The sequence below is a fragment of the Malania oleifera genome, chromosome 12 (genome assembly GCF_029873635.1).
Source record: "Malania oleifera isolate guangnan ecotype guangnan chromosome 12, ASM2987363v1, whole genome shotgun sequence".
Lineage (NCBI taxonomy): Eukaryota > Viridiplantae > Streptophyta > Magnoliopsida > Santalales > Ximeniaceae > Malania > Malania oleifera.
The window spans coordinates 87,548,844-87,620,932 of record NC_080428.1 but is presented as its reverse complement, the minus strand read 5'-3'; the positions used below and the strand labels follow the sequence as shown (position 1 = coordinate 87,620,932).

The 72,089-nt window shown below is 36.9% G+C and overlaps 3 protein-coding genes across 3 annotated transcripts; 1 reads left to right on the top strand and 2 right to left on the bottom strand.

The window, feature by feature from the left end:
* Positions 1–50,071: 50,071 nt before the first annotated feature.
* LOC131145165 (retinoblastoma-related protein) lies at positions 50,072–60,830 on the top strand. The gene is made up of 19 exons (XM_058094278.1): positions 50,072–50,269; positions 50,540–50,706; positions 50,816–50,920; positions 51,038–51,180; positions 51,254–51,350; positions 51,465–51,511; positions 52,229–52,427; positions 52,766–52,832; positions 52,950–53,129; positions 53,236–53,429; positions 53,529–54,384; positions 54,581–54,737; positions 54,829–54,901; positions 55,862–56,038; positions 56,125–56,244; positions 56,320–56,464; positions 56,583–56,695; positions 60,254–60,369; positions 60,466–60,830. The coding sequence occupies exons 2-19, from the start codon at positions 50,629–50,631 to the stop codon at positions 60,611–60,613; spliced, it is 3,015 nt and encodes a 1,004-aa protein (XP_057950261.1). The 5' UTR covers positions 50,072–50,269; positions 50,540–50,628; the 3' UTR covers positions 60,614–60,830.
* A 2,338-nt stretch (positions 60,831–63,168) lies between these two features.
* Positions 63,169–64,179, bottom strand: LOC131144059 (ethylene-responsive transcription factor LEP-like). Its single transcript, XM_058092406.1, has 4 exons — positions 64,064–64,179; positions 63,767–63,991; positions 63,650–63,707; positions 63,169–63,546 (listed from the first exon to the last, which is right to left on the bottom strand). The coding sequence occupies exons 1-4, from the start codon at positions 64,177–64,179 to the stop codon at positions 63,169–63,171; spliced, it is 777 nt and encodes a 258-aa protein (XP_057948389.1).
* A 6,283-nt stretch (positions 64,180–70,462) lies between these two features.
* On the bottom strand, positions 70,463–70,939 carry LOC131144058 (uncharacterized). Its single transcript, XM_058092404.1, has one exon. It carries the CDS (start codon positions 70,937–70,939, stop codon positions 70,463–70,465), a length of 477 nt encoding a protein of 158 aa, XP_057948387.1.
* Between the last annotated feature and the right edge of the window lie 1,150 nt (positions 70,940–72,089).

The following is a 72,089-nucleotide window of genomic DNA, read 5'->3' as shown; positions in this document are numbered from 1 at the left end:
CTACCCAGACTGGTCTTTACACCCCAGGGGCGATAACAGCACACTTCTTGAAAATAACCACATCGACCATCCAATCTCACACCACTCCGTACAACGGCGTTAACACAGATATCATGATCACGAGGACCATGGACACATAGCAACGGTACCGTGTAAGTGCTAGCCTAGACCAAGCCAACCAGGTTCTGATATCATATACATATACTAAAATCGTGATACATGGATAACTTATATCATTAATTATCAAATCATTCATATCATTTTTCACATATACATATATCATGAAAATCATCGGCCCGTACGCCGATATTTCACATTTTATCATAGCTCGGCCCGTACGTCGGCAAATCACGTAGCACAACCCGTATGCTGGCAAATCTCATCCACATAGCACGGCCTGTACGCCGGCAAATCACACACACACACACACACACACACACACATATATATATATATATATATATCTCAGCCCGTACGCCGGTTTTCCATCATAGAAATCCATATCGTCCCCATTCCCAAAAAACAGTATTTCACAATATTTTTATACTCATGCCACACTAAACAAATTTTCTACGTATTCAACATATCATCATTTAAACAGTATTTTCCAAATATAAATCATATATATAAATATATTTATTTTTTTCCTGAAACCATATGTTACATATATATACATGCATTTTCTCAAAACAAAACTAGTTTAGTTTATCCCCTTACCTGATTCCTGAAAAGCCCCTAAGAAAATCTTCCCCGTACCCACAAGGTTCTCAACTCAATACCTTGAAAATGAAAACTCGCAGAATTAAAATTTAGTATTTTCGTACGTACAACATTTTCTATAACTACCACTAAGTCAAATTCAACTTAAAAAGTCTTACCTCAACTTAGAGATGATTCCCAACGTTCCCAATCAACACTCTAGAACTGAAAATTTTCAATATTAAAGTTCAGCATTTTTACGCGTATATCACTTTCTTCAACCGTCAAAAATCCAAATATTGAATATAAAGTCTTACCTTGGATTTGGGATGAAATCCAACTTCGTTTCCCTAACAATTCGCTCCGGTAGACTTGTAGAGAACTTCGCCAGGAGCGTCGTGGTGGCTTCGGTTTGTCGATCCGGCGTAAAACTAGCCCGGAGTCGAAGAGAGAGAGAGAGTCGTAGGAGAGAGAGAGAGAGAGAGAGAAAGAGAGAGAGTGCACTTGCCGCACACCAAAATGAATCCAATTCAAATTGGATTTTTTTTTTTTTTTGACTTTTCAAAGCTTCTTGAAGAAGCTTGTATTATTATCTATATATAATATCATAGTTACTTATATATATATATATATATATATATATATATATTTTGTCCTTATCATACTATTCATTTTACTTGTTAATTTAATTAATTTATTTTATTTTATTATTTTATTATTATTATTTTTAAAATTTTTATTTTCTCGGTTACTACAGAATCAGTGCAACTCAGAGCCGACATAAAAGTTATGCCGATAATCGCTGCAAGAATTTGGAATTGATGTGGGTAATCATGTGTTTTTGAAGATAACTTCGTTGAAAGGGGTTATGAGGTTCGACAAGAAGGGTAAACTTAGCCCTAGGTTCATCGGTCCGTTTGAGATTTTAGAGAAGGTGGGACCGGTTGCCTACAGGCTAGCTTTGCCATCTACACTATCCAAGATGCACGACGTGTTCCACGTATCTATGTTGAAGAAATACATCCCAGATCATTCTCATATTATCAGCTATGGTGAGTTAGAGCTCAATGATTCACTGGTGTATGAGGAGGTACCAGTATAGATTCTGGATAGAAAAGTACAGGAGTTACATAACAACGAGATTCCTCAAGTAAAAATTTTGTGGAGGAATCATACAGTTGAAGAGGCTTCTTGGGAATCTGAGGATCAGATGAAACAGAAGTATCCGCACTTATTCTAAGAAGTCTAATTAGGTAATATTTCTTTTGTAAGTACATGTAATGGTTTAATTAGTATAGCATTTTAGTTTTGGAAGAATTTTTCTTTTGTATATGTAATCTCCTAGGACTCAGAATGTAACCACGGTATTCCTCCACCATAAGTGAGGGTAAGTAATAAAATAAGTAGACACTTTTCCTGTTAAGAGATGATGAGTTACGTGAACAGTAAATTTTGAGGACGAAATTTTATACGGAGGGGAGAATGTAACGACTTGAAGAATAATGGTATTTAAATAATAAGAAGAAAGGGAAATGAAAATAGGAACAGAAGGAGGCAGTCGATGACGTTGCATTTTGAATGGGATAATCCTAAGAAATTTTCCAGGCCTCGTCGACGAACACAGGGGTTTCGTCCACTAGGGTTCTTCAGGATCTCGTCGACGAAGTTCCATCTCGTCGACGAGAAGATACCGAGAAAGGATTTTTGGAAGTCTGAAATTCGTTGACGAGGGTTGAAGTTCGTCAACGAACTTTCTACAAGACTCGTCGACGAGGTGACGTGGCTCGTCGACGAATCCTGCAGTATAAATGGGGTTAAACGTGATTTTTCAGTTCATTTTCGCGCAAGAACCTCTCTCTCTCTCTCTCTCCTCATACGATTCCCTACCCTTCTCTCTAAGATCTCAGGTGATTTTCTTCCGGTTCGACGATTTGAAGCCACCACAACGCTCCTGAGAAAGTTCTCTATAAGTCTGTCGGAGCGGATCGTCAGTGGAGCTAAGTTGGAAATCATCCCAAATCCAGGATAAGGCTTTCTACTCAGTGTTTGCCTATTTGACAGTTGCAGAAAGCGTAGTACGGATAGAAATACTAAACTTTAGTTTTGAGAAATGTCGTTTTCAGGGTGTTCAGTCGGGAACCCTGCGGGTGCAGGACAGATTTTCTTAGGGGCTTTTCAAGAATCAGGTAAGGGGATAAACTAAGCTAGTTATTTTATGAATATATGTATATTATTACAACATTTGATTTCAGGGGAATAAATATATTTATATATGATTTATATTTGGGAAATACTACTAAAAATGATGGTATGTTAAATATAAGAAAAACCTTTTCGTGTGGCATGAGTAGAAATTATAAAGAAAAACTGTTTTCTAGGAATGTGTTAATGACATGGATATTTATAATAGAAAACCAGCATATGGGCCAAGATTTTGATATATTTTTTGGCGTACGGGCCGAGCTATGTGTATCATTTGCCAGCGTACGGGCTGAGCTATGGATATATTTTGCCGGCATACGGGTCGTGCTATGGATGTGATTTGCCAGCGTACGGGCTGAGTTATGTATATGATTTATCGGCGTATGAGCCGAGCTATGGATGTGATTTGCCAGCGTATGGGCTGAACTATGGATATGATTTGCCGGCGTATGAGCCGAGCTATGGTAAAATATGAAATATCGGTGTACAGGCCGATGATTTTCATGATATACGTATATATGCAAAATGATATGATTGATTTGATAATTAATGGTATGAAATATCCATGTATATTAGTTTCAGTATATGCTATATGATATCAAAATCTGGTTGACTTGGTCTAGGCTAGCACTTGCACAATACTGTTGCTATGTGTCCATGGTCATTATGATCATGATATTTGTGTTAACGCCGATGTACGGAGTGGTGTGAGATTGGATGGTCGATATGGTTTTTAAGAAGTGTGTGAGCGCCCCTGGTGTACGGACTAGGTCTGGCAAATCCAACAGACTTACAGACTGTATTTTTGACTTGGTAGTGGTTGGCCAACCATTGTTATGTCCCGCCTTCGGGCCACACAACCCTGTCATGTGGGGGTAATACATGACAACAGCCAGCTAACCTACTAGAATTGTTTTCGTATTATTATTTATATGAGATGAACTATGTTATGGAAACAATTATGTTCTACCATGTTTGATTATACATGTTTTCCCAGAAATGATGTATATACAATTTTACTGATTATGTTTATGATTATATGTATATCACATAAATGTTCATGTTGTCACACACTAGTGTTAGTTTATTTCCCTTACTGAGAGGTGTCTCACCCAAAAATTTTATAAACATTTCAGGAGCCCCTGATAGGAGAGCAGATAAAGCCCTGCTGATCAAGTACTGTTGATCTGCCTTTCTAGAAGGGTAAGTGTTTTGATAGGGTCGGATGTATTTTGTGGGATGGCCCTAAATATCTTTTGGGTTGTGTACTGTGTGTAAATATATACAGTGGTGGTTGTAACTCTGGTATTGTGATGGATGATTCTGTATCTATGATATTAAGATTACATGTTTCTTGCTACTTAGGCTTCTGTTATGTGTTCTGATATATCCCTGGTACCCATGGATCCAGGTAGACTATGATCTACTAAGTTTTGTGATATTGATTTTATTATATTATGAAAAAAAATAATATATGAAAATTAAGCAGGTCATCACACACAACCTAGGGTCTTTCTAGTCATATACCAAATCAACATATAAACAGTGTAATTAGAGTAATGTAAAATATCATACAAGTGCTAAAAATAAATTGCAGATAAATAAAGTTGACACTAGATATGATATCGGGGTTCGACCATTACTGCCTATGTCCCCGCCTCAAGCTCACAAGTAAAAGGATTTCACTAAGGACTCACTTCAAGGGTAGAGCGGCACCAATTACAACTATGTCAGTTAACAGGGCAGACCTCAACCTACAACTACACCTTACCAGAATGGTGCACCTAACTTTCCTAACCGCGTCTAAGTCAATGCGGGACTTTTACCAAGGCAAGTCTCCTTCATCAGACCCACGTCTAGAATACAATCAATCAGCTCAAATTTGGTGTACAAATAAAATGCTTCTACACAAGCTAATATGTACCAATACGCACAAACAATAACTAATGCACATCAACAATATAAGAACTATAAGCTCTATGCAAATACGTGTGTAATAACACTTAAGTTAATGTCACTAAGCAATCAAGTGTAAGAGTGTATTATCAATCGATCTTTGAAACAATATATATAGATATATCTCAATCACAAATAGGGTTTCAAAGATTTCCAATAGAATGATCAAATATCTCCAAAATTTTTCAAAAATATTGAACATAAGAGATATTTGTAAAAACAAGCTTGTCAAAAATATTTTTCTTCACAACACAAGATAAGCTTTTGAATCTTACAATGAGAGTGCAAAGACTCAAAAGCCCTCAAAATTTTCCCCACAAAAGAATTTATGGAATAAAAACAATGGGAAAATTTATAGCTTACTCTCACTAGAAAATCAACACAAAGATAGTATAGCTTGTGTAAGGAATTGTAGGTACTCTCAAGATAATCTCACTCAACAAGATTTTGCAAAGGAATAAGTAAATGAGGATTATTTTGGCTTGGAGTATGAAGAAGGGTTCTCAAAAATTTAAATAAAATATTTGCTAATTAAATCGCTAATCTTGTCTTAATTTGTGCAAATGAGGACCTGCTTAATTTCCACAAAATTTTTTTTAATATATATATATACATTCAATATCACAAATCCCAGATTAGCAGATCATAATCTACCTGGACCCGTGGGTACCAGGGATACATCAGAACACGTCATGGAAGCCTAAGCAGTAGGAAATATATAATCACAATAATATAAATACAAAAACATCCATCTCATTACTACAAATACCAGAGTCACTATACCACTATATCTCAGTATATACACATCTCAAACAAAATCTAGGGACATTTCCCCCAAAAATTTAACTGTCCCAACCAAAGCTTACCCTTCAAAAAGGGCAGACAACAGCTCTAATTCAGCGGGGCCTTTCCCACTCTCTTATCTAGGGCTTCTGAAAAGTTTATAAAATTTAGGGGTGAGACACCTCTCAGTAAGGAAAATAAACTAATACCAGTGTGTGGCAACATAAGTATAACGTGTTCTACATATACCATACATAACATATGCCGTAACTATTTCATCAAATTTGGGAAAACATATATATATATATATATATATATATCCAATCATGGCAGAACATACTGCATTTTCATAAACATATCTCATCTCATATAATAATAATAACATAAAAACATTCCTGGTAGGTTAGCTGACTGTTGTCATATATTACCCCCACATGATTGGGTTGCGTGGCCCGAAGGCGGGACCTGACAATGGTTGGCCGACCACTGCCAAGTCAAACGTATAGCCTGTAAGTTCGATGGGTCTGCCTGACCTTGTCCGTACACCAGGGGCGATCACACACTTCTTAAAACCACATCGACCATCCAATCTCACACCACTCCGTACAGCGGCATTAACACAAATATCATGATCACGAAGACCATGGACACATAGCAACGGTTCCATGCAAGTGCTAGCCTAGACTAAGTCAACCAGGTTCTGATACCATATAACATATATTGAAACTATGATACATAGATATTTCATATCATTAATTTTCACATCAATCATATCATTTTGCATATATACGTATATCATGAAAATCATCGGCCCGTATGCCGATATTACACATGTTATCACAACTCAGCCCGTACGCCGGCAAATCATAGCACAACCCGTACGCTGGCAAATCACATCATAGCACGGCCCCTACGCCGGCAAACATATCATAGCACAGCCCGTACACCGGCAAACATATCATAGCATAGCCCGTATGCTGGCAAATCACATCATAGCACGGCCCGTACGCGGGCAAACATATCATAGCACAGTCCGTACATCGGCAAACATATATAAAAATCTCGACCCGTACGCCGATTTTTCCCATTATAAAAATCCGTATCATAATCCCATTCCAGAAAACAGTATTTCATAACATTTTATACTCATGCCACACCAACAGATTTTGCATATATTCAACATACCATTATTTTCAATAGTATTTTCTCAAATATAAATCATATATATATATATATATATATATAAACATATTTACTTTCCTGAAATAAAATGCTATATATATATATTCTCAAAAGAACTAGCTTAGTTTATCCCCTTACCTGACTATTGAGAAAGCCTCCAAAATATTCTAGTTTAACACCCGAAGGATTTCCTTACCAATACCCTGAAAATGAAAACTCCCAGTATTAAACTTCAGTATTTTTATGCGTACATCATTTCCTATAACTATCGCAAGACCAAATTTGGCTTAAAAAGCCTTACCACAACTTAGGGATAATTTCCAACTTGCTTTCACCAACGATCCGCTCCAGCAGGTTTGGAGAGAACTTCCCCAAGAGCGCTGTGGTGGCTTCAAACTGTCGATCTGGGGTAAATCTAGCCCGAAATCAAAGAGAGAGAGAGAGAGAGAGAGAGAGAGAGAGAGAGAGAGAACCGAAGGGGAGAGAGAGAGAGGAGAGAGTTAGCTTCTTTAGGAAGTTAAAAATCTGGATTCTGCTATTTATAGAGCAGAGGATTCGTCAATGAGCCATGTCATTCGTTGACGAATCCTTTAATAAATTCATCAACGAAATTTAGTCGGCTCAAACCTCTCTTGGTATTTCTTCGTCGACGAATCCCCTATATTCGTCGATGAATTCTCTTATACCCTCGTCGATGAGTCCCCTGTATTCGTCGATGAATTTTCTTATACCTTCGTCGACGAATTTCCTGTATTCGTCGACGAAGCCTTGATAATTCCCCTTGGTTATTCCTTCCAAAGTGCAATGTCGTCGACGAATTCAACTTGCTCCTTCTGTTACTGCTTTCCATTTCCCTTCCTCTTTATTATTTAAATTCCATTTTATTCGGGTCATTACATTCTCCCCTCCTTATAAAATTTCGTCCTCGAAATTTACTATTCGTATAATTCATCATCCCTTATTAGGCAAAACGGTCTACTTATTTTATTACTTACCCTCACTTCTGGCGGAGGAATACCATGGTTACATTCCAAGTCCCGGGAGATTACATATACAAAAGAAAACTTCTCCGAAAACTAAAATGCTACACTAATTAAACCATTACATGTACCTGCAAAAGAAAATACCACCTAACTAATTACATTTTACCTATTTAGACCCCTTGGAATAGATGCTGTTGGGTAGTTCTTTTCATATTCTTTCAACTGCCTAGACGCATACGCCACTACCCTGCCATGCTACATCAATACACAACCAAGTCCCTTCAAGTACGCATCACTATAAATAACATACCCCTCACCCCCAGACGGGATGATCAATACGGGCGCTGTGACTAACCTCTGCTTCAATTCCTGGAAACTCTGCTCACAGCTGTCGTCCCATTCAAATCTGGCATTCTTCTTCGTCAGTCGTGTCAAAGGTCCTGACAAAACTGAGAACCCCTCGACAAAATAACGATAATAACCGGCTAACCCCAAGAAACTCTTGATCTCCTAGACATTCCTCGGTCTAGCCCAATTCACTACCACCTTAATCTTACTGGGATCTATAGAAATTCCGTCTCCTGAAAAAACATGCCCAAAAAACTCAACTTTCTCGAGCCAAAATTCACATTTACTGAACTTGGCGTACAACTTCTTTTCCCGAAGTATCTGCAAAACCCGCCTCAAGTGCGTCTTATGCTCCTCATAGCTCCTCGAATAGACCAGTACATCATCAATAAACACAACAACCAACTGGTATAGGCATTGGTGAAAGACTCTGTTCATCAAGTCCATAAATACCGCAAGAGCATTTGTCAAACCAAATGGCATAACAAGAAATTCGTAATGCCCGTACCTAGTCTTGAAGGCTGTCTTCGAGACATCTTCTGCTTTCACTTTCACTTGATGATAGCCAGATCTGAGATCAATCTTCGAATACACCCGTGTACCCTGGAGCTGGTCAAACAAATCGTTAATACGGGGTAGAGCATACTTGTTCTTGATTGTCACTTTATTAATCTCCCTATAGTCTATACACATCCTCATAGTCTCGTCTTTCTTCTTCACAAATAAAACTGGAGCTCCCCACAGGGATACACTGGGTCGTATGAAGCTTTTATCAAGAAGATCTTGCAACTGATTCTTCAACTTTGCTAACTCCGCTGGCACCATCCGATACGGTACTTTAGAAATCGACGCTGTACCAGAAGGTAGATCAATGGAGAAATCTACCTCACGATCGGGTGGCAAGCCTAGTAACTCATCTGGGAAACATCTGTAAACTCCTTTACTACAGGCGTGCTAGCAAGTTTCAATTCATTTTCTGACATCTCCTTTACAACAGCCACAAACCCCGAACAACCACTCAGCAGTAATCTTCCGGCCTGAATAGCTAAAACTAGATGAGGCGGGGATTGCACTCCCGACCCTATGAACTTGAATTCTGCTTCCCTCAGAAATCTGAATATCACTTCTCGTGCTCGGTAATCTATGCTGGCAAAATTAGCTACTAGCCAATCCATGCCAAAGATAACATCAAACCCGTGCATGTCCAACACTATCAAATTAGCTGACAAAGTCTTTCCTTGAATATCAACTGGACAACCCCAGAGCACCCTATTACACCTCACTGCTAACCCAGTCAGTGTAGATACCAGCAATTCAACTTCTAATAGTTGTGTTTCAGCCCTAGATAATTTAACACATCCCGAAGACACAAACGAGTGTGCAGCTCCTGAATCAAACAATGCTATAATTTTAAAAAAAAGCATAACAACCATAGCTGTCACCACGTCACCTGCGGTCTCAGCCTCACCCGGCTTTAGAGTAAACACCCTGGCTGGAGCCAAATTCCTCTGCTGGCCCCCACGTGGCGCCTGATAACCTCCCCGGTAGCTAAAACTACATCTGGTGGGGTAGGACAATCTCGCACCATGTGCCTCGATCCACCGCAGCGATAGCACACCACACCACCAGCTCGACACTCTCCCGAGTGCCTCCTACCACAAGTCTGGCAGACTGGAGGACCCTGCCCTGTCTGTGCCTCACGTCCTCCCGTCTCCTACCTCCGTCCTCTACCATGATTTCCTCTCCTCCACTGACCCGGTCTATGACCCTGCTGGTAGCCGGTAGATGCAGATCTCTTCCTCTGTCTCTGCTCCTCTACATCGAGATGCTCACCAATCTCTGCCAAGGCTGCCCTGTCAACTAACTCAGCAAACTCCTGGATCTGCAGCACCACCACCTGCTTGAATATGCTCCGTATCAAGCCTCTCTAAAACTACCTGGCTTTCCTCACTTCATTAGGAACAATGTATGGGGCGAAACGAGAGAACTTGATGAAACTCGCTGCATACTGCGGTACAGATAGTTGTTCCTGCTTCAAACTTGGGAACTCTTCTACCTTAGCCTCCCTGACAGTAGCTGGAAAATACCTATCAAAGAACAATTCTTTAAACTGGTCCCATGTCATGGCTATAGGAGTCGCCCTGTACTGCTCCAACAGTCTCACTGCAGTCCATCACCTCTCAGCCTCTCCTATCAGTTTATTGGTGGCGAAGAGGACCCTCTGTTCCTCAGTACACTGTAACACGGCCAAGACCTTCTCGGTCTCCTGCATCCAGTTCTCGGTGGCTGTAGGATCAACTCCACCCGAGAATGTTGGAGGATTCATCTTCGTAAACTTTTCTATAGTACACCCATGGCCTGTAGATGGACCACTCTGCTCCTTTGAGCTCCTAGCGATCTCAGCCATAACCTGCTGAGTCACACTACGTAATACCGCGTCAGAGTTGATCCCAACTGCACCTGATGGTCCTGCTCCATCACTGCCACTCGCATGGGCACTATTTCCCTCTAGATCCATCCTGAAAATAGCAGTTGCAACTCAGTAATCCTATCCTTATAATTTACCCACCTATCCTCACCACTTATCTTAACAGTTCTAACTCATTTCTAATCCCCAGTCCTACATTTAAGAACACAACCCGACAATAGCTTGCTGTGGTTTTCCTAAAATCGTCACCCTAGGAAAAACACAGAAACTACCACGGAAGTCCTGCCTCTAGACTGTAGAACAACCTTAAATCATTTCCTAGACTCTGTGTTGGCTTAATAAGGCTTACAATTCTTATTTTGATGATAACAAATCAAATGATATGTTTAATATGTTTCAAGCAAAAGTTTTCAGGAAAATAACAAAGCTCAAAGTGCATAAGGAAGTTTATGGATTACAAAAAATTCTTGAAGAACTCAAAGTAAAGCTCATGGATAACAAAGAGCATGAAGAACAAAGTTATATTGTGAAAAGCTCAAAGGAAAGATTGCAACCACAAAGATGATGGAAGAACAAGTTTGAAGACTTAAATAATTATATTTTTTAAGGATATTCTAAATGTAAGTACTTCAAAGTTAATCTCAAATATAAAGTGGTTTGAAGCTCATAAAAATTCAAAAATATGTTTTTACGTTTATACTCTTAAGAATATTTTTTTAATAAATTAAAAGAAAGGGTTTAAGAAAAGAAAACTTTTTGAAATTATAAAGGGCCAGGCGACTGCCACATTAAGAAAATGATTTTTCAAAAAGTCAGTAGCTAGACAGGCAACTGCCTAACTAGCCAGGCGCCTACGTGAACAAGTTAGGCGACTGCCTTGGTTTTGGCAGACGACTGCCAGCATACTGTGTTGAGAGAGTGCTCTGTGACAGGTGACTACCAAGTCGTGGCAGGCGCCTGCCACTCGAACATTGGCATTAATTCTCTCAACGGCAAGATTTTTAAACCACGTTTTTGAACATATTTATTTCAAAATATTTGGAAATGAATTTTAGGAATCTTTGGGAGTAATGGTTGGCTTCAAAAAACATCTATAAATAGTCAAAAACTTCAAAAGTTTGAGACAATGATCATCGAGGCAATATTGAAAGGTTTTTGAAATTAAGCAATTCTCAAAAGTTTTTCAGATCCAACAATCTTCAAAGTTCTCAGATCCAGCAATCTTCAAAGTTTTTAGATCAAGCAACTTTTCAAAGGTTTTTAGATCAAGTGATCTTCAAGTATTCAAATTTCTCAAAGGATCTAAAAATCTCTTGTGCTTAAAAATTCTGATATGATATTGATTTATATTTTGAAGTAAAGCTTTCAAAAATCAGAATCTTTCATCTTTCTTTGAAAAATTTGGTAATTCATACTAAGTTCTGAGCTTCAAATTATTATTTTTTATATTTGAATTACCTTGGAGTATAAGTGAGCTGATCATTGTACTAATTTACTCTATTATGAGAGTTCTCTTTTGTACACAAATTTCTTTATCATCATTCTTAAACGATTCAAAGCTATTGAATTGTTCGACCAAACAAGGGGTTATTGTTTGGAGAAGCGGGCTCTAGCCTAACAGAAGGAGTGTGTTGTAAGTTGGTGTTGTTCCACCAGGTAAAAGAACTGATATAGTGGAATCCTTCGGTGATTTGCCAAAGGCGAGAACATAGGCTGTGTTGAAGCAGAACCTCGTAAAAATTACTGTCTCTTTCTCTCTGCTTTACTTTACGTTCTTTACTTTCTATTGTTATATAATTTATAAGTGCAGGTTGCAGGTTCTAAATTGAGAAAGATATAAAGGTACTTGATATTTAGAAAGTACGTTTTGATTAATCATTTGCGGAAACCCAAAAAGGGAGTATGTTGGTTAATCTGCGGAAATCTTGATCAAGTAAAGTATACACTAAGAATTTACAGGGAAATCAACAAAAGCTTTTATCTTTTGATTAAGTGATTGAACTATCATGAGTTCATTGATTGAATTGTAAATTTAAATTTCAGTATTCTTAAGTGTGGTTATCGTTCATATATATCTTGTTTTCTGGGTTATTAAAAGCAAAAGTCTAAAAATCATTAAAATAGAAAAAGAATCCAATTCACCCCCTCTCTTGGGAAGCTATTCCTCATTTCAATTGGTATCAGAGAAGAAAAGATAAGAAGAAAAGCCAGGGCATATTAAATTGGAGTGTCCATTATTCAAGAAAGATAAGAAGAAAAAGAAGGAAGCAATGAAAGCTACTTGGGACAACTCAAGCTCCAGTGAAACTGAAACCGAATCGAGTGAACAAGAGATGGCAAATATATGCTTCATGGCAAACGATGAAGAGGTAAATTCTTATTACTCTTCAACAGAATCTCAAAATATGTCTTGTGATGAGTCATGTGATAGTTTGCTTTCTTATAAGGAATTATAAACTGAATTATTTTCACTACATAAAAGATTTATAAAAGTGTCTGAAAGAAATATAACTTTGAAATATCAAAATCAAGAACTAGTAAAGCAACTAAAATCATTCAAAGTTATTGAAGAAGAAAGAAATACTTATATTAAGAAGCTAGAAGAAGAAATAAAACAAGAATTAGATAAAACTCATAAAAATGGTTCGAATAAGAAAGATTTAGAAATAAATGAACTCAAAAAGATAGTTGAGGATAAAGAAAAGATTATCTATAACTTTACTAAAGGTAAAGAAAACTTTGAAAAGATGATTGGACAACAAAGGCTTCATGGAAACAAAGAAGGAATAGGCTACAATGATAAAACAAATAAAAAGAATAAAAAACTATACATGAGATATTTTGTTAAGCTAAGTTTTATGCTAGCACTTCATCAAATAACAAACATGAACACACCACTTGCTATATGTGAGAGACTAAAGGTCATATAATGTTCAATTGCCCATTAAAGAAAAAATAAGTTAAAGTTCGAGGAGAATGGAAAACAAATAGTGGAACCAACAATAAAACAATGAGAGTCAAAAGAATTTGGGTTCCAAAAACTAACACATAGTGTCCCTCATTATAGGTTTGCCTTAGGACAACAACGACAACTGAAAAATGGTACTTGGACAGCTGATGCTCAAGACATATGACCGATGACAAGACTAAGTTCACTACCTTAGAACAAAAGAATGCCAAAGGTAAAATTGTTGGTATAGGTAAAATTGGTAAAGAATCTTCACTCACTATAGATAATGTGCTATTAGTGGACTAAAACATAATCTTTTAAGTATTAGTCAATTAAGTGATAAAGGGTTCGAAGTAATGTTCATGAAAGAAAAATGTGTTATCCAAAATTCCAAAAATAAAGAAATCTTGTTTATGGCCCATAGAATAAATAATGTTTATTGTATAAATCTTGAGAAAATAGAAAATCAAAACATAACTTGTTTAACAGCTATGAATGAAGTGAGTTGGTTATGGCATAGGAGATTAGAACATGCTAGCATGGACCTACTATCTAAACTATCGAAGAAAAATCTTGTAAAAGGATTACCAAACGTTAAATATGTAAAAGACAAGATGTGTGATGCTTGTCAAAAGGGAAAACAAGTAAAAACAAGTTTTAAAAAGAAAAAATTCATATCCACCAAGAGACCCCTAGAACTCCTACACTTAGACTTGTTTGGTCTAACAAGAACCTTAAGCTTAGATGGAAAACAATATGCTTTCGTAATAGTAGATGATTTTTCAAGATTTACGTGGGTAATCTTTTTAGCAAACAAAGATGAAGCTTGTAACCAATTAATAACCTTATGCAAGAAACTACAAAATGAGAAAGGCTATAATGCAACAAGCTTTAGAAGTAACCAAGGAAGGGAGTTTAGAAATAAGGAAGTTGATAAGTTTTGTAATGAACATGGAATAACTCACAATTTTTTAGCACCTAGAACTCCACAACAAAATGGAGTTGTTGAAAGGAAAAATAGAACTTTGCAAGAAATGGCAAGAACAATACTAAATGAAAATAGTCTACCTAAATATTTTTGGGCAAAAGCTGTAAATACAGCATGTTATATTGTAAATAGGGTATCAATAAGATCAAAAATAGATAAAACACCATATGAACTTTGGAAAGATAGAAAACCAAACATATCCTACTTTCATGTATTCGGTTGTAAATGCTTTATATTATATACTAAAGATGACCTAGGAAAATTTGATGCAAAGTTGGATGAAGGTGTTTTCTTAGGTTATTCTACAAATAGTAAAACTTATAGAATTTATAATAAAAGAACTTCTACAATTATGGAATCAATTCATATAACTTTTGATGAATCATGTAACATTAAAGATATGAATGATGAAAAAGAAGTCACTTCTCAAAAGAAAGAAATTCTTGAAATAAAAGAAGAAAAGAATAATGATGTATTAAATGAAAACCTTTCAGAGAAACTGAAACTTTCAAAAGAGTAAAAATATGACAAAAATCACCCAAAAGAACAAATTCTTGGTGAAACATCAAAAGGAATAACTACTAGAGTCTCACTAAAAAATATTTGCAATCATTATGCTTTCTTATCCCAACATGAACCAAAAAATATTGAAGATGCCTTAAATGATGATTCTTGGATTATAGCTATGCAAGAGGAATCAAATCAATTCAAAAGAAGTCAAGTATGGGAACTAATACCAAAACCTAAAGATAAATCAATTATAGGAACTGAATGGGTGTTTAGAAATAAGAAGGATGAAAATGGAGTTGTTGTGAGAAATAAAACTAGGTTAGTGGCACAAGGATATAATCAAGAAGAAGGAATTGATTATGATGAAACTTTTGTACCTGTGGCAAGGATGGAAGCCATTCGGATGCTTTTAGCCTATGCAGCCCATAAGGATTTTAAGTTATATCAAATGGATGTGAAGAGTGCATTTTTGAATGGATATATAAATGAAGAAGTATATGTCAAACAACCTCCAGGGTTTGAAAATTCTAAAAATCCAAACCATGTATTCAAATTGAAAAAAGCTTTTTATGGTTTGAAACAAGCTCCAAGAGCTTGATATGAGAGGTTAAGTAAATTCTTACTTAAAAATGAATTTACAAGAGGAAAAGTTGATAGTACCTTATTCATTAAAACTAAAAAACAAAGATATGTTATTAGTTCAAATATATGTGGATGATATTATATTTGCAGCTACAAATAAAGATCTATGTAAAGAATTTGCCACATGTATGCAAAAAGAGTTTGAGATGAGTATGATGGGGGAACTAAATTACTTTCTTAGATTACAAATCAAACAAGCAAAAATGGAATCTTCATAAATCAAACTAAATACATTAAAGACATGTTAAAAAAGTTTGATATGGAAGAAAGTAAACCCATAGGAACTCCTATGAGTACTTCAACTAGTCTTGACAAAGATGAAAAAGGGAAACAAGTTGATACTAAGCACTATCAAGGAATGATAGGAAGCCTACTCTATTTAACAGCAAGTAGGCCAGATATTATGTTTAGTGTATGTATGTGTGCAAGATTTCAGTCAGCTCCAAAGGAATCACACCAAACAGCAGTCAAAAGAATCCTTAGGTATCTCTTAAGTACACTTGAACTAGGATTATGGTATCCAAAAGAATCTGAATTTGAAATGATTAGTTATTTAGATGCAAACTTTGCCGGATGCAAAATAGATAGAAAAAGCATAAGTGGAACGTGTCATTTTATAGGACATTCTTTATTTTCATGGTCTTCAAAGAAACAAAATTCTGTAACATTATCCACAGTAAAAGCAGAATACATTGCTGCAGGAAGTTGTTGTGCTCAAACATTGTATATAAAACAATAGTTAAAAGATTTTCAAATACAATATCAAACTATCCCTATCAAATGTGATAACATAAGTGCTATTAATATTTCAAAAAATCCAGTATCTCACTCAAGAACAAAACATATCGATATAAGACATCATTTCTTGAGAGATCATGTACAAAACGAAGATATAGTACTGGAATTTGTAAATACACATAATCAATTAGCAGATATTTTCACAAAACCTTTGTCGGAAGAAAGATTCATATTTATAAGAAGAGAATTGGGCATGCTTCATAGTCGTGAAGTAACTTAGGAATTGTTTTGGTTGGCAGGTGACTGCCACCAAGGTGCCAGGCGACTGCCTGTCTACTGTCTTTTTGAATTCCACATAGACAGGCGCCTGCCACATTCAAGCAGGCGACTGCCTCGCGACGGGTAGGGTTTAAAACCCTATTTTAAGACATTTTAAAACCCACCAGGCACCTCACCATTCATTTTTCTCTCTAAAACCCTTCGTCTCCACCACTCCCCATACACAAATCCTGCTCAAAGCATCTAGCAACCTGAAATTAGGAATAGCTTCCCAAGAGGGGGGTGAATTGGGTTCTAAAATTTTTTTTTAATTCCTTTTAAGATACCTTAAACTTTCTTTATTTCTTTTAACCAATTCTTGACTTGTTTGTTTAATTCTTTAATCACTCAAGAACTTAGTTCTTTTATCCAATCAATACCACAATTAAACAAACAATCAATTAAACACAATTTTCAAACCAAACAATCAATTTATTTGCCAAGCACAAGTTAAACAACAAACAACCAAACCAAGATATAAAGTATTCAGCAATTTGGTAATATAACAACTGAGGATGGTTGTTTGTTTATATTTTCCAAATTTAAACCAAGTCATGTAGTGAATGAGAATTTATGCTTGCTGATGTAAAGCCCTGTATAGATGAATCAAATCACTCTTTCCAAATATTTAGAACTCAAATAAACTCTTGGTAAATTTATCGTTGGGGTGTTAACCAAGTAACGTACTCCCGTATAGTTTCCACAAGATATGGTGTAACCAACGTACTCCCTTTCAGTTTTCGCAACCCAAATAAAAATTGGACTTTAAGTTTACTTGATTTCCAAATATGCGTAGTATGTATAATTTAGATATTTAAATCATCCACGTAGTTGTATATGAACTGAAAATAAAAAATAGGGAAAAAGAGAGTGAGACAGAGATTTTTATGAGGTTCGGCTTCAACACAGCCTACGTCTTCGCCTTTGGCAAACCACCAAAGGATTCACTAAAACTTGTTTCGTTGACGGATGGAACAAACCTTTACAACACTCCTTTGTTAAGGCTAGAGCCCGCCTTCTCCAAACGATATCCCCTCGTTCGGTCACTCCTTACATAGGCTAGAGCCTGCCTCTCTAAGCAATATTTCCTTGCTTAGCCAACGATCCAAACAACCGTTGGAATCGTCAAAGAACTATAAGAAATAAGGTATAATCCGCGTACAAGTATACTCTCTCAAAGAGCAAGTTAGTACAATTTCAGCACTATATACTTTGAATGTAAAATATCAATATGAAATATAATGAAGCTCAAGTGTAGAATTCACCAATATCCTTCTTAGAAGAGGATTAGCAAGGAATTCAAAGGAGGAAGGATTAGCACTTCATAATATCCCAGAAAAATGGATTTGCAATGAGTGAGTAAGAGAGCTTTGAAAGAACAAGAGTGCTTTCAGCTTTACAAGCAGATTTTTCAATTCTTGGATGTATTTTGATTTGCAAAACCATGTATTTATAGGATTTCAAACTTGTTTCCATGTTACAAAAGTTTCCTTAGAGAGTTTCCCAAATTTTTAGAAAGTTTGGAGCTCAAACAGTTATATTTTAAAATATTAGAATTTAAAAAATTTGTCCATTGTACAGTGTTCAGATGTCTGACAGCAGTGACCCTATTTTAGTGTTTTAGCCATAACTTTTTTTGTATAACTCAAAATTAGGTGTTATTGGTTTCAAAAGAAAGCTAAGAGAGAATAATACAACTTTTATGTTGAACACATTTTAAAATAATGAGATTTTGATATATAAAAATTTACCTCAATGCGGTTGTATAAAAGCTGACAGCATTTGGAAGAACTCTTTTTTTGTGCTTTTCATTCCAAAAATGATTCTAACCTTTTTAAAATAATTTTTGACTTTATAAAATATTTTTCAGATATTTTAAAAGGTATTTAGGTCCAAGAAGTTAACCTAAGAGTTTCAAAATATTTCAAACGATATTTTTAACATTAAAGTACGTACATGAAAACTTCAAAGACTTTTCTCATTTTAGGTTCTTGAGTCTTCATGCTTTGTCCTTGGATTGAGTCCATATTTTCTTAAAGCTTTCATATTCTTTGAGCTTCCTCACTTTGCTTTTCTTTGGCTCTTTAGACTTTAATATTCATTGGCTTTCAACAACTCATTCATGTCCTCATATTCTTTCAAGGTTTCATATATCATCTTTAAATCCATGCTTTGATCTTTAAATCCATGCTTTGACTCTTTTAAGTTTCATTTGATCCTTGTGAGTACTTTGACCTTACTTTCTCATATATGAGCCCTGAAATATCATTACTCATACAAATACATTAAATTTTACTTGTTTGTTAGCATCAAAACAAGATAACAAGATTTTAAGCCTTGTAAGGCCAACACAACCTAGTATCAAATCCTTCCTCCACACAAAAACCCGAGCTTAACTTAGAGTTTCCTTGATTTTCTTCTTCATACAAACATGCCTAGATCAAACTCCGTTGGTGTTAAGGGATCTTTATCTTCCACAAGAATCAATAACGATGAAGTGGAGAAATGGTTGGTCACACCACACGCCAAGCACCTTTTCCGAAATCAAATTGCTTCAGCTAAACCGATTTTAGGTAAGGTTCTCGACGTAACGTTCTTCAATTCTGATTTTCTCGAAATCATGGAACTTTTCAAGAACATTGGATGGGATAAGTTTATCACCTACCAAGCTAAAGGCTATTATCCCAATGTTGTATATATTTTTTATGCAAACATGGAGCGATGCGAAAATAGAATCAAAACAAATTTGCTTGGGAAAGACATCCATCTAAATCTCATATCCCTGGGAAAGATTCTTCGAATTAAGCCAGGGGATTTTGAGATTCATATTATCGAGAAGCAATGGATTATGGCTCAAGGCTTTACACCACAAGAGTTTTTGCCTCTGGTTATGACTGATACTCCTGTAAACTTTGGCCATCCTCCACTTTATAAGCAGCTTAGTTTGAAAGCCCTAATTTTGCACAAGCTCATTACAAACAATATTTTACCACGATCTGGTTCTCACGATCACATTTCGTTTCTGGACTGTTTTGTAATGTGGTGCATTCTCAAAGGAAAGAAGATGTATCTTCCAAGTTTGATCATTCATAGGATTATCATGAAAGTTGATGCTCCTCGTGTTGTTCTACCATATGCAGGAATGTTGAATATGGTTTTCGCTCATTTTAATGTTTTAACTCCATCATTCAACTTCACTAGCAAAATATACTATGATATTTTTTCTGACCGTTCTAAAACGGATGGGCTATAAAAATTCTCCTCATGGGTGATTCCATAAAGGACATAGGAATGTCTCATCTGCACCACCACCTTCTTCATCTTCCATTCAAACACATTCAGTTCAGCCTGATCCAGATACTCCTTCATGGTTTGTTCCATTTTTTAACCATTATATGACGTTCAGTGATGGTATGAAATCTAGCCTTGGTACTTTACAAGAGAAGGTTACATCTATAGAATCTCATTGTTCACAAATTGATAAGCAAGTTGAAAAGATTGAGCAACAGTTGATTAGTTCCTCTAAAAGAAAATCTCCTATGAGCATCAGTTCTACTACATCCAGTGAGGATGAATCTGGAGAACACGAAGAAGGAGAAGATGAAAGTGAACAAGAGGAAGGAGATAATGAATCTGGAGACCAAGAAGAAGGAGATGATGAAAGTGAAAAATATGGAAGCCTCTGACTGATGTGCCCTTATCTATCACTTTTTTATGTTTTTATGTATTCAAGTTTTATCGAATAAGCAATCTTTGGTGTTCTAAAACTAGTACTTTGACCTGTAGTATTTCTCTGTTTTTGTATCTTTTTCTCCTTTTTGATTGATATCAGAGAGTATTTAAAAGGAAGTTGTGTGCAAAAATAGGATACACTTATGGTTTGTAACTCTTATGGTTTGTAAACCTTTATTATGGTTTGTGAATTTTAATGGATGGATGAATTTTCTTTGTACTTATATGTATGGTTTATTCAAGGATTAGTTATACCTTTAAATATATCATGCTTATTGATAGGGGGAGCCATGAATATTAAAATCTTACTTATTATTTTTGCTCTCGATTTGTCATCATCAAAAAGGGGGAGATTGTTGGCCTAATAAGGCTTACAATTCTTATTTTGATGATAACAAATCAAATGATATGTTTAATATGTTTTAAGCAAAAGTTTTCAGGAAAATAACAAAGCTCAAATTGCATAAGGAAGTTTATGGATTACAAAGAATTCTTGAAGAACGCAAAGTAAAGCTCATGGATTACAAAGAGCATAAAGAACAAAGTTATATTGTGAAAAGCTCAAAGGAAAGATTGCAACCACTAAGATGATGGAAGAACAAGTTTAGAGACTAAAAGAATTATATTTTTTAAAGATATTCTAAATGTAAGTACTTCAAAGTTAATCTCAAATATAAAGTGGGTTGAAGCTCATAAAAATTCAAAAAATATGTTTTTACATTTATACTCTTAAGAATATTTTTTTAAAAGAAAGGGTTTAAGAAAAGAAAACTTTTTGAAATTATGAAGGGCCAGGCGACTGCCACATTAAGAAAATGATTTTTCAAAAAATCAGTAGTTAGACAGGCAACTGCCTAACCAACCAGGCGCCTGCGTGAACAAGTCAAGCGACTGTCAGCATACTGTGTTGAGAGAGTGCTCTGTGACAAGCGACTGCCAAGTTGTGGCAAGCTACTGTCACTCGAACGTTGGCATTAATTCTCTCAACGGGAAGATTTTTTAAACCACGTTTTTGAACATATTTATTTCAAAATATTTGGAAATGAATTTTAGGAATCTTTGGGAGTAATGGTTGGCTTCTAAAAACATCTATAAATAGTCAAAAGCTTCAAAGGTTTGAGACAATGATCATAGAGGCAATATTGAAAGGTTTTTGAAATTAAGCAATTCTCAAAAGTTTTTCAGATCCAACAATCTTCAAAGTTCTCAGATCCAACAATCTTCAAAGTTTTTAGATTAACAACTTTTCATAGGTTTTTAGATCAAGTGATCTTCAAGATTTCAAATTTCTCAAAGGATCTAAAACTCTCTTGTGCTTAAAAATTCTGATCTGATATTGATTTATATTTTGAAGCAAAGCTTTCAAAAATCATAATCTTTCATCTTTCTTTGAAAAATTATTTGGTAATTCATACTAAGTTCTGAGCTTCAAATTTTTTTTTTTATATTTGAATTACCTTGGAGTATAAGTGAGCTGATCATTGTACTAATTTACTCTATTGTGAGAGTTCTCTTTTGTACACAACTTTCTTTATCATCATTCTTAAATGATTCAGAATTGTTGAATCGTTGGACCAAACAAGGGGTTATTGTTTGGAGAGGCGGGCTCTAGCCTAACAGAAGGAGTGTGTTGTAAGTAGGTGTTGTTACACCAGGTAAAAGAACTGATATAGTGGAATCCTTTGGTGATTTGCCAAGGCGAGGACGTAGGGTGTGTTGAATCCGAACCTCGTAAAAATTCTTGTCTCTTTCTCTCTGCTTTACTTTACATTCTTTACTTGCTATTGTTATATGATTCATAAGTGCAGATTGCAGGTTCTAAATTGAGAAAGATATAAAGGTACTTGATATTTAGAAAGTACGTTTTGATTAATCGTTTGCGGAAACCCAAAAAGGGAGTACGTTGGTTAATCTGAGGAAATCTTGATCAAGTAAAGTATACGCTAAGAATTTATAGGGAAATCAACAAAAGCTTTTATATTTTGATTAAGTGATTGAACTATCATGAGTTCATTGATTGACTTGTAAATTTAAATTTCAGTATTCTTAAGTGTGGTTATCGTTCATATATATCTTGTTTTCTGGGTTATTAAAAGCAAAAGTCTAAAAATCATTAAAATAGAAAAAGAATCCAATTCACCCCCCCCCCTCTTGGGAAACTATTCCTCATTTCACTCTGGTATTGTTTCTGTTGCATTCTATAGTCTATAGAATCAAGCAAATTAGGCTCTGATACCACACTGTGCTGACCTGCTTAATTTCCACAATTTTATATATATATATATATACATTCAATATCACAAATCCCAGATTAGCATATCATAATCTACCTGGAGCCGTGGGTGCCAGGGATACATCAGAACACGTCACGGAAGCCTAAGCAGTAGGAAACATATAATCACAATAGTATAAATACAAAAACATCCATCTCATTACTACAAATACCAGAGTCACTATACCACTGTATCTCAATATATACACATCTCAAACAAAATCTAGGGACATTTTCCCTAAAAATCTAACTGTCCCTACCAAAGCTTACCCTTCAAAAAGGGCAGGCAACAGCTCTAATTCAGCGGGGCCTTTCCTACTCTCCTATCTGGGGCTCCTGAAAAGTTTATAAAATTTAGGGGTGAGACACCTCTCAGTAAGGAAAATAAACAAATACCAGTGTGTGGCAACATGAGTATTCCGTGTTCTACATATATCATACATAACATATGCTGTAACTATTTCGTCAAATATGGGAAAACATATATATATCCAATCATGGCAGAACATACTGCATTTTCATAAACATATCTCATCTCATATAATAATAATAACATAAAAACATTCCTGGTAGGTTAGCTGGCTGTCGTCATGTATTACCCCCACATGACTGGGTTGTGTGGCCCGAAGGCGGGACTTGACAATGGCTAGCCGAGAACTGTCATGTCAAACGTACAGTCTGTAAGTCCGATGGGTCTGCTTGACCTGGTCCGCACACCAGGGGCGATCACACACTTCTTAAAACCACATCGACCATCCAATCTCACACCACTCTGTACAGCGGCGTTAACACAAATATCATGATCACGAAGACTATAGACACATAGCAACGGTACTGTGCAAGTGCTAGCCTAGACCAAGCCAACCAGGTTTTGATACCATATAACATATATTGAAACTGTGATACATGGATATTTCATATCATTAATTTTCACATCAATCATAACATTTTGCATATATACGTATATCATGAAAATTATCGGCCCGTACGCCGATGGTACACATTTTATCATAGCTCGGCCCATACGCCAGTAAATCATAGCACAACCCGTACACTGGCAAATCACATCATAGCACGGCCCGTACGCCTGCAAACATATCATAGCATAGCCCGTACGCTGGCAAATCACATCATAACACGACTCGTACGCCGGCAAACTTATCATAGCACTACCCGTACGCCGATTTTTCCCATTATAAAAATTCGTATCATAATCTCATTCCAAAAAACAGTATTTCGTAACATTTTATACTCATGCCACACCAACAGATTTTGCACATATTCAACATACCATTATTTTCAACAGTATTTTCCCAAATATAAATCATATATATATAAACATATTTACTTTCCTGAAATCAAATGCTATATATATATATATTCTCAAAAGAACTAGCTTAGTTTATCCCTTTACCTAGCAACTGAGAAAGCCCCCAAAATATTCTTGTAACAACTCGAATAAAATGGAATTTGTCTAATTAAGAGGGAGAGAAATAGAAACAGAAACAGAAGGAGGTCGTAGACTTCGTCGACGAACGCGTACATTGCATTTTGGGGATAAAAATGATTTCAAGAGACTGCCTAGGTTCGTAGACGAATACAAGGCCTCGTCGACCAGAAAATACTGAGAGGGATTTTGAGGCAGCCTGAATTTCGTCGACGAATATAGGGTCTCGTCGACGAATTTAATGAAGGACTCATCGACGAGGTGACGTGTCTCGTCGACGAATCTGACCCTATATATATGTAAAAATATTTTTATTTCATTCCAAGCTTCCTCTCCACTCCAAGCTTCCTCGCCAGATCGAAGATTTGAGGCTACCATGATACTCCTGGCGAAGTTCTCTATAAGTTTGTCGGAACGAATCGTTGGGAAAACGAAGTTGGAAATCATCCCTGGGTTGAGGTAAGGTTTTTTAAGTCAAATTAGACTTTATGATAGTTATATAAATTGATGTACGCATGAAAATACTAATGTTTAATACTGGGAGTTTTGAGTTTCAGGGTATTGATCAGGAAGTCATACGGGGGTCAGCCTAGGATATTTTGGGGGCTTTCTTAGTAGTCAGGTAAGGGAATAAACTAAAGCAGTTATTTTCCATGCAAATTATTATTGATTATGAGTAAATTTATTTTCAGAAAAGCATATGTTATATTTGTTTATTACGAATGGAATGTACAATTTGGGAAAATACTGCTATGATGTTAAGATGTATATGTATGTATGAGATGCCAGAAAATCACAATTTTAGAATATGAAGTATAACTTTTAACAACGCATGTGTGACATGAATATTATTTTACGTGAAATGTATTATGATATGAAGGATTTTACGAACAAAGCATGATTTCAAGTATTATGAAAAGATGAGTTATGTTGTGATGAATTTGACGATAATGATTTATTTTCAGAATATATATATATACCTGAAACGATTTTGGCACGAGGCCATGTATTTATATTATCGGCACGAGGCCATATTTATGTTTTTGGCACGAGGCCGTACTTATAAAATTATGAAAGATGCTATATTATCATGTACTATATGTTATCAGAATCCGAATGTTAGTTTAGTTCAATTCAGGAGCTCGGTACCGTAACTATATGGAGATCAGATATCTACGTTCAGATTAGTGCTAACCATTCCACGAGAGGATGGGAGATGGATAGTCTATGTGGCTTTCAGTAGAGTGTGGACGTCCACCTGGCAGTCCGGACCAGGGTATGGCGGGCCCATTGTACTTATAGACATATTTGATTCTGAAGTGGTCGGCCAGCCATTGTCGGGTCCCGCCTTCGGGCTGCACAACCCGTCATGGGGGGTAATACATGACACCAGCTAACTACTCATCTTGGGTATATTTTCAGTATTACAGTTATAACGGATGTTTTATGTATGTTATGAGTTATTAGCAAATATGAAAATGTATGATTATTCAGTATGATATGATGAATGTTTTCCCGATTTACGAAATGTACTGTATATGTATAATCCCATTAAATATTCATGTTGCCACACAGCTGTATTTATTTTATTTTCCCTTACTGAGAAGTGTCTCACCCCCAAACTTAATTAATTTTTCAGGAACCCCTGAGAGACCGGCGGGTCAAGGCCGCCGTTGAGCTAGTAAGATTATCCTGTGAGAAGGGTAAGATTTTGTAATAGGGTCAAAGTTATTTTATGTTCAACCCTAGAGATATTTTGATGTATATGAGGATGTATAGAAGTACAGTTTTATAGTGTTATAGAAAGCTCTGGTATTATGTTTTATGATTGGATGTTTGAGATTTTATGTTTACTACTGCTAGGTTTTCCGCTATGTGTGTGACAAGTGTCCCCGCTACCACGGGTTCGGGTTGACCATTTTATTTAATATATTACATTTTATGTTAAGAAATTGAGGGTGCTACAATTCTAGTCTAACACCTGAAGGATTTCCTGATCAATACCCTGAAAATGAAAAGTCCCAGTATTAAACTTCCGTATTTTCATGCGTACATCATTTCCTATAACTATCGCAAGACCAAATTTGATTTAAAAAGTTTTACCTCAACTTAGGGATAATTTCCAACTTACTTTCACCAACAATCTGCTCCGGCAGGTTTGGAGAGAACTTCCCCAGGAGCGTCGTGGTGGCTTCAAACTGTCGATCCGGCGTAAATCTAGCCCGAAATCAAAAAGAGAGAGAGAGAGAGAACCGAAGGGGAGAGAGAGAGAGAGGAGAGAGTTAGCTTTTTTAGGAAGTTAAAATTTTGGATTTTACTATTTATAGAACAAAGGATTCGTTGACGAGCCACGTCATTCGTCGACGAATCCTTTGATAAATTTGTCGACGAAATTCAGTTGGCTCAAACCTCTCTCAGTATTTCTTCTTCGACGAATCCCCTGTATTCGTCAACGAATTCTCTTATACCCTCGTCGATGAGTCCCTTATATTCATCGACGAATTTTCTTATACCTTCATCGACGAATCCCCTGTATTCGTCGACGAAGCCCTAATAATTCCCCTTGGTTATTCCTTCCAAAGTGCAATGTCGTCGACGAACACGTCGACTTCCTCCTTTTGTTACTGTTTTCCATTTCCCTTCCTCTTTATTATTTAAATTCCATTTTATTCGGGTCGTTACAGGACCTATATATAGAGATCAGAAAAATTATAGCAGTTGGGGACATGCTGGGTATTTTTTAAAAAAGATTAATTGAATTTAATTAAAAATAATCTAGTTTAAGCTCAATAAAAATTGAGCAACCTGAGAGGTTTGGTCGACCATTTTTATGGTTTGGTTGACCGGGTTGTCCAGTTCGGTTGACCAAGATGAATTTGAACTGGGAAGATGGTCGACTAGGCTTAAGATGATTTCAGAACCCCCAAGGTTCAGTTGACCAAACTTGGGTGTTTGGTCGACTAGGTCAATTTTCTACTAAAGGTTTGCTTGACCAGAGCATTGGGATTTTCCATGTGTCTGTTCGGTCGACTAGGGTGTTGCAACCTATTTTGAGGTCGGTCGACCGAAGGGTTAAACTATTGACCCTGGGGAGGTTCAGTTAACCAAAGTGCTCAGAGTATTGGGAGTTTGATCGACCGAACATGCCAACTTTGTGCATTTTGGTCCTATTCTTCTTATGAAGTTTTCCCTATTCACATGATAATTAATTCTAAGATTACGAGGGACTTTTTCATGCAATATTTTGGGTCTTATGGTCAAGCTAAGGCTTTTGAGAGCCAACCGAAAAAATTCGGCGTTGATCGACCGAAGGGTGATCCCTAAGGTCCTGTGGTTCCTTATGGTCTTGAACTTATAGTCCCTACCATGCACGACATGCATTAATTATTACAGACCGATAGATTATTATAGGCCCGAAATAAAATATAATACAAAGAAATTAAACGCTTTGGGTCTTCTTTTCCCTTCAAGTCTCCATGTGACGTCATATGATTGTGCCAATACATACAAGACTGATTCTACACACAAACTCGGCAAGCATTAAATACTTTGTATTTGTCATTATTAAAACAATATAGGACTCAAAAAGTCAACACGAATCATGTGGGGGTAATACATGATATCAGTTATGTAATAACCTAAAAAATTAAAAATGATTAAAATAATTAGAAATAATAATAATAATAAATAAATAAAATAATAAATAAACAAATAAAAGGAATAGTATGAATAATAATAATAATAATAAATAAAATAAGATTAATTAATATTTATTTATTTATTTATTTATTTTAATTAATAAATTAATTAAAAGTTATTTAATTGAATTAATTAAGTAAATTATATGATGGGTATATATATATAAGGATAAGGTGAATCAATTGAAATGTCCTACGCCCTCTTTGTTCACGCTCTCAAATCTCTCTTTCTCACTCGCTTCTCCAGTTCTCCCACTCTCTTCTGCTCACACACGCCTCCGTCTCTCTCTCTCTCTCTCTCTCTCTCTCTCTCAATTTCTCGACGGATTTGCGACGGATTGAAAAATAGAAGGTGTCGTTGGATTCTTAACTCCGCCACCGACATTTCTAGTGGAGCGGATTTGTTGTCGGAGCGACGTAGGCACCATTCATGGGGTAAGACAACTTTTTCCTAATTTCTCAATTTCTCTTTAAATCTACCGTTAAATCAATGATCGGGCATCACCACGTAGTCCTTGTAATAACCCAAGAAAAAAAAATGAATAATAATAATAATAGTTAGTATTAAAAAAGAAAGTGTTTCTCTGTTAGGATCCTTGATTCCATGTTTGATGCCTAAGAAAGACCTTGTCTAAGCGAGTGCTCAGAGACCATTGCGGCTCAGTCGCTCCCTAGAGGTCGGCCTGGTCAAAATGGAATTTCATAGGATAAACAGGGTAGACACTGTTTATATACGTAAATAAGTACATAAAATAATGTTTTGACTGACATAATTTGTAGAAATATATGATCAAATAATAATAATGTAAGTATCATATGCGGGGCCCACAAGACTGTGTGGGGCCCACATGAGTCCCGAAGCCGTATGGAGGTTTACACGAGTCTCAAAGCTATTTAGGATGCATAAAATCGTATAAGAATTATTCGAGTTACGTAGAATCCATTCGGGTCTCGAAGTTGTGTAGGGCCCACAAGACCGTGTGGGGCCCATATGAGTTTTCAAAATTCAAATTTAATTCTTGTTCAAAAATAAATAATAAAATAAATAAATACTAAAAATAGTTTAAAAGTAATAACAATGATAATAATAATGATTAAGAAAAATAATAAAATAATAAAATAATTAATTAATTAATTGATTAATTAATTAGGTAAGTAGTTAATTAAGAATTTATTTAATGGGAATGGTGGCAAGCACTCCCACATGGCCTCCATCCTCATCCCATACTCAACCCATACCTTGCCCATCCCTTGCCCATTCTTTAATTTTAAAAAAATTATAATTTCACCAATCTCCCCACATTTTTATAAATTCTATTTCTTCCCCAAAATTTTCCTATAAATAGGGAGCTCTCAACCTTCATTTTTCACAACAATTTTCCAAGGAAGAGAAGGATTAGTGAGTGAAAGAATTTGTGGTGGAGAGAGAATTTTTGAATAAATTCTCAATCACCCACTTTTTCCGATCTCATTTCTTAAAGATAATTATTGTGTTCGTAGCACATGGTAAAAGAAGAAGGTAAGTAAATTTTGATTATGTTAGTTTCTTTTTATTTTAAATTCATACCCGAGTTTATTTTGTACGTAAATTTTAATTATGTTAATTAGTTCCATAAAATTTCCATGAGTTTATTTTTACGCATATTTAATTATACCAGTTCTATCTTTAATATACTTGCATCTATTTTTGGGTTAAGAAATGTTCCAATCCCCTCGGGTAAATTTTCAGCATTTCTTTCTATTCAAAAATAAAATTATATATATTTTTAACACAAAAATTGTGTGGCATGAGTTTATTTCTACGTTGCATTTATTTATGAAAATATGAGTAAAGATGAGATTTTTTACGATATTATTTTAAATTGCATAAATTATAATAAGATGATTTTAAAACCCCTTATGGCAACGAAAGTTCAAAGTTACAGATGCTCGGTACCGCAGCTTAAAGTTTATACGGATCAGAGTGCACCCACACTGTTTACATAGTGGTTATTTATGTTAGTGGATTTCTCCTAAGTGCACACCTGGTTCCGGACCAGGACTTAATAAGGAAAATCTCACTTAAAGTTTACGTACGTTGATTTAGTTTGGTCGGCCAGCCAGCTAAGTCCAGTCTTCGGACCGCACAACCCAGTCATGGGGGTAAACATGACTTACGGCAAACAGGCCTAAGGGTGGTTTTTATAATATATGTTTATACATATTTAATTACGTGTACAAAGTTACTGATGATTTGAAGGAAAAATGTAAGTTTACGTGAAAAAAATCATTTTGGTGCTTAAATGACGATCTAAGGAAAACGTATAAGGAAAAGTATATGTATGTTTATCATTAAATATTTTTACAGTTTTAAAGTTAAAAGTTTAATTTAGCAGTTATAGTATATGATTGTAAAAATTTACTGTTGAAATTGATGACAAAAGTTTTATGCAGAAATTTTTAAACTTATGTTTATTCTAAAAGCAGTCTTGAAGTTATAGTATTAAATATTGTTTTACGAAATTCTTTAAAAGCTCATTTTGGCCACACACTAATAATAATCTTATTTACTTACTGAGCATTGTCTCACCCCAATCATATTTTATTTCAGATAATTCTGAAGGACATGTCGGAAATCAGGCTTAGCAAGCATGCGGGTGGGGATTAGAAATATTAGTATGGTTTCAGATATTTATGTTTGTGTAATTTTTCTTCTTTTGAAATAAATGATTGTAATATGGATGATTAGCGCTCTGGTTTAATAAAAGTTAAGTTTATTTTGCTTCCGCTGTATATTAGTAGTAAAAAGTTAATATCCCAGACCCCTCGGGGTCGGGGTGTTACAGTCCTAGTCGCGATTGTCGTCATTTTGGCGTGAGTAAATTTCCAATTTGGGTTTTCTAAGCCTCACTCCAAAGCGAGAGTGAGATTTGAAAAATTAGTTAAATTGGCTATATTTGAGGGTATAACTATTTATTTGGAATTTATGACCCTAGGAAATATTAAAATAGTATTTTATTTAGGATTAATTTAATGGAACTAGGATTTTGATTCAGGGTTCAGATGAGCACCACATGCATTTTTCGGGATCCTGTCGGCATAATTCAGGAAGTCAGGTAAGATAATAATTATATATTAAATTAGATTTTTTATAAATTAAATAAAAATGGACTATGTTATATATGTATATGAGTTTTCATGTGAGTATAAAATGTCAATCATGTAAATTATGTGTTTTGAGCTTAGGGCTGCTTATTTAGTTATGTATATGTGAAAATGAACCAATGAAACTGAATAATATTTTCAGGATAAGTATGTAAGAAATGAAAGGTATATTTTCAGTATATGAACATTAAAAGTTGATTGACTTATTTTACAGACAATGTAAGAATTTTATTGCTAAATTGTGTGGCATGAGTAAATGTAAGTTCTGTGCAAATATATGTTAAATGTATGAGTTGCAGGCTAAGCAAGTAAAGCATTAAGAATGAAATATGATAAGAACCATGCTGCTTGTGTATGTTAATACAACTAAGTAAATGTATGACAGCTGAAAATCGTGTTAGCAGATTCTAGCGCATTTCTATGTGGACTAACTGATGACAGCTAAAAGGAGTTGTGTTAGCAAAATTTGGCGCATTTCTATGTGCACTAACTAATGATGGCTAAAGAGCAGGTGTAGTGTAACGACCTCCTATTTAATTGGGTTTTATTTTTTTTTTATACTATGACATTTAACATGCTTTGATACCATAATGGATTAAACCCAATCATCAACCTAAGTAGCGAGAAGCATAAATTCAATAAACATATCCATATATATAATTATATACAATACCAGAGTGTTAGAATGTATCCTCAAAATATACATACATATATATATATATATATATATATCTGTTTTCCCATAACACCCTCAACTAGCTAGGGTTATACAAAATACTCCCACAATACTCACTTCACTGTCAGGGCAATACTAAAGCCCCTCTATCTGCGAGCCTGGTTTGCTCGCCTACCTGGACCACCTAAAAAATGATTCAACACTGGGATGAGCCAACGCTCAGTAAGACGAAATATGCTATTACTAGTGCGTGACAAGTGAGCTACAATATTATGAAATTTTTTTTCTATATAATCATGTATAACTGGATATGTAAATACAGTACAAGTAATAAAATCCACCACCCTTTCCATGTTGCTTAACATAACAGAATTGTAGGTTACTATTCAAAATACTTCTAATGTACATAAGTATATTCTCTGTTTCTATAAATTTGTATATACGTAATAGTAACTAAAAACTTTCCCTGTGGATAATTGTGTGTCATGATTTAACCCCTCATAACAGGGTTGTGGGGCCCGTAGGCAGGATCTACACTGGCTGGCCGACCAGGGTAAATCACTATACTCCCTCGGTCTGATCTGCCCTTCTCAACCCATATCTGATGGGGAGCCTGTCCACGTCTAGGGCACTATACAAAAGACCTACTATCACGTATTATCTAAATAGGTGGTTGCACTCATAACTGAAATATCTGTGGCTACGGTACCGTGCTCTGTAACTGTATGGTCCAATAGGGTCTGATACTATATAATATATCTCTATATACAACTATCTCATTTACCATGATTATGAAATAACTGTAATAACCATGATACTGAAATAAACTGTAACTGTGTCAATTGTATTTCTGAAGTGAACTATAATCTATAAATCATGGTATTGGAAACTGTATAATCATGGTACTATAAACTGTATAAACATGGTATTCTGTAAATCATATCCTAAAAATACGGTAAAACATACTTGTGTACTGTATTTATATTCTCAAGCCACACAATAATTTAATACATAGTATTCATAATTAATAATCTATATAATGTCCTGCTGTGAATAATAAACCGAAACAAATATATATTTTATACTGGAAATCATTTTAGAACTACCTAGCATAGTATATTTCCCTTACCTGATTACTGAAAAGCCCCTATGGTATACTGGCCTAACACTCGCAAGGCCTCCTACACAACACCCTAAAAATAACATTTGTCAGAACATAATATCAATATTTCTTTGCCTACATCATTTCCTATAATTATCAAAAGGCCAAAAATTAACTAAAAGGCCTTACCCTGAATTTGGGATGAAATCCAACTCGATCCCACCGACGATCCGCCCCAGCAAACTTGAAGAGAACTTCACCAGGAACATCGTGGTGGCTTCAGATCCTCGATTCGGTGATTGACAGGGCCAAAATCGAAGAGAAAAGGGAGAGAGACCATAAGAGAGAGAGAGAAGCACTGAAATTGAATAAAAATCCAAGCTTGCACTATTTATAGGGCCAGATTCTTCGATGAGACACGTCACCTTGTCGACGAGTCCTTAAGTAAATTCGTTGATGAACCTTACCCTTCGTCGACGAAATTCAGAGTAGCCCAAATCCTTCTCTCGGTATTTTCTCGTCGACGAGACGGGACCTTGTCGACGAGGTCCTAAAGACCTTCGTCGATGAATCCTTGTATTCGTCAATGAAGCCTACTGCCTCATTTTGTTTCTGTTTCCATTTCTCTCCCTCATTATTATTTAAATACTATTATTCTTTGGATCACTACATGTAGTATGAATGAATGAAATGAAAATGGAATGAAATGACAATTGAATAAAATTTGAAATATGAACTATAACGACCCGAATAAAATGGAATTTAAATAACAAAGAGGAAGGGAAATGGAAAACAGTCACAGAAGGAGGAAGTCGACTTCGTCGACGACATTGCACTTTGGAAGGAATAACCAAGGGGAATCCTCAAGGCTTCGTCAACGAATACAGGGGATTCGTCAATGAGGGTATAAAAGAATTCGTCGACGAATACAAGGGATTCGTCGACGAAGAGATACTTAGAGAGGTTGGAGCCAACTGAATTTCGTCGACGAATTTATTAAAGGATTCGTCGACGAATGACGTGGCTCGTCGACGAATCCCCTGCTCTATAAATAGCAAAATCTAGATTTTTAACTTCCTAAAGAAACTAACTCTTTCCTCTCTCTCTCCCCTTCGGTTCTCTCTCTCTCTCTCTCTTCGATTTCGAGCTAGGTTTACGCCGGTGATCACGCGCCGAAACTGCGTAATTGGATGTTTAACCCGGGTTTTACGGTTTATATTTTTAATTAAATGTCCAAAACTGTCCAATATTTTAATAAAGTGTCAAAATTATCATTCTTGAACTTTATTGCATTATTTATTAAGTTTTGGTAATTTTTTGTTGCAGGAAAATTCCCGGGAACCAAAACCGACACCTGTTCGTATTTCATGCATAACTTTTCCTTCTGAGCTCCAATCGAGACGATTCAAATTTTTGGAGAAATATGAAAGGATTATCTACAACTTTTGTGTTTTGGGTTTTGTGAGATACGAGCTCCAGAAGGGTCAAATTTGTGACGAACAGAGAACAAAAGAAAATGAAAAAAAAAATATAATAATTGGGTCATTGATGTGACCCGGCCATGCATGGCCGGGTTGGGTTGTCCACGCCGGATCCTAGGGCACCCAGCTCCTCTTATTTAGCTCCCCTGCTTCTTCCTCCTGTGCAGACAGCCCCATGAGGGCTCTTCTCTCTTCCTTCTTCTTCTTCTTTCTCTTCTTCTTCTTCTTTCTTTTTTATTTTTTCTTTAGCCTTTAGCCTTTCTATTCCCTTTCTCTTGCTCATTCTCCCATCCTCTTTCTCTGTTTTTTTTATTTCCTCTTCCTGTTCTTCTTCTCAACTCTCTATTTTTTTCCCCTGTCTTCTAATTTCTCTCCTTCCTCCAGCCCTTGTTCCAGCCCGCAGCTGTGTTCCTCCACCGAGCATATTTCTCCACACCAGTCAAGAACTCGAAAAGCCCTCTGCAACTCCATCGAAGCCCAGCAGCAATCTTCTGCCAAGCCGAGATCAGAACAGAGCCAAACCCGAGCCTCCTTCTGCTCCACACTCCAGCTTGCAGCAGAACTCCTCTGCGATACCAATTCGGCCAGCCAGCCAGCAACACGGCCAGGAAAACTGCAGCAGGCCTCTCAACCAATTCTCCACCAGCCTCGGCTTTGCTCCAGCTCGGTCTCCACAGCCGCCTACTACAGCCGAGACCCAAAGCCACAGCAGACCACTAGTACCCGACACCAGCAGCAGCAGCTTGCGGCTTCACCAACAGTTACTCCACCGAACAGCAACCCGTGAGCATCCAGCATATCCAGCAACTCCGGCCATTCTCCAGCAACCACCCTCTGTTTTGCTCTCTCTCTCTCACTCTCATCTTGTCTTTTCTTTTTATATAACTTTTGGGTAGTTGAATGAGTATTATATGTTATCTTTTGAAGATTACTTAAAGTTTTAAATTTGAATATTGTGTTAGTTGGATAACTGTTAAATATATTCTTTTTGGGTTATTTGAAATTTTGCATTGCGAATGTTATTTAAAGTGTTTTTATTATGGTCGTATTCATTTATTTTCTTAGATACAAATTAGTGGTACATTTAGCTCGCAGTAGTTAATTTTTGGTTCTTTTTGAAGCTCAGTTTAATTAGGGTCGGGTTGATTAAAGTTTGTACTTTTTTTAGTTGTGTTTCGTTATCGTTCAAGCTTAGATTTTTTATGTTCTTGCATTTTGATTCAAAGTTGTGATTTGATTAAAAGTTTTTTTTTGTAGTGTGTGTGTGTTTGATTAAGTTTTCATTGCGTGTTTTAATTCTGTGTTCAAAGTTGACATTTTTAATTAGTGTGTGTTTGATGTCCCTTAGGTAGATTAAAGTTTCTATTTTTATTGTTTACTTTAATGCCAGCTAGGTCTAGGGTTTTAATTCGTGTGTGTTTGTCTAATTTATCAAAAGAAATCCCAACAATCTTGAAAAACCCCGAATCTGAACCGAGTTCAGTGCATTTTTAATTTTGATTGGAAGAACGTAAAATCTGAGATTAAACGCATTCCCTGAGGAGACGATCTAGCCCTTGGGCTTAATATTACACGACGTAACTCCTATACTTGGGATAGCTTCCGAGCTGCTCATTTTTCGAGTGAGTCAGCCGGATCGATGGTTTAAAGCCACCACGATGCTCCTGGGGAAGTTCTCTCCAAACTTGTCGGAGCGGATCGTTGGTGAAAGCAAGTTGGAAATCATCCCTGAGTTGAGGTAAGACTTTTTAAGCCAAATTTGGTCTTGCGAGAGTTATAGGAAATGATGTACGCATGAAAATACTGAAATTTAATACTGAAAGTTTTCATTTTCAGGGTATTGGCCAAGAAATCCTTCGGGTGTTAGACTAGAGTATTTTGGGGGCTTTCTCAGTAGTCAGGTAAGAGGATAAACTAAGCTAGTTCTTTTGAGAAAATATATATATAGCATTTGATTTCAGGAAAGTAAATATGTTTATATATATATGATTTATATTTGGGAAAATACTGTTGAAAATAATGGTATGTTGAATATGTGCAAAATCTGTTAGTGAGGCATGAGTATAAAATGTTACGAAATACTATTTTCTAGAATGGAATTATGATACTGATTTTTGTAATGGGAAAAACCGGCGTACGGGCCGAGATTTTTATATATGTTTGCCGGCGTACGAGCCTTGCTATGATGTGATTTGCCAGGGTACAAGCTGTACTATGATATGTTTGCTAGCGTACGGGCCGTGCTATGATGTGATTTGTTAGTGTACGGGCTGTGCTATGATTTGCCGGCGTACGGGCCGAGCTATGATAAAATGTGTAATACCGGCGTACAGGCCGATGATTTTCATTATATACGTATATATGCAAAATGATATGATTGATGTGAAAATTAATGATATGATATATCGATGTATCACAGTTTCAGTATATGTTATATGATATCAGAACCTGATTAGCTTGGTCTAGGCTAGCACTTGCACGGTACCGTTCCTATGTGTCCATGGTCTTCGTGATCATGATATTTGTGTTAACGCCGCTGTACGGAGTGGTGTGAGATTGAATGGTCGATGTGGTTTTAAGAAGTGTGTGATCGCCCCTGGTGTACGGACCAGGTCAGGCAGACCCATCAGACTTACAGACTGTACATTTGACTTGGTAGTAGTCGGCCAACCATTGTCAGGTCCCGTCTTCGGGCCACACAACCCAGTCATGTGGGGGTAATACATGACAACAACCAGCTAACCTACCAGGAATGTTTTTATGTTATTATTATTATATGAGATGAGATATGTTTATGAAAATGCAGTATGTTCTGCCATGATTGGATATATATATATATATATGTTTTCCCAGATTTGACAAAATAGTTACAGCATATGTTATGTATGATATATGTAGAACACAGAATACTCATGTTGCCATACACTGGTATTAGTTTATTTCCCTTACTGAGAGGTGTCTCACCCCTAAATTCTATAAACTTTTCAGAAGCCCCAGATAGGAGAGCGGGAAAGGCCCCACTGAATTAGAGCTGTTGTCTGCCCTTTTTGAAGGGTAAGCTTTGGTAGGGACAGTTAGATTTTTAGGGGAAATGTCCATAGATTTTGTTTGAGATGTGTATATACTGAGATACAGTGGTATAGTGACTTTGGTATTTGTAGTAATGTGATGATATTTTGTATTTACAATATTGTGATTGTATGTTTCCTGCTGCTTAGGCTTCCATTTTGTGTTCTGATGTATCCCTGGTATCCACAGGTCCAAGTAGATTATGATTTGCTGAGCTGGAATATGAGATATTGATTCTATAAAAAAAATATGGAAATTTAGCAGGTCGTCACAATGTGGTATCAAAGCCTAGGTTGCTAGGTTCTGTAGACTATAGAATGTAGCGGAAACAATACCAGAGTCGAGGAAATGATTTGAGGTTGTTCTACAGTTTAGAGGCAGGACTTCCATGGTAGTTTCTGTGTTTTTCCTGTGGTGACAATTTCAGGAAAACCACAGCAAGCTATTGTCGGGTTGTGCTCCTAGAATGTAGGACTGGGGATTAGAAATGAGTTAGAAATGTTGAGATAAGTGGTGAGGATAGGTGGGTAAATTATGAGGATAGGATTACTGAGTTGCAACTGTTATTTTTCAGGATGGATCCAGAAGGAAATAGTGCCCATGCGAGTGGCAGTGATGGAACAGGACCATCAGGTGCAGCTGGGACTGACTCTGATGCGGTATTACGTAGCGTGGCTCAGCAGGTTATGGCTAAGATCTCTAGGAGCTCGAGGGAATAAAGTGGTCCATCTGCAGGCCATAGGTGCACTATCGAGATGTTTATGAAGATGAATCCTCTGACATTCTCGGGTGGAGTTGATCCTATAGCCGCCGAGAACTGGATGCAGGAGACCAAGAAGGTCTTGCCCGTGTTATAGTGTACTGAGGAACAGAAAGTCCTCTTCGCCACCTATAGATTGACAGGAGAGGCCAAGAGGTAGTGGACTGCGGTGAGGCTGTTGGAGCAGTAGAGGGTGACTCTGATTGCCATGACATGAGACTGATTTAAAGAATTGTTCTTTGATAGATATTTTTCAGCTATTGTCAAGGAGGCTAAAGTAGAAGAGTTCCTGAGTTTGAAGCAGGGACAGCTGTCCATCCAGCAGTATGCAGCACATTTCATCGAACTCTCTCGGTTCACCCCGTATATTGTTCCTGATGAAGTGAAGAAGGCGAGGCAGTTTGAGAGAGGCTTGAGGCGGAATATATTTAAACAGGTGGTGGTGCTGCGAATCCAGGACTTTGCTGAGTTGGCGATAGGGTGGCCTTGGTAGAGATTGGTGAGCGTCTTGATACAGAGAAGCAGGGACAGAGGAAGAGATTTGCATCTACCGGCTACCAGCAGGGTCATAGACCGGGGCAGTGGAGAAGAGAAAATCATGGCAGAGGGCGGAGGCAGGAGACGGGAGGACGCGAGGCAGACAGGGTAGGGTCCTCCAGTATGTCAGACTTGTGGTAGGAGGCACTAGGGGGAGTGTCGAGTTGGTGGTGTGGTGTGCTATCGCTGTGGTAGATCAGGGCATATGGTGCGAGACTGTCCTACCCTACCAGATGGTGGTGTGGTGTGTTATCGCTGCGGTAGATCGGGGCACATGGTGTGAGACTGTTCTACCCCACCAGATGCAATTCCAGCTCCTAGAATATACCGGGGCGGTTATCAGGAGCCACGTGGGCGCCAGTAGAGGAATACGGCTCCAACCAAGGTGTTTACTCTGATATCGGGTGAGGCTGAGACCGTAGGTGACGTGGTGACAAGTATGGTTGTATGCTTTCTTTTAAAATTATAGCATTATTTGATTTAGGAGCTACACACTCGTTTGTGTCTTCGGGATGTGTTAAATTATCTGGGGCTGAAACACAACTATTAAAAGTTGAATTGTTGGTATCTACACCAACTAGGTTAGTAGTGAGGTGTAATAGTGTCATGACCTGCTCATTTTTTTTCACATATTTTTTTTTATATAATATCAATATCACATATCCCATATTCCAGCTTAGCAGGTCACAATCCACCTGGACCCGTGGGCACCAGGGATATATCATAACATAAAGCAGAAGCCCTAGCAGCAGAAAATATACAAACATGTACGTCTCAATACCATATACCACAATATACCAGAGTTACTACAATCACTGTATTTTCATATATACATCCCAAAAATAGAACCTAGGGACATTTCACACAAAATCTAATTGTCCCTACAAAACTTACCCATCAAAAAGGGCAGATAGACCGTACTATATTAGCAGGGCTTTTCCCGCTCTCCTATCCGGGACTCCTGAAAAGTTAATAAGATTTAGGGGTGAGACACCTCTCAGTAAAGGAAATAAACTAATACTAGTGTGTGGCAACATGAGTATTCTGTGTTCTACATATACCATACATAACATATTCAATATTGTTTATCAAATCTGGGAAAACATACATATATATCAACACATAGCAGAATATACTGCATTTTCATAAACATATCTCATCTCATACAATAATAATAACATAAAACAATCCTGGTAGGTTAGCTGGCTGTTGTCATGTATTACCCCCATATGACTGGGTTGTGTGGCCTGAAGGCGGGACTTGACAATGGTTGGCCGACCACTGCCAAGTCAAATAGTAGTCTGTAGGTCCGATGGGTCTACCCAGACTGGTCCGTACATCAGGGGCGATAATAGCACACTTCTTGAAAATAACCACATTGACCATCCAATCTTACACCACTCTGTACAGCGGCGTTAACATAGATATCATAATCACGAGGACCATGGACACATAGCAACGGTACCGTGCAAGTGCTAGCCTAGACCAAACCAACCAAGTTCTGATATTATATACATATACTAAAATCATGATACATGGATATCTCATATCAATAATTATCAAATCAATCATATCATTTTTCACATGTACATATTTCATGAAAATCATCCGCCCGTACGCCGGAATTACACATAAAATCATAGGCCCATACGCCGGCAAATCACATAACACAGCCCGTACGCTGGCAAATAACATAGCTCGGCCCGTACGCCGGCAAATCACATAGCACAGCCCGTATGCTGACAAATCTCATCCACATAGCACGGCCCATACGCCGGCAAATCACATATACATATAAAAATATCTCAGCCCGTACGCCGGTTTTCCCATCATAAAAACCCGTGCCATAATCACATTCCCAGAAAATAGTTTTTCATACATTTTATACTCATGCCACACTGAACAAATTTTCCACATATTCAACATATCATCATTTAAATAGTATTTTTCAAATATAAATCATATATATAAATATATTTATTTTTCCTGAAACAAGATGCTATATATATATACATGCATTTTCTCAAAACAAAATTAGCTTAGTTTATCCCCTTACCTGATTCCTGAAAAGCCCCAAAAAAAATCTTCCCCGTACCCACAAGGTTCTCAACTCAACACCCTGAAAATGAAAACTCGCAGTATTAAAGTTTAGTATTTTCGTACGTACAACATTTTCTATAACTACCACTAAGTCAAATTCGGCTTAAAAAGTCTTACCTCAACTTAGGGATGATTCCCAACGTTCCCAATCAACACCCTTGGAAATGAAAATTTCCAGTATTAAAGTTCAATATTTTTATGCGTATATCACTTTTTTCAACTGTAAAAAATCCAAATATTGAGTATAAAGCTTTACCTTGGATTTGGGATGAAATCCAACTTCGTTTCCCTGACGATCCGCTCAGGAAGACTTGTAGAGAACTTCACCAGGAGCGTTGTGGTGGCTTCGGTTTGTCAATCCGACGTAAAACTGGCCCGAAATCGAAGAGAGAGAATCGTAGGAGAGAGAGAGAGAGAGAGAGAGAGAGAAAGAGAGAGAGAGAGAGAGAGAGAGAGAGTGTGTGTGTGTGTGTGTGTGTGTGAGAGTGCACTGACCGCAACACCAAAAAAAAAAATCCAATTCAAATTGGATTTTTTTGACTTTCAAAGCTTCTTGAAGAAGCTTGTGGTATTATATATATATATATATATATATATATATATATATATATAATATCATGGTTACTTACTTATATATATATATATATATATAGACACATTTTTTTTTGTCCTTATCATACTATTCATTTTACTTGTTTAGTTTAATTAATTTATTTTATTTATTATTTTATTATTTATTTATTTAAAAAAAAAATTTCCCGGTTACTACAAATAGGGTGCTCTGAGGTTGTCAAGTTGATATTCAAGGAAAGACTTTGTCGGTTGATTTGATAGTGCTGAACATTCACGGGTTTGATGTTACCTTTGGCATGGATTGGCTAGCAGCTAATTTTGTCAACATAGATTGTCGAGCACGAAAAGTGATATTCAGACCTCCGGGGAAAGCAAAATTCAAGTTCGTAGGGTTGCGAGTGCAATCCTCGCCTCAGCTAGTTTCAGCTATTCAGGCCAAAAGATTACTGCTAAGTGGTTGTTAGGGATTTGTGGCTGTTGTAAAGGAGATGTCATAAAATGAATTGAAACTTGCTAGTATGCCTGGAGTAAAGAAGTTTACAAATGTTTTCCCATATGAGTTACCACGCTTGACACCCGATCGTGAGGTAGATTTCTCTATTGATCTACCTTCCAGTACAGCGCCGATTTCTAAAGTACCGTATCGGATGGCGCCGACGGAGTTAGCAGAGTTGAAGAATCAGTTGCAAGATCTTCTTGATAAAGGCTTTATACGACCCAATGTATCCCCGTGGGGAGCTCCATTTTTATTTGTGAAGAAGAAAGACGAGACTATGAGGATGTGTATAGATTATAGGGAGATTAATAAAGTGACAATCAAGAACAAGTATCCTCTACCCCGTATCGACGATTTGTTTGACCAGCTCCAAGGTACACGGGTGTATTCAAAGATTGATCTCAGATCTGGTTATCATCAAGTGAAAGTGAAAGCAGAAGATGTCTCAAGACGACCTTCAGGACTAGGCATGGGCATTACGAGTTTCTTGTTATGTCGTTTGGTTTAACGAATGCTCCTGCGGTATTTATGGACTTAATGAACAAAGTCTTTCACCAATATCTAGACTAGTTTGTTGTTGTTTTTATTGATGATGTACTGATCTATTCGAAGAGCTATGAGGAGCATGAGGCACATTTGAGGCAGGTTTTGCAGACACTTCGGGAAAAGAAGTTGTACGCCAAGTTCAGTAAATGTGAATTTTGGCTTGAGAAAGTTATGTTTTTGGGGCATGTTATTTCAGGAGACGAAATTTCTGTAGATCCCAGTAAGATTGAGGCGGTAGTGAATTAGGCTAGACCGAGGAACATCCAGGAGATCAGGAGTTTCTTGGGGTTAGCTGGTTATAATCGTCGTTTTGTCGAGGGGTTCTCAACTTTGTCAGGACCTTTGACATGACTGACGAAGAAGAATACCAGATTTGAATAGGACGACAGCTTTGAGCAGAGTTTCTAGGAATTGAAGCAGAGGTTAGTCATAGCGCCTTTATTGATCATCCCGTTTGGGGCTGAGGGGTATGTTATTTACAGTGCGTCCTTGAAGGGACTTAGCTGTGTATTGATGCAGCATGAAAGGGTAGTGGCGTATGCGTCCAGACAGTTAAAAGAATATGAAAAGAACTACCCTACACATGATCTTGAATTGGCTGTAGTGGTACACGCATTGAAAATTTGGAGGCATAACCTGTATGACGAGCAGTGTGAGATTTTCTCCGACCACAAGAGCTTAAAGTATTTCTTCACGCAGAATGAACTAAACATAAGGCAGAGAAGGTGGTTGGAGCTAATTAAGGATTTTGATTGTATCATCAATTATCACTCGGGGAAAGCAAACATGGTAGCTAATGCGTTGAGCAGGAAATCCAGGGAACCAGTGTTGGCAGCTATGGAGATCCAGCATCCGATCTTCATGGATCTGGAGAGACTCGACATAGAGTTGGTGAAGAGTGATCTTCCAGTGTGTATTGCCAGCTTAGTAGTACAGCCTACTCTGCAAGAAAGAATTAAAATTGCTCAAAAGGAAGACCCATAATTAGCAGAGGTGATGGATAGAGTGCATAATGGTCAGGGGGAGGAATTCAGTATTGCATATGATGGAGCTTTGCAGTTTCGTTTCAGATCATGCGTTCCTGCCGATATAGAAATCAGGAAGACTATTTTAGAGGAGGCTCATAGATCTTTGTATACAGTTCATCCCGGTAGTACGAAGATGTACAGAGATCTATAAGAGTCGTACTGGTGGAGTGGAATGAAGAGAGAGATCACCGAGTATGTAGCCTAGTGTTTGACGTGCCAGCAGGTAAATGCTGAGCACTAAAGGCCGGTAGGGCAGTTGCAGCCATTATTTATCCCAGAGTGGAAGTGGGATCATATATCTATGGACTTCGTGCCAAGACTGCCTACAGCATTACATGGCTAGAATGTCATCTGGGTCATTGTTGACCATTTGACTAAGACCGCCCACTTTATACCTATCAAGATCAGCTACTCCTTCAGCCATTTAGTAGAGATCTACATTTAGGAGATAGTTCGTTCTCATGGGGTGCTAGTATCGATTGTATCAGTTCGAGACCTGCATTTTATGTCATGATTTTGGAGGAGTTTGCAGAAGGCTCTGGGATCTCAGTTATCGTTTAGCACGGCATTCCATCCTCAGTTAGACGGGCAGACTGAGAGGACGATACAAACATTAGAGGATATGCTTCGTGCGCGCATATTGGATTTTGGAGGTAGTTAGACTCAGTTCATGCCATTAGTAGAGTTCGCGTATAATAATAGTTACCATTCTAGCATTGGCATGGCACCATTTGAGGCTCTATATGGTAGGAGATGTCGATCTCATTTGTTTTGGGATGAAGTGGGTGAGCGGCGAGTAGTGGGGCCAGAGCTTGTGCAGCAAGCGCGTGATAAGGTTCGGCTTATCAGAGACAGGATCAGTGTAGCTCAGAGCCGATAGAAAAGTTATGCTGATAATCACCATAGAAATCTGGAATTTGATGTGGGGAATCATGTGTTTTTGAAGATAGCTCCGTTGAAAGGGGTTATGCGATTTGGCAAGAAGGGTAAACTTAGTACTAGGTTTATCGGTCCATTTGAGATTCTAGATAAAGTAGGACCAGTAGCCTACAGGCTAGCTTTACCACTTGTGTTATCCATGATCCAAGACGTATTTCATGTTGCGATGTTGAGGAAATACATCCCAGATCCCTCTCATATCATCAGTTATGATGAATTAGAGTTTAGTGATTCACTGGTGTATGAGGAGGTACCCGTATAGATTCTGGATAGAAAAGTACATGAGGTACCCATTTTGCCTAATTAGGGATGATGAATTATACGAATAGTAAATTTCGAGGATGAAATTTTATAAGGAGGGAAGAATGTAACGACCGGAATAAAATGGAATTTAAATAATAAAGAGGAAAGGGAAATGAAAACCAGTAACAGAAGGAGGAAGTCGACTTCGTCGACGACATTACACTTTGGAAGGAATAACCAAGGGGAATCCTCAGGGCTTCATCGACGAATACAGGGGATTCTTCGACAAAGAGATACCGAGAGAGGTTTGAGCCGACTGAATTTCGTCGACGAGGACTGATTTTGGTCGACAAATTTATTAAAGGATTCGTCGATGAATGACGTGGCTCGTCGACGAATCCCCTGCTCTATAAATAGAAAAATCTGGATTTTTAACTTCCTAAAGAAGCTAACTCTCTCCTCTCTCTCTCTCCCCTTCGGTTCTCTCTTTCTCTCTTCGATTTCGGGCTAAATTTATGCCGGATCGACAGTTTGAAGTCACCACGACGCTCCTAGGGAAGTTCTCTTCAAACCTGCCGGAGCGAATCGTTGGTGAAAGCAAGTTGGAAATCATCCCTGAGTTGAGGTAAGGCTTTTTAAGCCAAATTTGGTCTTGCGATAGTTATAGGAAATGATGTATGCATAAAAATACTGAAGTTTAATACTGAAAGTTTTCATTTTCAGGGTATTGGCCAGGAAATCCTTCGGGTGTTAGACTAGAGTATTTTGGGAGCTTTCTTAGTAGTCAGGTAAGGGGATAAACTAAGTTAGTTCTTTTGAGAATATATATATAGCATTTGATTTTAGGAAAGTAAATATGTTTATATATATATGATTTATATTTGGAAAAATACTGTTGAAAATAATGGTATGTTAAATATGTGCAAAATCTGTTAGTGTGGCATGAGTATAAAATGTTACGAAATACTGTTTTCTGGAATGGGATTATGATACGGATTTTTATAGTGGGGAAAACCAGTGTACGGGCTGAGATTTTTATATATGTTTGTCGGCGTACGGGCCGTGCTATGATATGTTTGCTGGCGTATGAGCCGTGCTATGATGTGATTTTCCAGCGTACGGGCTGTGCTATGATATGTTTGTCGACATACGTGCCGTGCTATGATGTGATTTGCCAGTGTACAGGTTGTGCTATGATTTGACGGCGTACGGGCCGAACTATGATAAAATGTGTAATATCGGCGTACGGGCTGATGATTTTCATGATATACGTATATATGCAAAATGATATGATTGATGTGAAAATTAATGATATGAAATATCCATGTATCACAGTTTCAGTATATGTTATATGATATCAGAACCTGGTTGGCTTGGTCTAAGCTAGCACTTGCACGGTACCGTTGCTATGTGTCCATGGTCTTCGTGATCATGATATTTGTGTTAACGCCGCTGTATGGAGTGGTGTGAGATTGGATGGTCGATGTGGTTTTAAGAAGTGTGTGATCGCCCCTGGTGTACGGACCAGGTCAGGCAGACCCATTGGACTTACAGACTGTACGTTTGACTTGGCAGTGGTCGGCCAACCATTGTCAGGTCCCGCCTTTGGGCCACACAACCCAGTCATGTGGGGGTAATACATGACAATAGCTAGCTAACCTACCAGGAATATTTTTATGTTATTATTATTATATGAGATGAGATATGTTTATAAAAATGCAGTATGTTCTGCCATGATTGGATATATATATATATATATATATATATATATGTTTTCCCATATTTGACGAAATAGTTACAACATATGTTATGTATGGTATATGTAGAACACGGAATACTCATGTTGCCACACACTGGTATTAGTTTATTTCCCTTACTGAGAGGTGTCCCACCCCTAAATTTTATAAACTTTTCAGGAGCCCCAAATAGGAGAGCGGGAAAGGCCCTGCTGAATTAGAGCTGTTGTCTACCCTGTTTGAAGGGTAAGCTTTGGAAGGGACAGTTAGATTTTTGGGGGAAATGTCCCTAGATTTTGTTTGAGATGTGTATATACTGAGATACAGTGGTATAGTGACTCTGGTATTTGTAGTAATGTGATGATGTTTTGTATTTACAATATAGTGATTATATGTTTCCTACTGCTTAGGCTTCCGTTTTGTGTTCTGATGTATCCCTGGTACCCATGGGTCCAAGTGGATTATGATCTACGGAGCTAGAATATGAGATATTGATTTTATAAAAAAAAAATGTGGAAATTAAGCAGGTCGTCACATGAACGATGAAAATGGGAAAGAGTCACTTAAAGTGAAATGTAATGCAATGTTAAAGATATGAACATGAACCGATGTGAATGGTTGAATAATGATAAAAAGAATAATGTATTATGATATTAGAAGTATTTATGCTAATAGAACATGTTACTTTTGGGCGAGGCAAATTCTTCACCTGAGGGCTTACTGAAAAAGGCGAGTGCCCTGGTTGTATCAGGTGTAGCAATAGGCTGCATAACGTGCTAGGGTAGAGGGAAACTACTTGTATGAGCTGGTAGATTTCCCTATTCTTAGGAGCCTTTGCTGGTAAACCCTTGTTTGAACTGTGTGAGTATGAGATCAATCTAATACTTGAGGGCTTACTGAGTAAGGTGAGTGCCCTAGTATGTTTCAGCAGCGACCTTAGGGTTGCTTAAGTTTCAGAGCAAAGGGGTGCTACTTGTATGGGCGGGTAATCAACCCCTATCTTCAGGTAATCTCGCGGGGTTAAATCTTTTGCATGTGATTGATTAGGTTTAGAGAATGATTTCAGAAATTATGTTATCGATTATCAAATGTTAAATATTACGTTGTTATATAATATCATGTTAGTCACACACTATTTTTAATATATTGTTTCTTCCCTTACTAAAATGTGTCTCACCCGAATATAAATATTTCTTTTTCAGGACATCCTCGAGGTCGGGCTTAGAGATCTCTAGGGTTCATAGCATTTTGAGGATTATAAAGAGAAAGAGTATATTTTGATAATACTGTTGGGTTGTATAAAATTTAATTTATATTTTTATACTTTATGTTTTAAGTCTGTTAAGAAAGGAGTGATTGTGAATACTGGTTGTGGATTGAGTTTTTGGAGGTTTATGGAGTTACGAATACATGTGGATGAATGGTTAATATGGATTATAGATAGAAATAGTAAACTCTGGTATTATATTTATGGAGATTATGTTTATGTTTTCCATTGCGTATGTTTTGATTTATGGATTATTAGAATTTTATCAGGTATAACGCACCGGACCCGGGATTAAGTATTCGAGGCGTTACAAGCTAGCTATCCATCCAGGGAAAAATTTCTGTATTATACAGATATAGGAGACGATTTATATGCATACATAAATTTATTAAAACACAATATGTTTATGTTGAAATATGATTTTTTCAAACTTATACAGAAAAGATTTACCTAATTTATCATATGCAGTTAATTATGTACATTATACGTTTATAATACAATAAAACTCATGTTGGCATACACTGATGTCAATCTATCCCACTTACTAAGAGGTGTCTCACCTCATAATTCAAACATTTCAGGAAATGCAGACCGACGAGCAGAGCGAGCTTTGAGATAGAGGAGACTTTAGTACTGCCATAGTTGTAGGGTACGTGTTCGAGTTAGGAGATGAATTTTGTGTGTCCCTAGGATATTCTATGGTTTCTTTTTGGGGATGTACATGAATATTTATGGAGATAGTACAGTATTATACATGAGGATGGGTTCATTATGTTTCCGTTGCATGGATAGTATGTATGCATGGACAGGTATATCCCTGGTACCCACTTTGGGTCGGGTTAACTTGTTTATAATTTATGGTATCAGAGTTTAATATGAAAAAAAAAAAAAAACCAAAATTTTTAGGTCGTTACAGTTTGGTATCAGAGCTTAGGTTATTAGGTTATGTAAACTTTAGTGCAAAGTGGAAAACAATGCCAGAGTATAGGAATAAATCTTGAAGAGGACACGAATGGGTAGATCAGGATTTTAGTGAATCAATGTTGGAAGTTAAGATGAAAATTTAGGGTTTTGTCTCGCAGTCTGTAGGCAGGAACTTTGTGGTGATTTTTGTGATTTTCCTAAAATGACGACTTCAAAAAAACCATGGTAAACTATCGTTGGGTTTTGTTTCTAAATTGCAAGACTGGATCTTAAATCAAGAATAAGGACGTTAGGTTAATTGGTTATATAGGGTTCTTAGTTAGATTAATGTATTAGTCGTGCTATGAAGTTATGATTTTAAGAATATGTTGTTCTGTTTTTAGGATGGACCTTGGGAAGGACAATACGAATGCTGGTGGTGGTGATGATCGGACTATCATGAATTACACTAGGAGTAGTAAAGTCTGGAATGATAAGGATTTTGCTTCAATTTTTATGTTTAAAGTTGAAATCACTATTAAATCTCATCCTACCATTTCAAACTCCCCTGAATCATTTGGTGCAGTCAAAATAGGCAAAAAGAGAGTACGAAAACCTAAAGTGATAGAGATTTTGTCTTGATATGCTTAGAATTAAAGTAATTGTTAGATATTTTCTTCTCATTTTAGATCGGCTCGAATCATTGATGCGATTAAAATTGACAACAAGAGAGTTGAAAAATACGACATAACAGAGATTTTATCTCAATTTTACGTACACAGAGTTAAATTATTGTCAAACCCTACCTTATAATTTTAGATTGTCCTGGATCATTCGATACAATAAAAAATTTCCAAACAAAGTAAAAAAAAAAAAGAAAAAAAAAATCAAAAACCACAACATTAATAGTTTTTTGACAAATGATTCTCTAACTTCCTGTCATGGTCATTCTTCTTTTTCTTCAATTAAAATTAAAAGTTTAAATTTGTCATAAAGCTATAAGGGCTGCTGAATTTATTAAACTAATATATTTAAATTAAGTTTGAATTGTAAATTTGAGTAAAGAAGTTTCACACACATATGATGAATGTGTGAAGATTTAAACTGAATTAATTTTTTAAAAAATAAAATAAAATTTAAAAACGTGACAAATATAATTATAAGAAGGGTGGAGAATAATTTAGATTGCTACTCTTTGATAAATTTTTTTTTATTTGTATTGCTAAGTCCAAACAATTGCTTTGTGCCGTTTTATTGATAATAGTCGCAATAATAATAATAGTAAATAAATTAATAATATTATGTGCGCTTTACGGCTTTACCGACATCCGTAACGGTAGAAATGAATAGAAATAATTATAAAAGATATTAAGAAATTAAGAAAGGCATATAATTCTCCTCCCCCTCCGCCCGGCTTCCGGCCCCAGCGAATCACGGCAACTAGGAAATTTGGCGGTAAAAACGATCTGGCGCCGCTTGACGTGTCAGTTTACCATTGGTACTTAATGGATGCATGTATGCATGTGTGATGATCATGTATGCATGATGTGGATGCGATGCTGTTGTTTTTCCCGCGCGACTCATCTCCTACTGGATTCCCCAAACCCAAAAAGAACCCAAATCTAAAAAAGAGGGGCGGACGCAGATTGAGAGAGAGAGAGAGAGAGAGAGAGAATCACATCGCGAAATTAAGGAGACTGATAGGGCTTTGTTTGATTTTTAATTACGCTTTCGATCCAGAAAAACCCTTGCTTCGATTCAACTGCGCAGAAGCCAATCCTCGTACTGGGGTGGTAAGCTAGGGTTCCTTTGCCGTCTTTCTATCTATTCCCATCTCCTGCTCGCATTCTTTGTGTGTGTGTGTGTGTGATTTTTTTTTTGGTAATTTGCACCAGATCTGGTTCAACCACTCCAGATCTGATTGTTTCTCTTTCATTTTTCCGCAGCTGACCTTGTTCAACTTTTGTTTTTTCCGTTTTAGAAAATTCGAAAAAAAACTCTTTTTGTTCATGTTCTTTCTAATCTGAAATTATTTTGTACTTTTTTTTCCCGATTGGGTTCAGCTGTCGTTTCGATCTTGTTGTTATCGACTAAAGCTGACAGCTTTCGAGCACACTGATAGCTTCTTACATCCTGTTCGGCTGTTCTGAATATGGAAGACCTAAAACCTTCGAATCCTGCGACTGAAGGTGCTGTTGATATTGAAGCACGATTCACAGACTTCTGCAAGGTTTCTTTTTCTTTTTATTTCTTTTCTAGAATTCAATACGCGAAGCATTTATTGCTTGCCACTTGATCTATGATCGCTCATGACTTAATAAGATGAGATCTGATTTCAGAATGGGTTATCGTTGGACGACAACGCATTTGCACAAGCCATGAAGCTGTTCAAGGAAAGTAAACCCCTTCTCCTGACGAACATGTCGGCTATTGGAAGTGGGATGGTAGTTCCCCTGTTGTATAGTAAAATTGTTATATTTTTTGGTTTATAATTATCGGTTGCATTCTTTAGATTGAAACCCTTCATGTAAGTTTAACTGAAGTGCTTATATTTGCACCAGCCTGAAGAAGTGGAGCGGTTCTGGTTTGCGTTCATTTCTTACTCGGTCAAGAGATTGACTGAGCAAGATGCAGACGATGTTAAGCCAGGGTCCGACGAAAATAGAATTACTTTGTGCCAGATATTAAGAGTCGCAAAACTGAAGTATGTCGCTTATTCACACGGTTATTCTTAGTTATTCAATGAACTACAGGTTTAATCCCATTACGTTATGCAGCATAATGGATTTTTTTAAAGAGCTTCCCCAATTTGTTGTCAAGGTCGGCTCCATCTTAAGTACCATGTATGGGACAGATTGGGAAAAGAGGCTTGAGGTATTGCCATTGAGGATTATGCTAATGTGCTATTTTATCCATATGCAAATATTTACTTTTTAATATTTTGTCTGAGCATTCTCTCAGGATTTTATGTTCCCTTTCTTTGGCCAGGCAAAGGAGCTGCAGACCAATTTTGTGCACTTGAGAATTTTAAGCAAGTGAGTATCCTTTCTGTTGCATTTTCAGTCTAAACGATGTTTTAAGCACTTCCAGCATGTTTGTGTCGACCTGTTGATTGGTTGGTTAGTTGTTATAATTTAAATTCTGGAATTGCATATATATTTAAGTTATTTTGCTGATTATTATACATCATTATCTTTAGAAATTAGTCCCGTGCAGGATAGATTGTTTGGTCTTAACTTGGAGCCTAGGAATAATGTTTTTCCAGAGGATTACAGTAGTAAAAGTGTTCAGTTGTGGCTCGTATTCAGTGGGGTGGTCTACTTGAAGTTTGTAAGAAGGTTTTGCATGAAAAGCCTTAATAGTTAAGGCTTGGTGTGTGTTGGGGAGAGGGGAGGGGTGGGGTGAGGTTTGTGTCCTTGTGTGGTGTGATAAGTTAGGGAGCAGCGTCTTTATATTGTGTGATGGCATTTTAGGATTTTCACATGGCATCTTTTTAAATTTGTAGCTAAGTGTTGATGCCCAAAAGCAATTTTTGATGTTCATAATGGAGATTTTGCAGGGGATCATGGACATGTTGAGCGTGTAAAAAATTCTGTTAACAGTATGTGTAGTTTATTATATGAAATTTCTTGCATGAAGTTTTCATTACATCCCTAATAAAATAACTGTATTTTATTTAACAATTGCGATTCATGTGTACAGTCAGATTTGTGTAAATCATTTCTGATTTTTGTACGTCATTATGGTACAAGGTACTACAAACGTGTCTACCAAGAACTCTTCTTGACAAATGATACAAACACTGATAAGCAGTCAGCTCTTTCCAATGCTAATGGCTATTTATCTGACTACCATCGGTTTGGATGGTTGCTTTTTCTGGCACTTCGCATCCATGCATTCAGTCGTTTTAAAGACTTAGTGACGTGTACAAATGGTCTGATATCTGTATTGGTAAGTTGCATGCTCTTCCTTCTAATGAATAAATAACTATGGTAGAAAGCACCGAGTAATTGTATACACAAAGCAATCCCAAACGGTTACCTGCTTCAATTGAACCACTTTGGTTTGTGATGTTTGTGCACTTGTTCGGTATTTAAGTAACAAATTTAATTTTACATTTTGTCTAATTAATAAGCTGTTTTGGAATAAAAGGAAGTAGCCGAAAGTGGACATTTAGATGTTATTGCTAGATTCTTTTTTATTTATTTCATTTTTCCTTAATTATTATTAGAAGACCATGTTGTAGTTCAAAAAACATTCTTCCTAATAGATAACGAAATATATTGCAGGCAGTCTTGATTATTCATGTTCCTATTCGCCTAAGAAATTTTACTATCAGTGACTCTCCACGATTTGGTAATCGTCTTGTACTTTCATGGATACCATTTGGACCATTTTTATGATCATTTTCTTCATTTCCTTTTATTTTAATATTCTGCACTGGAGCTGTGACAGTATTATTATGTGGTTTAGTCAGGAAAAGTGACAAAGGTGTGGACTTGCTTGCATCGCTTTGTAACATTTATAACACATCAGAAGACGAATTGAGGAAGACAATGGAAAAGGCTAATGATTTAATAGTTGATATTTTGAAGAAAAAACCGTGTCTAGCGTCAGAGTGCAAAACTGGAAACCTTGACTATATTGATACAGGTTAATCAAGAATTTCCCCAATGCATGCATTTATTTACTGTGTAAAGAAGGTCAGCAATGCATCATATACGCATCATAATTGAAATTCTTATTTCCTTCAGTGCAGATGGTTTAATTTATTTTGAGGATTTAATGGAGGAATCATCTTTATCATTGAGCATAAATATTTTAGAAAAGGATTATGATGATGCAATTCGTAATAAGGGTGAACTTGATGAGAGGGCATTTGTTAATGATGAGGATAGCTTATTTGGTTCTGGGAGCTTGTCTGGAGGTTCTGTGCATTTAAATGGTGCCAAGGTATGTCGAGGATGCAATTTCATTAAAAGACTGTTTATGGTAGACATGGTCATTGTTATTGTTATTATATTACAACTAATAGTAATGCTACTATTGCAGAGAAAAACTGATTGGATAGCCTCCCCAACAAAGACAATAACGAGTCCACTCTCTCCTCATCGTTCTCCTTCAGCATCTCAGGCTAATGGCATTCTTGGTAGTGCAAACCCAAAGATGGCTCCTACTCCTGTCAGCACGGCAATGACAACTGCAAAATGGCTTCGAACTGTTATTTCTCCCCTTCCATCAAAACCTTCACCAGCACTGGAAAGATACCTATCATCATGTGACAGGGATGTAACTAATGATGTGATACGCAGGGCTCACATAATACTTGAGGCCATATTTCCTAGTAGTGCCATACAGAGTGCAAATCTGATGGACAACATATGGGCAGAACAAAGAAGGATGGAAGCTCTGAAGTTGTATTATAGGGTTCTGGAAGCAATGTGTATGGCGGAAGCTCAAATTTTGCATGCAAATAACCTGACCTCTTTATTAACCAATGAAAGATTCCATAGATGTATGCTTGCATGTTCTGCTGAACTAGTTCTAGCAACACACAAAACTGTGACAATGTTGTTCCCTGCGGTGTTGGAGAGAACCGGCATTACAGCTTTTGATCTTAGCAAGGTTATAGAAAGTTTCATTCGGCATGAAGAATCTCTTCCAAGAGAATTGAGGCGACATCTGAATTCACTGGAAGAACGACTTCTGGAAAGCATGGTGTGGGAAAAAGGTTCCTCAATGTACAATTCTTTGACAGTTGCTCGACCCGCTCTTTCTGCAGAGATAAACCGTCTAGCGTTGTTAGCAGAACCGATGCCGTCTTTGGATGCAATTGCAATGCTTATGAACATTTCTTGTGGAGGGTTGCCTCCTGTGCCTCCTTTGCAGAAGCATGAAGCTTCACCAGGCAACCTTTTCTTTACTTCTTAAAGATTATATCCGGTCAATTTATTGTATATATGTTGTCATGTGGACCTGTATGACTTCTATTTGAGTAAATTGTGAACAATAATGCATAGAACTAATTAAGTATTGTTGTGATTATGCTTCCTGATAACTTAATATTGTCATAATAGTTGTAGCTATTGTTATTTTCATTTCAGGCCAGAATGGTGATATGCGATCTCCGAAGAGAGTGTGCCTTGAACATCGAAGTGTTTTGGTAGAGCGCAATTCTTTTGCGTCTCCTGTAAAAGATCGCCTTTTGGCCTTTAATAATGTCAAGTCAAAGCCACCACCTTTGCAGTCTGCATTTGCTAGGTATAATCTCCAATAATTCTAGTTGCATTAAGTAGCAATTTTAATCCACTTGTGTCTCGTTAATTTTTACATTTTGAATTCTTTTGTGCAGTCCAACACGGCCAAATCCAGGAGGTGGAGGGGAAACATGTGCAGAAACTGGGATCAATATATTTTTTAGTAAGGTTGTACTGATTTTTCACTTCTTTTCAAAGAGGTAGCCATTGAGAATTTGGCAAATGCATCATATGGTTTAAAACATGATTTTTCAAACATTTCCCCCTGCTCTTTGTTTTTCCTTTTTGTTTTTTTTAGGGGGGGTGGGGTTGGTTGCAGGTGGGCTGTGGATGGTCTATTTCTCTAGGTCTTAGAAGACTACGTGTCGTGGGAAATTTGATCTGATTGCACAATTTCAATCATTGTGCTGACATCATTCTCTTGGGGGTTGTTTTGGGAGATATAACATAATGTAGAAGGAACTGTGCAGCCTTTATGTAATCTGTCATGTGGCAGATTATGTCGGTGGTGCAATGTAGATTCTGTTCTATGTGTTTTGGATTGATTGGATACTGCTTTTATTTAAACTGTTGTGTTTAGTAGCATGTGAGGATGTCAAAGAACCGATTTGCCTTAAAGCTTGAACTTTTTCAGTTGGCCCAGGGATGGTTTTAGTATCTCTCTAACAAATCCCTGCAATGGAAAGCCGATTAGGCTTGAAGAGTGGATAAAACATAGGACCACCATACCTTGTGTTATAATTTTAATTTTATTTAGAAGGATAGGGACATTAAGGTTCAGACTGTAGGCATAAGAATGGTTTCAAAGTGTTGAACCATCACTAAGGGTGTTTTTGCACTCGGACTTGATGGTCACCGGCTCAAACCATAGAAACAATCTCGCCAAATGTAGAGGTGAGGCTGTACAGTGTACAAAGCATACCAGGACCCCAGTAAAACTGCATGCATGTGTGTTATTGCAGTTTACCTATGTCCTTGCCTGGGTAAACGATTTGTTTCGGAATCCAAATTTGATACCACCTCTTTGATTAGATCATATGCGTCATTCCTTGAGTGTGTAGTTTATTTATTCTATTTCTTAACCTGAATATGTAGTTGCTAACATTTTGAGCTTTTTTTCTTATCTAGATTGTAAAGTTAGCTGCTGTCAGAATCAATGGCATGGTTGAAAGGCTTCAACTGTCTCAACAGATAAGGGAGAATGTCTACTGTCTTGTTCAACATATCCTCAGTCAGCGGACTTCTCTCTTCTTTAACCGCCATATTGACCAGATCATCCTCGCTTGTTTCTATGGAGTTGCTAAGGTTTGTAGTTTGCAACATGTGACAGTTTGTGTGCTTCTGTTTAGTTATCTATTTTATATTTACTCTGTTTATGTTCTTGGTGGTAGATATCTCAAATGAACCTAACATTCAGAGAAATCATCTACAACTATAGGAAGCAACCGCACTGTAAACCACAAGTTTTTCGTAGTGTGTTTGTTGATTGGGCATCAGCAAATCGCAGTGGGGTAGGTTTCTCAATTTTATCTCTGAAGCTCTTAGTTTTCCATGAAATATTGAATGTTTGAATGGTTTGGAAACAGAGAATTGGGCAGGAGCACATTGATATTATCTCTTTTTACAACGAAATATTTATTCCTGCTGTAAAGCCTCTGCTGGTGGAGCTTGGACCTGCAGGAACAGTTCAAAAACCTAATCGAGTTCCAGAAGCTAATAGTAATAACGATGGTATACCCTTTACTTCTATTTGATTATAATTCACATATTTTTTTTTATGTGATTGCCATTGCAAGTGCCTTCCCTGCAAGCTAATAGCCTATGGTCCTTTTCTTTCCTGGGCAATTAGGTCAATGTCCTGGATCACCCAAGATATCTCCATTTCCAAGTCTCCCTGATATGTCGCCAAAGAAAGTATCTGCAACACATAATGTCTATGTTTCTCCACTGCGGTCATCAAAGGTATTCATTTGTTTTATATTCATTCCTCTGGCTGTGAATCTGTTGAACAATGCTTAAACCAATGAACCTTTGGATTATCTCTTTTATCACTCTTTTTCTTACATGCCAACTTAGTTACATTTAGTCCACAAAATGTCAATTCCTAGGACGAGAATAGTCATAATATAATGATTTGATAGCTAACTAAAGATTTATTGCAATCCTAAAGAAAATGACTGTCAAAAATTTAATTAATCCATTACTATTCCTAAATTTCACTATGAGAATGTCTATTCATAGCCTATTTCATGTTGGATGGAATAACACAAGCTTTTGACAACTTAAATTACATTCTCATCTTATTTCACTCTATGCCTAGGGATAGACATCCTGTCAATCAAATGTAACCTCATTGAATTGTGTAGAAAAGAAGTGCCTTCTTCCATTAATTTTGCCGTGTTATTGGGTATAAGCTTTAACAAGCATTTTATTAATAATTTTTAGGGGGTGTTTGGCTTGCGGCATCTTTCAAGATTCCCGGGAATGTGATGCCTGTGGTATCTCATTCGCACGTTTGTTTATGGGTATTTGTGTAGTATAAAAGTTCACATTATTAGGGATGAAAGGATTCTCATGAAGTCATCTTATTCCCACCTCCCTCAGTCCCTCCATGGATAAGTTTCATAGGAATCTCATTCCTATGGGAATACTACTTTTTGTACCAAATTGCCCTCAACTATTTTGGCTTTTGGACAATGATGCCCTTCTAATATAATATAATCACACTCTATTATTATCTTTAAATAATAAATTTTAATAAAATAAGAGAAAATTTTGAATTATATTAATTGAATAAATATTTAGCGTAAATATTAATTATTTTTTATTAGAAAAAAAATATATACATGGTTTTAATTGAAATATAAATTATTTTTAAAACATCTATTAGAAGTGTCAAAATTTATGTTAATTAACATTTTAATTGACATTTGTAATTTATTAAATACACATAATATTATTAGTCTTATAAAAAATTAATATAATACACTATATTGTCTTCAATCATTTCAGTTAATAAATTATTAAATGTTAAATATTTTAAATTTATAATTGCTAAAAATTTATAACATAGATTTAATTATGTACATAATTAATTGGTCGTTTTTGGGTTGAAAAATATAATTCTTCTTCATATATTAGTTACACACATTTCAAGTGTATCATGGTCTTTTTCTTAAAATACTTGTGTTGAACCAAATATTGACATGGGAATCCTGTATATATTCTTGGGAATCTTACAACAACAACAATAACAACAACAATAATAAAACCAAGCCTTAGTCCCACTAGGTGGGATCGGTTATATGAATCTTTTTCCACCAATTTATGCGATCATGTACCATTTTTTTTAAAAAATTCAAGAATATTAAATCCTTACTTACTATCTCTTTCCAAGTTATTTTAGGTCTGCCCCTATCTCTTCTACTACCCCCCATAGTAACTAAGTCACTCTTCCTCACAGGTGCACTATGTGGCCTATGTTGCGAGTGTCCATACCATTTGAGTCGTCCCTCCCTCATCTTTTCTTCTTGGGATTCTTACAACGTGAATCAAAATATTCCCATGAGGTAGGCATCCTATAAGATTCTTGGGAATGTCATTGCATAAGAATATTTTTTATGCTGTGTACCAAACTATCCCTTAGTGTTTAGTTGTTTAATAAACATGGTTAGAGCAATTGTGTATCCTTTTTATGGTTCGTTAGATACTTTTATCAGTCAATGCAAAATTTTTGCAGTACTTTATTCTTTCTATTTCAGATAGGTTACATGAATCCCTGTTTTATTAATGTTTAAACTGTTTGTCATTATTATAATGCCTATTGCTGTCTTCTATTTTCAGTGAATTTTTTTTAGGTTGTGTTTGGGACTATGAAATTTGAAACTTGGATTTGAATTTGTGTGGACTAGGACAAAACTCAATACAATTCTGTACTGCATTTTGTCTAAATCTGGACAAAACCAAATCCAAGGTCCGAACTCCAAACTCCCAAACACATGTTTAGTTTAGTGAAATTCTTTTAGCCCATCTATTAAACAGTTTATTCTGTGAATTCTACACCACAGCTGTCACCATAAGTGGCATAGTTGGTTTCTTAGTTGCAGGAACTCCTATTTTAGGTGGCTCTACTGCTTCAAACCTCCATTGTGTTGGGTGGAATGAAAATAGGAAGGGAAAGGTGGATGATATGTTTTTCTTTCACTTGGTAGGGCAAAAAGATGATGAGGAAAGAGAGTGTTTACTTTGTTCAGTGGAACAACAAGAGGGTCATGCACTCTTTCTTTCCTTTTTGCTTCCCTTAACTTTTTCCTTTACCTCCCTGTTCATACCTACGGAATGCAGCTCTGGATTCAAAGCTGCACAGGCAAAATCTTGACTGAGCCTTGCTCTGATCAAGACCCAATCTAAAGCTCCCTTTATGGTTGAGCCTTTGCTCCCATCATGATAGAAGCACACTTCTCTGACCAGTAGAATCTAAAGCTGCCATGGTGGTAGAACCCTGCTCCCATCATGATAGAAGCTCACTTCCATTTCCTGCTCCCACTTCATGTGATTATGCTTGGTTTTGAGAATGGGGGTTTCGGGGGGTGCCAAATGTCATGCTTGTATAATAAACATAAATTTAATATTGTATAATAAAAAATTATAAAAGAAGAAAAAAATAAGGGAGCGGGAGGGAGAGCGAAATAGTGACATTGTGAGTCAGGCAGTCAGCGTGTGTGTAAACTGCATTTGATTAAGTGGCAGCAGTATTGTGATATTTTCAGAATCAAATAATATTTCAAAGTATTTTAGATTAGCTAATCAAATAATTAGAAGGAAATTAAAATATTCAAAAATCTAGAAAAATCAGAATCAGTGTTTGAAGACATGTGGGAGCACACCAATCTCTTTTAATATAATAGTATAGATATTCTATGCTTCGATATCAAAATTTAATATCCAGAGACATGATTACAGAATTAGTCCAATTGTAATCTAAAGGTGCAGATGATGCACTGATGGGCATTCCTAGAGACCTAACCTTTTCATGCTCAAAATTTAAGTTGTCAAACCGTGTAAAGAAGGTTAGAATTTATAAAAGTCATCCAAGCAAAGCAAGTGAAAACAAACTGACTCAACATGAAGAGAAAAGAGAAATATAGATCAAAAGCCTACTCAATAAATTTTGGACACAGGCACCAATCACATAAAAAAACAGAATTAGCCCATTCAGGACAGCGATATCAGATGTGACTAATAAATAGAGGCTTCATATATTTCTTAGAAAAATACATTGAAATTTTAAAATATAATTTTGCAACACTTTTTGTGTCAAGGTTAGGCTACGTTTTTGGGATAACATAGCTGTGAAAGTTTTGGAAAGTCGGTGGTGATTTGATTTCTCTTGTAGAAAAGCACATGAAGTCCTGAAATAATATGTATGAGAAAGATGCTTTACTTGTGAAGGATGCAAGTGTTTTTGTAATGTATTGACCATCCAAAGATTTAATTTTTGATCTTGAATTATGTCTACAGATGGATGCTTTAATCTCGCATAGCTCTAAGAGTTATTATGCTTGTGTGGGTGAGAGCACTCATGCTTACCAGAGCCCTTCAAAGGATCTAACTGCCATTAATAACCGTTTGAATGGGTATGTATGTTTGACATTAATAATCCTCTAATGTATTCTGTGTCTCTGTATGCTATTGATGATGTCTTCTATTTTCCTCGTTCTTCCAATTTCCAGAACCCGGAAGCTCAGAGGCACGCTCAACTTTGATGATGTTGATGTTGGATTGGTTAGCGACTCTCTTGTAGCCAACAGCCTCTACATTCAAAATGGGAGTAGTGCATCCTCAACAGGGGCACCTGTGAAATCTGAACCAGAATCCTAGTATTTTGGCCACAACATTCCAGTATGTAAATTCTAGTTTAATTCTCTAGTTCTTTTCCATATTTAGATATATACTCAGAAGTAGATAACGGGGGGTTCTTGTATGAGCGGTGAGTTATTTGTAGAATGGCCGCCACCACCTCTTTCAAGTGCCACTGTATTTTAGATCCTGAACTTGGAGCTTATTTAATAAATATCTTCTTGCTAGTGTTTAAGTCGCATTCTATGTGTACATGTATGTGTGTGTATTTTTAAGCAAAGAAATTGATTGAGGAAGAAAAAAGAATGCAAATGAAGAGCGATCGTCCTGAAGAGAAGTGCACAATGGCACTAGCAAAGTTAAGCTTCTCGATGCCAACCTCTGTATCCTCCAAATACACTTGTTTGAGAAAAACTGCGGCCCAACCACAAAAACAAAAGTTTACTCCGTAAGAGAGCATATGTAATCTCATTTTGAGGCTCTGTTTCGTTGACAATTAGGCGTGTTTTTTTTAATAAATAAAAAACAAGGAAATGAGTGAATCATGAAGTGATGTCATATTGATTTTCTTGAAGTGCAACGCACGAGTTTAGAAGTTTGGAATTGGGATCAGGTTCTGAACCAGAAAATGTAAGCAGCAGCAGCAGACAATTGGGTAATATAGCTATAATTGTGGAGTGGAGTGAGAAGAAGATTTATGGTGGTCATTAGTGGGACTATGTGGTGTCGTCAAATTGCCAGGTGCAATATTCGCTGGGTGGTAGGACTGGTCAAGAGGAAATGGAAGCTGGATGGGATTTTGAAAAAAGAGAAAAACAAGAACAACGAAAATTGAGAAGTCGAAGGTGGATCATATGCTTGAAAGGGATAGGGAGAGGAGAGGGGAGGGGTAGAGAGGAAGTGGTTAGAGGATTGTATGATCAGCAGAGTCCAATTATATGTAGTTTTTATTAAAAGGATCTGACTTTTGGGAAGGGGAGGATAAAACAGTAAACGTGGAGGGATGTTGCCTAATTAGCATGCATGGTGGTGGTAATTAAGAAGGTGAAGGAATGAATGATTGAAGCCAGCGATGTGGTGGTGTTCCAAGTTCAGAGGACGCTTTATGCTTATATCTGGTGATGACTCCATTGATGGATGTCTAGAGTCTTAAAAATTTGCAATAAAAATGCGGTGACCAACCAGAAAAACACTTTGTAAATGTATATATTTGATGTCATTGGTTAATTAGGAAGGAGGTAGAGACATAAGTCTTTGGATGTGTTTATTTTTTGTTTATATATATTTTTTTGGGTCAGCCAGCAATAAAGTGTGATTTTGTATTGAAATTGGTAGAGGTTTTTACATGCAGCAGTAGAGCAGGCGGCTGCAGGGAAAAGAGGTATTTCAAAGGAATTAAAAACAAACAAGCTCTCTATGACAGTGGTGTGTCGAAGCACAGGATGAGGACTGGTCTCCCTCCTGGACTATATATAATAGAATACAAGCCCTCCTCCTCCAACACCCACCCACGCCCTTTTCTCCTCCCAAATCATGCGCGTGTGCTGCCTAGATTGCGCGCGCACACAGAGACTCAATCAGTGTATATAAAATTAAAAAACCAAAATGTCAGTGAACATACAATAAAATGAGCATCAAATTAAAAGGCTCAAAGCTTTAGGGCTCTCTAATTCAAGTACACGCACACAACCTGGCTTTTATTACATACCATACAGTACATATGTATTCTCCCAGGTATTCCTGTAATGGTATCTGTCTGTCTGTGTACGGGTGTCATACTCAGGCATCCAGGTCTACCTCTTACTTTGTTAATTAATCATTATAATTAAGGCCCTCCATTAGAGCCCATCTCAAAGTTGTAGCTAGCTAGGTTGACTTCACTTCCATCAAAGTACTAGTACGTACGTCCCCCGCCCATCCATCAAATAAGTAAACAAATCACAGGCCTTCATTCTTAGTTATGAACCACACATAGGTTTGTATTGATTTCATTGTCTCAATAATTTTGTTTGTTTGTTTGTAAATCTCCGGTGTCATGTTCATAAGTACGATTTTTCTTCGCCATAAGTGAGAGGTATTAATAAATTTAGAAAAAAAAAAAAAATGTAAGAACAATGAGAGAATTTTCATTTTCTTTTATGACATTATTTTGTCAATCAATCCAATTCCAATCAAAAGACAAGCCCACCTGGCCTCTCATATATAATATATATTATAATATCAAACACTCAACCATACAAATTAACTTCAAAACAACAATGTTCAAAAAAGAAAACAGAAAAAAAAAAAAAAACCAAGGCAGCCCGGAAATATTATGTAGCAACAGCAGCAGCCAGTGTCTGGTGAATGGTGCATATGTATATATGCACCGCGGTGGCCCGAGTCCATTGCACTCCCGTTCCATTCCACTTCGTATCCTCCCGCCTAAAACACTAACCCACTTAAATAATTAACCAACAACCAACCCCCCATTATACGCTACAAATACATATATATATATATGTATAATATATTTATTATTATTATTATTATTATTATTATTATAAATATAGTGCTATAATACTAGTTATAGGAAATTAAAAAAAGTAAGCGGAAGAGGATCCCAAATCAAATCCATCCGGAACTGAGTCTGAAACTGGTGGCATTCTCCCAAACAGTGGGCTGTGCTGCACAAACTCGGTTGGGTCAAACCCCAAATACGAACCCCCTGCGCCCGCCGAATCAAATCCGCTCGTGCTCTGCTCCGAAAACCCAATAAAACCACTACTATTGTCGCTCCAAATCCCCTGATGACTCATCTCCAATCCCAAACCCGGCATGTTTGACCCGAAAAATGTCGAGGGAAGAGGTGGCAGCTCCGTGTCATCTGTCATCGTACCATTCCCTCCTGCTGCCTGCTGTTGCTGCTGCTGCTGCTGCTGCTGCTGTAAAGATGTGCGACTACTGCCATTTCCCTGAGGAGTAGGATTGTTCCAAGTGCTTGGCACAGTTGTAAATAATCCTCCTTCAGTAAGAGAGAACTGATGATGAGGCGTGAAGTGGGAGTTGTCATCCTGATGAGCAGTAGTAAATATGAGATGGTTGGGGGGCGGGCGGGATTGGTGATGGTTGTGGGGAGGGACGTCAATGAAAAGGGCGGAGGAGATATTGATGTGGTGGTGGTGGTGGGATGATTCATCCGGAGAGAGGATGGAGGTGACGGAGGAGCCCGGGGGCATGTCGGAGTAAACAAAGTTGGTGCGTGCTCGGGAGCCGCGCATGGAGCGGGCAGCTCTGTCATAGGCCAAGGCAGCCTCCTCAGCTGTGTCGAAAGTGCCCAGCCAATGTCTCTCTTTGGTGGTTGGGTCTCTTATCTCGGCAGCATATCTGCCCCAAGGCCGCCTCCTCACACCGAGGAACCTTCCACTACCAGCAGCAGCAGCAGTGCCCCCACTGCCACCTCCGCTGCCTTGAGTGTTTGGTTCCACTTGCTGTAGTACTTGATGCTGCTGGGCTTGTAATTGCTGCTGCTGATGCTTCCTTTTGGCAGTCTTGGAGGAAGATGAGGAGTAGGCGGTGGCTGACTTCTCCTGCTTGTTAAAATCCATGTGGTAGCTAATTAACGAGAGAGAGAGAGAGAGAGAAGGAGATGGAGCTGAAAGAGGCTTCTGAAGCAGCCAGATAGCAAGCAGCCTTTCGCTGCAAGGTCAGTGGCTGTGTTTTTTTTTTTTTTAGTTAAGATGGATTGCGTGACTGATCACTAGACAGAGAGAAGATGGTAGATGTTTTGGTGTTGGCAACTTATATGAAGGAGCGGAATAATGATTGGTACTGAGAACGAAAGAGGTAGAGAGGAATGGGAGGGAGGAGGGCTTAAGATTATACTGATGGAGTTGTGGGGGGCGCTTTTGTTGCATGTTGGCCGCTTAAATAAGAGTGCAGCGTAGCGTGGCGATGACATGAAATGAATAACCCAACTTCCATCTTCATTTTTATTTTCATCTTCATATTCGTTTTCTGTCGTCTTCTTTAATCCTAATCCTATGATGATTATTATTATTATTTTTAACCAACAAGAGCAGAAAGCCCACCTTTACACGTTGTAAAATGGCATTCACACACACTCTCGTTCTCTCTCACGCACATCCTCCAATCCTTTCAAAAATAGCATGCGAGGCCCCACCATTTTTGTTGATTAATTCTGCAATCTCACGCCCTTCACTTGAAATAACATGATAGGGCCCCTCCGTTTTTGTTTGTTCTGCTGCAAACCTCTCTCTCTCTCTCTCTCTCTCTCCAATGTTCGTCTTACAGTATCACGACGTAGTTTGCTTCAGCTGTCTAATTTTTGACCACCCAAATTTCTTCCCCTTCCTTTATTTAAAAAAAAAAACTGTGCTAATAACCTTTTGTTTTATTTTGTTTTAAATGGTAAGAATATGATCATTCATTCAGTAATATTCTCGAGTACGTATATTCAGTTGTTAATATTAATTAGGGTGCTTGTCAACCGTAGGTACGTACCTTACTTACCATGCAAGCACAGACCAAAACACAAAATACATTTCTTTTATTGCTCATTTTTGCCCATCATCCAATTAGTGTACCTGTACACACACACACACACACACACACACATTCTATATATTCTACTTTGTTTTACATACATACATATATATATATATATATATATATATATGCATTAAAATCTCATTCCTTAATTTATATATTATTAATTCATTAAGTTTAATTATATATAGCTATTGTGATACGTACACCCACATACACCCCCACCGTCCACACTTAAAACAGTTGATTAGTTGAAGATTCACTTAATTGACACATTATGTGTTTAAAGAACTGTGTATATTTTTATTGATTTGTATCTTTAGAGAGTGTGCGTACACACACAAACATGTACAACTTATTCTCTATAAGTTCTTTTTCGTTGATTGATTATCTATCTATTTGCATTTATAATTTTTTAAAATCTTCTTTTATATCTATCTATTTGCATTTATAATTTTTTAAAATCTTCTTTTATTAACAAATAAATGCCTTATTCATTGAAAATTATTGATACAACATACCAACATAACAACACACGAACATGTATTTAAGTAACGTAAGGAAAGTGTGAGCGGAATTCAATTCAATACTTCATGTTATTATGTACATCCCAATCTTACATTATATAATACAATCAACTATTCTAAACAAGGAAATAATCCCCCTATAGAATAATATATAATCTTCTACATTTACCCACTTTCCTAATTTACTCATTATTCATAAAGATACTTGGGATTTTAACACTCCCCCTCAAGTTGGATCATAGATATTAATCATCATCTCCAACTTGCTAATGAGATCATCAAAGTTCTGTCGTGCCAACCCTTTAATAAAGATATCTGCAGTTTGTTCCTTGGTAGGTACATAAGTCATACAGATAGTTCCTTCTTCAACTTTCTCTTTGATAAAATGTCAGTTCACTTCCACATATTTAGTCCTATCATGTTGAACTGGATTGAGAGAGATATTGATGGCTGTTTGTTGTCATAATAGAGTTTGATAGGAAATTTCACCAAGACCTGTAGTTCATCCAAGAGTTTCGTAACCATAGTCTTTTCACATATTTCTTGAGTAACTGCCTTGAACTCAGCTTCGGCACTACTACAAGCCACTACATTCTATTTTTTGCTTCTCCAAGTTACCAAATTTCCCCATACAAATGTGCAATAACCGGTGGTGGACCTTCTATATTTGACTAATCCTGCCCAATCTGCATCTGTAAAGATCTCTACTTCCTTACTTTCACATTTCTTGAAGAAGAGTCCTTTGGCCGGGGAGCACTTGAGATATCGAACGATCTTGTACATAGCATCTAAATGAGCTTCTTTTGGTGAATGCATGTGTTGGCTTACCACACTAACCACAAATGCAATATCTAGTCTAGTATGTGATAAGTAGATTAGCTTACCAACCAATCTCTGATATCTCTCCTTTTCAACTGGTATTCCACAGTCTTCTTCCCTATTTACTTCTTCAATTAGGGTTTCACTAGGTTTGCATCCAAGCATGCTAGTTTCAATTAGGAGATTAGTGATATACTTTTGCTGAGAGACACTAGTATCCTTTTTTGTTCTAGAAACTTCCATGCCCAAGAAGTAGGGTTGTACACGGTTCGGTGCGGTTCAGTTTTGTCCAGAACCGAAAACTGAACCGAAATTTTTGATTTTGGGATTTCCAAACCGAAATCGAACCGAAATTATGCTTTAATTGAAAATTGAAAATGTGGCGATTCGGTTGCGGTTTTTCGGTTTTAAACCAATTTTTTTTACAAAAAAAATAACCTTTATTTTTCATAAAATTTTTGAAAATTTATTGAGCATTTTAAATTTTTATAGGGACTCATAATTTTAACAAAATAAAATATGTTGGGTACTTTTAACAAAAATAACCTTTATTTTTCATAAAGTTTTTAAAAATTTATTGAGGATTTTTATTTTCTATAGTGGTTATATGGTTATATTGCATGCTATATTTTTAGTAGCCATATTATATATATATATATATATATATATATATATATGTTATATAAATCGATTTTTTAATTTTTTTCGGTTAGGTTTCAACATAAAATCAAAACCGAAATCGAAACAGAAACTTTTTATTTTTGAAAACCGCAACCGAAACCAAAAATCGAACTGTTTATGGTTTCGGTCCGGTTTTTAGTTTTTCGGTAATTTTTGTACACCCCTACCAAGAAGTACTGCATCTGTCCCAAGTATTTAACTTCAAATTCAGTAACTAGAACTTTTTTCAATCTTTCCATCTCTACTGTATCATCCCCAGTTAAGATTATATCGTCAACATACACTATTAGAATTGTTCTCTTACCCCTTTTAGACTGTTAGAAGAACAGGGTGTGATCATATTGCCCTTGTCGATATCCTTGGTTCTTTATTACTTTTGCAAATCCGTCAAACCATGCTCTGGGAGATTGCTTGTGTCCATACAAGGACTTCTTGAGTTTACACACTCTGTTTTCCTTCACCTTTCTTACTGAAACCTGGTGGTATTGTCATGTAGACTTTTTCTTCTAACTCGCCATTTAGAAATGCATTCTTAATGTCAAGTTGTGGTAGTGGCCAGTCTAAGTTGGCTGCCAAGGACAAGAGGACCCGAACTGTATTCAAGTTTGCCACCGATGCAAATGTCTCTGTATAGTCAATGCCATAAGTTTGTGTAAATCATTTTGCAACGAGTCGGGCTTTATATCGTTCAACTGTCCCATTAGATTTATATTTCACTGTGAAGACCTATTTAAAACCAACTGACTTCTTCCCTCTAGGAAAATTCATTACATCCCAAGTTCCACTTTTCTCCAAGGCCCACATTTCCTCCATGACAGCCTCTCTCCATTTAGGACTTTCCAGAGTTTCCTGAATATTCTTTGGAATTCTCATCCTGTCAAGGTCAGAGGAAAAAACACGATATCCTATAAACAAGCTTTTATAAGACCTGTATTTAGACTAGGGATATTGAGTACATGACCTGATTTGTTTTCTGACTACAATAGGTAAATTGATGTCATCTGGTACATGATTATTAGAAGAAAACTCATGACTATCTATTACTAAATCGGGATTGGGCGTGGACTCGTGGTTGTTCGGAGCCATCATCGGTTCCAACGCTCTTGGTGCCTCAGGTATGAGATTCTCCCTGTTCTTTGTGTTTAACTTTCTTGAGTAAACAAGTATGGTTGTGTTGTTTTGCTTTCCTGGATCTCCCCCTGAGGTTAAGTGCTCTTTTGTGTTTGACAGGTCAGGAAGTGATGCAATGGGAGGCTCAGTAGATGGGTCAGGGAATGAAGCAATGGAAGACTCAATAGATGGCACAGATTCAGTAGTAAAAAAAGTCAAAGAACCGATCTTCACTCCATTTCTCCTCCTGAAGAGAGGTCTTTGAGAAATAAGGAGTGGTTTCAAATTAAGAATGTGACATTAAGGCTAACAAACATCCTTTTTGAGAGGTCATAGCATTTGTAGCCTTTTTGGGTAGGAGAGTAACCAATGAAGACACATTTAACAGCACGAGGATCCAATTTATCCCGATGGTGAGCATGAACATGAACAAATGCAGTTCAGCCAAAGATTTTCAGTGGAAGAATGGAAGGGAGTCGAGAGGTAGGAAAATGTTCCTAGAATTTCTAGAGAAGAGTGACAAAGGAAAGTACTCGACTCAGCATTCAATTAATGATATGTGTAGCTGTTAAGATGACATCTCCCCAAAAATAGTTTTTCATGTTTGTAGTGAACATCAATGCTCGAGCTACTTCAAGTATATGTTTGTTTTTTCGTTCAGCAACCCCATTTTGTTAAGGGGTATCCACACAAGAACTCTAATGAACAATCCCATTTTCTTGAAGATAAGTTTCCAAAATATCATTAAAATATTCCGTACCGCTATCAGTACATAAAATTTGAATGTGAGTCTAGAATTTTTTTGAATCATGGAATGAAAACTGACAAAAATGGAATGTACTTCAGTTTTATCTTTCAACAAGTAAACCCAACAAAGACGAGCTAGTATGGTCATCAATAAAAGTAACAAACCATTTCGTATGGGTGCGATTGAGGGATCTTGAGGATCCCCACAAATCACTGTGAATCATAGTAAATGGATGGGATGGTTTGTATATGGATGTTGGGAAAGAAGCACGTTGGTGTTTTGCAAGCTCACACACTTCACATTGAAACTTAGAAGACATTTTATTTAAACAGATAGATGGAAACAAACGTTTTAAATATTGAAAATTTGGGTGACCCATCCTAGAATGCCATAACAAAAGTTCACTATTTCTAGAAATAGATGCAGAATCACTAATTGCAGTTTTACATTGTTCACTCAAGTTTGCCTCCTCAAAGTAGTAGAGTCCCTCATACACCTTAGCAGTACTAATTGTCTTCCCCGATGATAGGTTCTGAAAAACACAATGAGATGAAACAAATTTAGCAGAGCAATTAGAGTATTTTGTTAACTGGTTGATGGATAACAAGTTGTAAGATAACTTGGGAACATGTAGAACATATTTTAAAGTTACAAAGTCAGATATGTGAATAACTTCCTTTGCCGGAAACTGGTGAGAGAGAACCATATGCAATTTTGACTCTCATATTTCCAGCATATGGTGAATAGGATGAAAACAATTGATAAGAACCATTCATATGATCAGATGCACCCCGAGTCAATTATTTATGGTGATTTGTAACAGGATATAGTATTTAAGGCTGATAAATAATTACCTCGGTGAGCTAGAGAAACAGTGGAAGACTGACCTGATGTTTGAATTGAGGTAATCATTTTATATAGCTGATCCAACTGCTCAGGGCTGAATGCACTACTTGGAGTGGTATTATTGGTTTTTTCGCCTTGTGATTTTTTCAGTTGAACTGTCAGTGGTAGCTTGAACCCACGATTTTTTTGATATTGTCTCGGCTTCCAATCTTTAGGCTTTCCATGAATCTCCTAGCAGGTATCTTTTGAATGACTTGGCTTTCGACAGTGATCACACCATAATTTACCTTTTTGTGATCTTTGCCCGGATCCCATCAGACTTTTTGAAGTTGGGGCTGAGACATCAGGCCTATTCAGATTTAGGGCTGGTATTTCAGGCCCAAAACGATCCTCCTGTGGCCTCAGCATCACGCATCGTCGGATCTCCTCCCTCCTTACTTCAACGAACACCTCTCGGGTTGATGGCAGAGGTCGTCGACCAAGAATTCTTCCTTGTACGTCATTTAGATCTCGATTGAGGCCAGCCAAGAACTCGAAGACCCGTTCATTTTTGAGTCATTTTTTGTATCGTGTGCTGTCGTTAGAGCACTCCTATTCTTCTTCGATGCTCAGATCGAGCTCACCTTGCCTCATCTGCCACAATTGGGTCTTGATCTCAAAGATCAGCGAGTAACTCTCGACGTCGGAATATGCCTCACGAACGGCGTCCCAGACTTCATTCGTTATTGGAAAGAACAAGTAGATTTTCCCGATTGACGGTTGCATCGAGTTGACGAGCCAAGCGGTGACCATGGAGTTTTCGGATCTCCATTTTTGTAAGGCTGCAACGTCGGTAGAGTCTAGTTTCCTCCGTTCACCGGTAAGATAACCTAGCCTACCTTTTCCTTTAATTACCAATTTTATGGATTGAGCCCACTCACAGAAATTTTTTCCATTTAATTTCTCTACCGAGAGTGGAAAGGCTGTGTTGTCTAGCCCATTCGAACCTCCAATGGATGTGGTCTCTGAGTCGCTGTCGATATTTTCAAAAGAGGTCGACCTTCTGCTGTTGACGGTGCCGTTGGCCATAGTTAGCTAAGGTTGAGAAACCCTAACTCTGATACCATGTGAGCGGAATTCAATTCAATACTTCATGTTATTATGTACATTCTAATCTTACATTATATAATACAATCAACTATTCTAAACAAGGAAATAATCCCCCTACAGAATAATATATAATCTTCTACATTTACCCACTTTCATAGTTTACTTATTATTCACAAAGATACTTCGGATTTTAACAGAAAGTGATAATACATTTCGCTTCTTTTAATGCGTGATTTTGAATGAATTAAAAGTCTTAAAGTGCATTCTTAATAAATAAATTTTTAAGATTATTGTCATCAATTAAGTTCATATTATACCAACTAGCTAGATAGTTCTAAATTATTGTATGTGTACTATGACTGCAGAGGTATGTAGTTAATATAATTAAAATTTATTATGTAGAAAAGTTTTGGGGGAGTGTAGAATTATGTATATTTGTAAACATTGGGAGACATAAATACTATTTGCTATTAAAGAAACTAACATTAGGGCCTCAAAAACAATTTACCAAACTTGTGTACCGATGAAGAGATGTTCTACCTAATATCACACTGCTTATCAGGGTATATATGTTCTAATCCTGAAACACCCTAATTAACAAATATACACACACACTACTTGAGAGAGAGAGAGAGAGAGAGAGAGAGATGGTTACTAATCATGCAAGGGATATTTTTTTCTTGATCAGTAAAGAAAGAAAAGTTACAGTTATAATAAAGTGGAAAAGTGTAGGTAAGAACGTACACTCCATCATATCATAATATGTGGTAAAGTGAGATATGATATGATATGATATATAGTATTGTAAAATCTAGTGAGAAATTGATTTGTATATAAAAACAACATGCGTGCTTTGGGAGTATCGTATCCAAACCAAAAGGCAAAAGTTCAGGGGTTAATTAATTACTAAAGTTTCTTAATATATGGCATATAATTAAATATAAAAGCATAATTAGATGGAATTGGAAAATAAAAAGAATTAATTAATACGTATATGAATATAGTGGGATATATATATATATATATATATATATATATATATGATTGATTGGTTAATAATATTCATATATTAAAAAAAAAAAGAGTAATGATGGATGGAGTGATATCTAATTATCAAACCAAATGGTGT

Coding starts and splice junctions, on each gene's coding strand:
- LOC131144059 (XM_058092406.1), bottom strand. CDS start 64,179: ATGGATTTTAACAAGCAGGAGAAGTCAGCCACCGCCTACTCCTCATCT. Junction 63,992..64,063: donor CAGCAGCATCAAGTACTACA/GCAAGTGGAACC, acceptor TGGTAGTGGAAG/GTTCCTCGGTGTGAGGAGGC. Junction 63,708..63,766: donor TCCATCCTCTCTCCGGATGA/ATCATCCCACCA, acceptor TTGACGTCCCTC/CCCACAACCATCACCAATCC.
- LOC131144058 (XM_058092404.1), bottom strand. CDS start 70,939: ATGGCCAACGGCACCGTCAACAGCAGAAGGTCGACCTCTTTTGAAAAT.
- LOC131145165 (XM_058094278.1), top strand. CDS start 50,629: ATGGAAGACCTAAAACCTTCGAATCCTGCGACTGAAGGTGCTGTTGAT. Junction 54,385..54,580: donor GAAGCATGAAGCTTCACCAG/GCAACCTTTTCT, acceptor TTTTCATTTCAG/GCCAGAATGGTGATATGCGA. Junction 56,039..56,124: donor GTTTCTATGGAGTTGCTAAG/GTTTGTAGTTTG, acceptor TCTTGGTGGTAG/ATATCTCAAATGAACCTAAC.